The following is a 72,089-nucleotide window of genomic DNA, read 5'->3' on the forward strand; positions in this document are numbered from 1 at the left end:
CTCAGGGAGCGACAGAGAAAATTAGTTGAAGAAACCAAGAGACAGTTAAGATCCAAACCAGTCATGCGGCTGTCCGCACCCCTCCCACCATGCCCCGATGACCTCCCTGTGGGATTCCACACGGAGCTGGTGATTTGGGAACGGTAAGAAAACGAAAAGGACCCTTTCACCTTCATCTTCCTCATGCCTAATAGCCTGAGGGTCCTACCAACTAAGGTAATGGAGGAGGTGATCGCGACTAGCGGTTGACTAGGCCAAAAATGGCTGGAAGAAAGAGAGAAGACCCCCACTCTGTGGGGCACAGAGGAAGCAGAGTTTTGGCAAGACAATGTATTTGAAATACCACATACTGTACAGGCTACAACTGTCAACCTCTTTGGAGGAGGCGAGTGTGCAATATTAGCATGCTCGTCTAGATGGCCTTTTGCAACACCCTACCCTATGAGAGGAACGACCCCACATTCATGGCGTATTCTCGTAGGGTAGGTGTGGATTTTGTTGCCATCCTCCATGGGCGGCAGGATTTTCCCATCATCTACAACTCCAACGCCGCCTCCTTCGAGCATGCCCTCCTTTTTGACTTAGGAAGCCTAAATGATTTCATAATGCGCTTTCTCGCGAACTTCTCCTCCTGTCCCGATCCCACCTTTATAACTACCTGTAATTACCTTAGGCTACTTAAGCTATTACTCAAGCAGGACCCAACCCCATAAGAGTGTGGCTTGCCTCCCCTCTTTTTTGATCCCAACGCTATTGATAGCTACCCCATGGCACGCCTAATGATGAGAGCTAGCCTTCTTCCCTCCTTTTGCCTAGCTCTCCTAGAAGATATGAATGACAGCCAGTTTACTAGGTGCAACCATCCCTTTCTCTCCACCACCTCCCTCCACATCTGCATGAACCTCAAAGGGTACATGCAAAGCCATCAATTTTTTACCAAGTCCATCCGACCCCCTTCTCTGCCTCAGTCAGACAAGAAAGATTAGGTACAGGCTGTCATTCTCCTAGTGTAATACCAAAAAAAAAAAGAAGAAGAAGAAGAATGTGCAGGCGGATCCTTATGCATGGAATAACCAAAACAACTCACTTCCACAAGCACTCAGCACCACATAAAGCACAATCACCGCACCTAGGGGTCGTCAAGTTAGACGTGCCCGGTGGCTTCAATCGGCCGGCTCCACTCCTAACCCCCTAGCCCTTTTTGCTTCCCCACTTCACGCTTAGGGCCCATCAAGGGTAGGACATACCTAGGGAGGCCACTCGCCTATGGTTAGACCTATCACCCTGAGCCACTTACACTGCACACTACGATAGACACCCCCCTCCTTAGCTGGAGCACCATCCCCTGTCCTTCCAAGCACCACCAACGCGCCCATCCACCGACTTCGGAGGCCCCTGTCAACTACTAGCTATCCATTACTTCTCCAACCAACCTTACTACCACGCTTCCACAAGCACCCGAGTCGATACATCGCCCTACCCTCACATGACTGCTCTGCCAAGTGCCTCTTAAAACACCAATAGTCGACAAGAGTGTCATGGGACTGGCACCTGTCTCGAAGGGGGGTAATGTTAACCCCAAGCCGAGAAGGCGAAAGGACGAATGAAAAAACAGAAAGAAGATGAAAAATGAGCAAGGACACGCAGGCAGTCTCCAAAGCTAAGCTGGGGCCAAAAGCATAGCTTTAAATAAAAGGCACCTCAAAAACTCCAAAAACTCTTATAAAAGAGCACCAGGCTCCCTCATGTGCCACCTGTAAAAGAATAGTCGAATATAGGCCTAGGGCATGAAGAAAAAAGAGGAATTAGAAAAAGGGACCTTGCCACAATGGCCGGTCATGTAAAAAAGGATGGGTGCCCATGGGATTTTAAGTTTTGTATATATAAAGTTCAAAAAGTGAATGGAAGCTCATTCTTTGGTGTGTGCCCAATAAGAGCTCTTCTCTTCTTCTCTCCTTGTCCTCTCCTTGCTTGTGTGTGCTCTTGAGAGAGGGAGTGATTGTGAGTGTGAGGGAGAGAGTGAGTGGGAGTGAGTGAGTGAAAGTGAGGGATCAAGGGGGTGAAGCTCTTCACCATCTCCTCTTCTATTCTCTTCTCTTTCCTTCTCTTGCGCGTGCAGCTATGGTGGTTGGAGCTTGGAGATGGAGGAGGCTTAAGCATGATTGAGCTAGCATCTAGGATCGTGGAGCTACCAGAATGCAAAAGAGAGGAGACAACTCATATCGACATCAAGGTAAGCTCACTACACTCGTAGGACTGAGGGCGCATCGGCTATGTGAGGGATAGCCATTAGAGCTCGCTTGGAACGCTTGAAACAATAAGCGGTCCGTGGGTCTTAGTGGTTGAGGGAAAGCTCCCACAGCCCGCCACCTGTAGTGTGTAGTGGCGGTGACTGTCAGTGTAGTAATACACGGGCGACTAGACGAAGGTGCCTTTACCCCCAACAACCTCCCACTTAAAGGTAGGTGAGGAGTGAAAAGAAAAATAAAAAGGCAGTATAATATGTACACATGTACAACATGATGAGGAAAGACGTCATCTCATCCCACGCCCATCAACCTCCTAAGGAAGGCAAAGTGCTCTGTAGAGAGACTTTTCGTGAGCAGATCTGCAAGATTTTGGTCAGTCGAGATCTTGACAATATCAACAGACTTGTCCTCAACGACCCCACGTATGAAGTGATATCTCACCTCAATGTGTTTCGTCTTCGTATGGAAGACCGGATTCTTGGCTAACTGAATAGCACTCATAGAATATGAATGCAGTGTAGGGATAGCATCAATACCAAGGTCAACAACCAAACGACCCAACCAAATGGCCTCCTTGCAAGCCTCAATGGCTGCAACATACTTGGCCTTTGTAGTAGAAAGGGCCGTGCATTTCTACACCCTCGACATCCAAGAAACAGCACCTCTAGTATAGGTGAATACTTAGCCGGAAGTGGACTTCCTACTATCTACATGTCCTGCATAATTAGAGTCAATGTACCCCACGACTCCTATATCCTGGCTGCCATAGCATATGCACATATCCGCAGTTCCCTTCAAGTACCTCATGATACCCTTCACAGCATCCCAATGCTTCTTGCCAGGTGTAGCCACATAGCTTGCCACAACAACTGCAAAGGCAATATCTGGACGAGTGGCTATCATGGCATGCATAAGACTACCCATTGCGGATGCATAGGGAATCTTGGCCATCTCGGCCCTCTGCTCATCTGTCTGCGGACAATCAGCTTGTGATACCTTCACATAAGAAGGCAATGGACAGCCAATAGGCTTTACGTCCTGCATGCGGAAGCGCTCAAGGAATTTATGAATATACTCCCTCTATGACAAGTAGAGGAGTCACTGATGCCTGTCGCATCTAATGCGCATACCAAGTATGTGAGCAGCATGTCCCAGATCTTTCATCTCAAAGCTCTTCTTGAGTTTAGCCTTAAGAGCATCTAGCTCATCATGAGATTTCCCTGCTATCAGCATATCATCCACATAGAGTACTAAAATCAATAAAGAACCATTACGAGCTTTCTTCGTGTAAAGACACAGATCCATAGCACTCCTCCTGTAGCCCTGTGACTGCATAAAGGCATCAAACTTATGGTACCACTCCCTAGGTGCCTGCTTCAAGCCATAAAAACTTTTCTTCAATTTGCACACTAGGTGCTCCCTGCCAGGTCTGCAAAGCCCTTAGGCTGCTCCATATAAATCTCATCATGCAAGTCCCCATGTAAGAAAGCCGTCTTTACATCCATCTGGTATAAATCCAAGTCAAGCTGAGCAACAAAAGCCAAGACTAAGCGCAGGGTGATCATCTTAACCACAGGAGAAAAGACCTCATCAAAATCCACACCATGCTCCTGCTTAAAACACTTTTCTACCAATCTAGCCTTGTATGCCGGCTTGGGGTATCCAGGCGTACTTTTCAGCTTGTATACCCACTTGCATGGCAAAGCCTTCTTGCCCTCAGGCAAGGAAACCAAATCCCAAGTCTCATTCTTATGCAAGGAGTCTATCTTAGACTGCAGAGCCCTCTCCCAGGAGTGACTGTCACCCATATGCATAGCCTCATCATAGGTGAAAGGCTCTCCTGCATCTCTAACCAACACATAATGCATCGAGGGCTGAAATCTATCAGGTGGACGTCTGTCTCTCTAGTAGATTGTCTCACGGCAGGCTCGGCTGCCTGTCTAACACCCTGACCATGAGCATTTGCTAAAGCTATACTAGCTGTGCAGAAGCTCTCGGCTCCTCCTGAAATATGACCCTGCGGATCTCAACAACTCTCTCAGACTGCCGATGCATCTTGTCTTCATGGAAGACTATATCATGACTACGGATGACTCCGCATCTGCGGATCCCAGAGACGGTAACCCATCTCGCCTGCATCCCCATAACCAAGGAAAATGCATTTGACACTCTTAGGATCCATCTTACTTCTCTTGTCCCTGGGCACATGGCAAAATGCCTCACATCCAAAGACACGGAGATGCACATAAGAGGGAGGTTTTCCAGTCCATACCTCCTCTGCAACATGGAAATCCAAACCACTAGAAGGTGATCTATTTATGACATGCACAGCTGTACTAACTGCCTCAACCCAAAAGCTCTATGGTAGGCCTGCATGGCTAAGCATATTGCGTACACGCTCTTGGATGGTTCTATTCATCCGCTCAACCAAACCATTCGGGGGAGGGGGGGTAGGGAGCGGTCAACTGACGCTTAATACCCCTCTTATCACATAACTTCTCAAAAGCACGTGAGACATACTCACCCCCATTATTTGTCCTTAGGCATTTTAGTCTATACCCATACTAGTTCTCAACCAATGCAAGCCATCTCTGAAACACAACTAAGACATCGAATTTCAGCTTAATGGGATAATCCCAAACTTTCCGTGAAAAATTATCTATGAAAGTAACAAAATACTTGGCACCACCCATAGGCTGACAAGGCATGGGCCCACAAACATCCGAATGTACCAATGCCAAGGGCTCACTCATGTGTGGCCTACCAGACTTCCTATGCGTAGGCCTAGTTTGCCTGCCATAAAGACAATGCTCACATGAATCAAAACATGCATAATCAAGGGGCAGTAAGTACTGCAAACCAGAAAGCATTTTCATTCCCTTCATGGCCCAAACGGGCATGCCAAAGAGATACATGTGGAATAGAACCCACAGACAAAACATGATCAAGGGAAGAAGCAGATACAATCAAGGGATAGAGGCTACCAGCCTTGGCATCTCTCGCAATCACAAGTCTGCCGAGTGATCTTCTATGCAGAGTCTCCAAAAGATACATGATAACCTACATCATCAAGCTATCCAACTGATAGGAGACTGCATGTCAAATCAGGTACATGACGTACATCCTGCATAACAAAACTACTGCCATAAGGAAACTACAGCCTAACATCACCAATGCCCACAATATCAAGAGAGCTGTCATCACCCAAGCGCACAAAACCCGAAACAATACGATATGAATGAAACCACTCTCGGCAAGCTGTCACATGAAAGAAGGCACCTGAGTCCAAGAACCAACACTGTGCATACATAGAGTGTATCTCTGTCATCTGTGAAGCACTAGAAGAAGCTGCAAGGATATAATCATCATCATCAACATCCTCAAGCTGCATAACATTGATCTCTTCAGTTTTAACACTGGACTTTGTAGGCACTATGCTGCGATCAGAAAACTTATCCGGCACTTTGTCTTTTCCCTTATCTTTGCGCCTTTCATTGCGAAATTCATGGCATTGTGGCCTAATATGGCCCTTTTTCCCACAATGGTGACAAGTAACATCTGCATTCCTACCACGGGATTTGCTACGTGACTTCCCACGAGACTTGGACCGAGATTTCTGAGAATCCTGTCCACGGCCACTGCCATCGCCATGCTTTCCATATCCATCATTCCTGCCTCTAACTGTCATAGCATGCGACACACGAGAGGCATCCAAATTCTTACGGTTAACCTCTTCCTATAGAAGAGCGCTCTCAACATCAGATAATTTCAAGGTAGTAGTAGAGGCACATAATGCAGTGCGAAATACATCCTATGACTCATTAAGAGTACCAAGCAAGAAAAGAGGAGTGACATCCTCTCTGCAAAAGTAATGTCCTACGAAGTCAAGTTCTTGAGTATAGCATGGAACTGGCTCAAGTGAGCAGACATGGTCACATTCTCCTTCATGCGCAGATCCATAAGCTACTTCAACCAATACATATGACTCACTGGACTTTTCTTGTCATAGAGATTCTTGATTTTATCCCACAACTGCCATGCACTCTATTCTTCCTCAAATACATTGTAATGAACATGTTCTATGAAAGATAATACAATAGTGGACTTGCATAACTCATCAAGCTCAAGCCATTCCTCATCTAGCATAGTTACAAGCGGATGCCCGCTCAACCTCAAAGGTTTGATCTATGATTTCTACACCAACACCTGTCAAATCTGGCTCTTTCAATAAGAGTAATTCGTACCATCAAGCTTAGTGATGTTGAAAATAGCATGATCAGTGGACGAACTCCCCATAATGCAGGCTGGAAGACTGCATACAGTTTAAAACTGCTTGCTGTTTACTGCAGAAAATGGCCAAAAAATCATCAAAATCGAGAGAAAATGGCGAGAAAAGTGTAACCAAAGCTGTTGCCTACCAAGTACTAGTGAAAGTATATCATTTCAAAATATTTCAGCATGAAAAATCCATGTCAATCCGGAGTTATATGCTTGATGTAATAAATGACAGTAGGATACTGTGAGAGGCAATTGCTAACCAAATCACTACACTAAGTCAAGAAATGACAGCCAAGACATGACCAGCCATAAACGGGCATAAATCAACACCAAACAGTCATCAAGACCCTGAGCAAACACCCAAACATGTCACCAAAGCATTCGTCAGTGTAGGCATACCTCCTGGACAATAGGGCAAAGTATACATAACACTGGTAAGACCTGACACTAGTAGATGTATGCTCACAAGAGTGCAAAGCCCAAGCTCAAGTCAAAAGCAATTCCAAGATATTAGTGCATGAACCATGCAATAAGTGTAAGAGATCCCAAAGTCTCAAGTATCTGCAAAATGCTCAAAATAGCATAAACCTCCTACTCAATATCGGTCAAGCATACAAGATGCTCCCACTGGCTCAAAAGGCGGATAAACGAGCTCAATAGCTCAAGCAAACCAAGTCAAAGTACCAAAGACAGGTAACCAAGACAATGCCTCAATAGTATCCAAGGTCGTAATGGAAAAAGCCAAGTCGTAATGGAAAAATCCAAGTCAATGTCCAACTGCTCAAGGGAATACTCAAATGAATGTCGAGACGAGCTCAAACAACTGCCATCCACAACCAAAGCATAAAGCATTCACCAAGACATCATAACCCGTACCGTGTAGCCTAGGCATAAACCATGTCATAGATGAAATGCCAGCTGCAAAGAAGTGACAGTCAAATCCAAATCGAGCTCTAATCTCAGCTCAAAATCATTCCGGAGCATAAACAAGACATGTGGCATAGTCCAAATACATCATGACATTATACCGAGTAGCCAGGAGCACCCCGTGACCAATAGGCATAACCCAACTATAGCATAAATAGCTTCAGCCCTGAAGTTTCCAACAGCATATAACCTCTGTAAACTGAGCAAATCAATACTAAATCCAAGCTCAAATCCATAGGCAAACCATAGGCATACATTCCCGTATGTATAGGCACCAACCAGGCATAATCAAGCATCAAATGCCAAGACCTATAAGCATAAAATTGAAGTAACAGGTGGTTGCCCTATTTTGGACAGATCTGGGATTGTTCAAAACAGTCAATGGCTGAGCTAAATCAGCTCCAAATGCATCTCACATAAGAGACATAACATCCACAAGTGATCCGATATCAATAGACATCAGTAGAAGCATTATATAAGCCATAGATATACAAATGCATGCTGTCTCAGACATGAAATCTGTTGCAAAATATTTTATCATCAAAATTTGGCAAATCTGACATCACCATCGCGTCCGAGCGTGCAAAACCCCAACTTAGAGTCTTACCTTGCCTGAATCAGGTTCCGAATGCTTGAGATATGACAAAAAGAGTGATTTTTGGGCCAGATTTTGAAACAGACGCAAAAAAAACGTGAGTTGGCTAGGAGGTCTGATGTCCCACGTATCAACAATGGGGCACAAAAGGGGGCCAAAGAAGGCCTATACCAAGCCTCAGCAAGCCTTGATAGGCTGGAAGCAAGACCCAGGTGTAGGAAGCTCCAAGAGGTGTGAGCTATGGCTGCTCACAACCTGTGCAAACCCTGTTTACCTAGACCTGTGGACTGATATAAATCTATGAAATAATGAAACAATACCTCAATGTCAATGCCCTGATGGTGCCTCGATAGGCCGAGAAGAAGCTCGGAAGCCGGGGAATGACGAGAGCTTAAGAGAATGAGCTATGGCTGCCGGAATGAGAATGCCACAAGTCAAGCTCAAGAGTCGGGAAGCCATGCTCTGATACCAGTTGAAAGGTGAGAAGGATCGAAGCTTGCACTCCAGAGCTATGGCGAGAGCAAGAGCAAGAAAGAGAGACACAAGAAATGGGAACTCCAACAGTCACAATGTGTGACCAGGCCTTTCTTTATTCAAACTGTCACTAAAAGAAAAAAGGATAAAGTGACGGTGACAGGCGGCCGCCACCTGCAGTGTGCAATGGCGGTGACTGTCAGTGTAGTAATACACAGGCGGCTAGGCGGAGGCGCCTTTACCCCCAACATGATCAAGCATGTTGTGTTTGATGGTTTATATGATGTGGTTGTAAAACATTTTCTCTATGGATTCATAGAGGTATCCATTTTTGGTGATTATCAAACTTTGAAGCTATCTAGATCATTGATAGATTTGGGGACATAGAGTGGATTGTTCTCATGTCTTGTATATTCATGAAGGGACACTTTGGCAAGATGGATGGAGGGGAATCCATGGTATATATTGAGCTTTTGCAAGGCTACACATGATGAATTTAGAGATTATGCTATTATTTCTATGATAAGGGATGCAATATCATGGAAATCAGCTTGATGCTTATTTTAGGTGCATTTGGCATTAGCACACATTGCCAGAGTATCCATGGTACATCTAATGTTGTGGTTGTATGTACTCTTGTGTTGACGGGTTTTTTGTGCTTACTATGGAGTGGGATATGGTGGACATTTGGAGGGACTTCTTTTAGCGATTAATTTTGTGCATACATCCTTATATATCACATTGTGACAATCACTCTATATTTGATTGCATCAATCATCCATGATTTGAGAGCGGGTATTAGCCAGTGCACATCACTTGTGTATGAGGCTTCATATTGGCTTGTATAAGGGTGTGAGCATGTGGTCGCTTTATTAGCCAACATATGAATGAGCATTCATTCTCAAATCAACTTGGTCCTCCCTTCCAACACTATTTACATGCCCTCTTCTACATGTTCATTATCACATTTACTTGATCAATGGAGAGAGAGAGAGAGAGAGAGAGAGAGAGATGGAGTGTTGGGGTCATCCAACCTAGGACCCTTGTGCTTCTAGTGTTGTTATGTTTTGCATCTCTAGTTCAGGATATGGATTTTGTTCCGTATCATTGGGTATCATGTTCTATTGACATATCTCTATGTTCATATGTTCTTATCTCGTGTGCTATTTCCTTTCTCTTCCTTCTAGTGGGCATTCTCACAATTTTTCCACATGGCTAGCCCACCAATTCCTTGTGAATTTAAATGTTGAGCTAACATGACACTCATATTGAAAGCCTTACGTCAAATATATTTAACACCATTTTTGTTGTAGTCAAGCTCAAGGTAGGTCTCATATGCCATTTCGTCTCTCTTCCTTCCAATGGGAATTCACAAATTTTCCACATGACTAGCCCACCAATTTCTTGTGAATTTAATGAGCTAAACATGCCAACATGACAGTCATATTGACAGCCTTATGTCAAATATATTTAAGACCATTTTTCTTATAGTCAAGCTTAAGGTAGCATCAAAGTGAAACCATCCAACTCTATTAAGCACTAAGTAGGCTTATCTTCCATACTCTCCATAGTAAACTCATAGTCTTTACAAGTGCCACCAAACTAGTCATAAGGGGCCTAGAAAAGAAACCAATTGCTAAAGCTACAAAAGCTACTAACTACATCACAACCAAAAGCTTGGGCTTCTTGAACTCCTTTGTGATCGACTTTACCACCTTGATGAACTACCGATTTGACTTCCTTTCTAGTTGTCTTCATCTTGACAATGTCACATGTGCGAAGTTGTGCTAGTATACATTTATCTATGATCCATACTTTGAATCCTTGAAACATTTTGATTTCTTTAATCCTTCAACTTTATCTTGCATACTTCTAAGCTCTAGAGTTTCTTGATTTTTTTCTAACTTGATGTTTTTCCAAGGTATCATGGTATCATCCACTTGAGCCCTTTTTCTCCTTGTTTTGGCCTTAATTTCATCTCTAGCATGTATGTCTATGAGCATCCTTGGTGGTGGCGATCATCTAGTTCCTCTTGCGTTACTTCAAGCCATAAATCTAAGAGACCTCCTAAACGTGCATGGAATGGAATCTTCCTTTTGAAATATAGCATTGTTACCTACTAAAATGATAGTGTCTACCATACCTTGTTTATTTGTGTTCTTTAGTGTTTCCATTTCCTTATGTATTTCCTCTTACACTATGTTGTTCATTATTTTCTCTATCATCATCTTTAGTCTTCCCATTAGCCATAGCCATAGCCACATCTTATTGCCAGCTTTCCCTCCACCTTTGCTAAGTACATAAGCACTTTCACAAGTGAGTCTTTCAAAACCACATTCTCAGCTTCCAAGTTGCAATTATTGATGCACATATTCCTTCCACGGACTTGGCTCTAAATTTGGTGTCTCCCATGGGCCCAGTTCTCAATTTCGTTTGTGCAGTGATGCCCAGACCACTAAAAAAGGCTTTGGACACACGTCACAGCAAGAAGCTAAAGTCTAACCCTCACCCATAGGTGCTGCCCTTGCACTATAGGAGGAGGTGCCTAGGCATATTAGAAACCTGTCAAGCCTCTTTAAATAAAGAGGGGGTGGAAATGGGAGGGGGTAAGCTAAAGGCATGCAGAAAATGTAGACTGAGAAACGATGGTAGTCTGACTGAACTGTACAAACTGAGAGAGAGAGAGAGAGGTTGACTCTCTTATCCACAAAAGTTCTTAGCAAAAAGTTATTGGTCTTTATCTAGAACTATTCTAGTATAAAAAGGACATTATATCGTATCAATATCCTTGGTGTTTTCCCATCTTAATAATTAAATTAAAATTGCTTATACAGGCAAGTGCTTTCACAATCATAGATGGGAAACAATTTAAGTACAGCATAAGATAGCACTCCCCCCCCCCCCCCAAAAAAAAAAACACTATATTCAGATCATAGTGACAACAGATTTGCTGGTAATGTATTGACGAGCACATTCTCTTCAAACCCATTGGTTTATGTTCACCTCTGCGATTAGTTTCAGAAATATACACAGGCCAATAAACAGTAATGAGAATGAAGCAGATCACATGCAGCCAACAATTGGCACTTCGCTTACATTGGAAAGAAGTTAAAAACCCAGTTTCACTATACAAACTAGGAACTTCTCTTATTCAAAGACATGCTTGATTTCATTATCATAACTCAATGTACTTTCAACTCATTCTTGACGTTGTCAGTACCTAGGAATTTCTGAGAACGCCCTAGGGAGGCATGAAAATCATGATGCCATATGATGGCTGACAGTACAAATACATTGGCAGCAAAAAACGCAATGCTTGCCAGCCAAAGCTCTAAGAAAACATTCCTCCCTTGGAACTCCAAGGCATAACCCCACAGTAACCAATGCAGTTGTGCAGCTGTCCACAGAACCATGCACATAATTCCTTTCCAACGTAATCTCATTCGAGTCCATGGTAAAATGAGTGGCAAGAGGCAGAAAAACCAGACAAAATACTGAGCCGTGATGACCTACATAAACACAATCAGATTCATCAAGCTTGTGGAAATTAATGGCTGGCCGACATAAACAAAACACAATTAGATACATCAAGCTTGTGGACACTAGAAGTAATGGGAAATCAATGGCTGATAAAAGGAAATGTACCTTATTGAAGGCAACAAAAGCCACTGTCTGTATGAAAAAGCAGAAAGGAATATCCTTGCTATAATAACTGGTTACCACACTCTGCACCAAAAACTGAGGAACAAATGACAGAAGCCGCTCAAACAAACTGAAGGGGTGCCCATGGTGAAGGTATATGTGATAAAAATATATTGAAAAATTATGCCGAGGATCAGTTCGAGTCAGGTGATACAGTAAGGCCTCATGGAGGAATTTGTCCCCGTAACAAAAATAAAAAGCACCCTGAAGTAGGAAAAAATTTCCTCCAGAAACGACCCCAAAAATAAACCTGTTTCGGTTAAATAAGTTGCTCATAAACTGAAAGCTGGAAGTTGGATAGAAACCTTCGGGTAGTTTTGCCACATCTTTTTGACATGGTTCAGAGCTTGGTCTCCTCAACTCAGAGTGAAGAGTTCGAGTGGAAGAAAAATTACTATCTAGAACAATTAAGATAGCAAAGATATAGATGATTGGGTAAATCCTGAAGTGTACAACCAAGCCATACAAGACAGCACTTTCCAGTAAGCGACCTAACAAAACAACAGAATCCTTTTAAATTGCAGAAGACACTTCTGACGGTCAGTGATAGATACATATATAAGAATGAGACGTACAGAACAAAAGGTGACTTCACATTAAAAACATGGATAGATAAATGGATATGATCTGCAACATTGAAAACAACAAGATCCAATATACAACTGCAGGAAAAACACATCCCTTAATGCATAATGTGAGCCAAAATCTCAGTTATCTCATTTGAAGGGCCAAAAATGTCATTTCTGCAACCTCCACCTTTGCCTATGCCTGGCTCCTCCATTTTCTACTCCCACTGGCTTCTCTAAACAAAAACTACACGTTCAGTTGCAGTAGAAAAATGTGTGTTGAGGTGTTGGGCCCAGCTCCATTTTGGGGACACACAGCAGTTTATGTCCAAGAGGGGCACACAGTCTATGTCAAAGGGGGCGCATTGACCCAACTAGAGTCTTTTTTTTTCATGAAGGGTAATTGTAAATTACCAAAACAGAAAAACACAAAACTCAAGAGTGCAATATGACAACAAGTACAAAAGGTCTATTGCAGAAGCTCTCTCTCTCTCTCTCTCTCTCTCTCTCTCTCTCTCCAAGCCAGCACTTGCTCCCATGAGCTACTCAGGAGCTTGTTCCAGGGACCCCCACCCAACTATCTCATTTTACATCCCCCTATACTCACTGGATGGTATTCGATTTGCATGGCATATCATTGTATCCCACATGCATATAGCCTCGTGTCCCCAGATGGACATACTTGTATCCATTGAGAGCTTGCCCGGATGATAATGTCTACACTTGTTGCTCATTTAGATAGGATTTTCATTCTCTTTTCACTTTCATGACACCATGAGGATATTCCTTTGTACATGGATATGCCTCATAGGCGATTTGGTCTTTAGGAGACACTACTCTCTCTCTCTCTCTCTCTCTCTCTCTCTCTCTCTCTCGCATGGACGTGGGGCCTCTTAACTTCCCACCATCAAGCCCCATCTCTCCCTCCATCATACCTCCCTCATGAAGAGGGAAGATGGGGAGATAAAAGAAACCCCCAAGAGCTGAACAGAAATGCAGGAGATTAGTGCACAATTTGCCAAACAAATACACACTTATGCAGATGTGGCTAGATGCACAGAAGCAGAAGTGGAGGAGACATCAAATTGAATCAAAAGTATGGCTTGAGGATGCTGCCCTACGGGAGAAGACAGAAGTTTGAAAACTTCATGTTCGGGTGGTGGGGTGTAAGGAGTTGTACCCTCTTGAAGATGCTCAACTATGTGTCAAAAAATAGGGGTAGAAGACAACTCTATAGTTGTGGGAACTCCACAAAAGAAAAACATTGATCTCAAGTTTCAAGGACTTAGACATAGAGAGGCTCCCACTCTAAGAGAGGCTCTTAAGGGAGAGTAGATCTACCTAGTGAATGACCTCACACCAACCCAAGTTGCACCGCCATGAGTGTATGCCAAAGATTATGGAGGCCAGCACGGTGGACAAGCGCGCTGTTTACACAGAAATTTGTAAGGTTGTCATAAAGGGGTGCAGATGATGGTGCCCAGCCTGTAAGATATATTTGCAATTGGCTATGTGGAACTGCAGTGGATTGATGAGAACACGAGTGGCCTTGTTTGAGGAGATATTTAGAGGCAAAGACATCATACTACATGCATAGACACCACGTCCTAGGCACCCACTTACCAAAGTCAGATGCTACAGATGCAAGTCCACTTCCCACTCTTAGGTGCAATACTAGGAGGTACTAGAAGGTCTGGAGGAGTTGATGTCCTTTACAAGGAGGATGTACAGCAGGTCATGCAGGTCATGAGGAAGGAGGAGGTACCAAAAGATCTAGAGGAGTTGACGTCCTTTAAAGAGAGGATCTATAGCATGTTGTGCAGGTCATAAGGAGGAGGCTCCCATATCAGCATTCAGTGGATTTTTCCATGTTACGTACAAGTTAGATGATAAGAAGCTACAAAGATGATTCAAGAAGAGTGCAGGGTTTCCATCAAAAAGAAGGTATTGACTTGAAGGATACTTTTGCACCTACTGCATGACAAACATCCATTTGCCTCTTGAGCTTGGCTGCCCATTATAAGAGGCCATTGTTTCTATTGAATGTAAAAAGCGCCTCTCTGAATGGTGTTTCGGAAGAGGAGGTCCACGTGGCTCGATCGCCTCACTTCATTATTCTTGTCCATGAAGATAAGGTGTTTCATTTGTAGAAAGCTCTTTATGGGCTGAGGCAAGCCTTGCAGACCTAGTATCATCAAATTCATCGCTTCTTTAAGGACCGGTCTTTCCAACCCTATCCTTGTGATTGAAATTTGTACATATTAAGGATTCAAAGGGTATTTGCTACATTGTGCTTTATGTGGGTGATTTGATCAAGTTCGCATTCTTCAAAAGTTCAATCCATTCAAGCATAGCTCTCTTCTACTTTTAAGACAGCTGACCTCAGTTGATTGCTCTACTTTCTAGCATTTTCTAATGGTACCAATTCAATGGCCACCCCATTCAATCTAACACTCAAACTAATCAAGGATTTGGATGCTTCACCAATGATGAGACTTCTAACTAACAAGCAATGGGCAAGTTGCTTTGGCTCAAAAATTCCCTGACCTGACCTTGCATATTGCACATCTGTTCTTCCACAATACTTCAAGAGGAGTGCGTTGCACATCTTGAGATATCTCCCTCAAATCAACTCCTGTTTGTTGGCCCAGCTGCAAATAATCCATTGTTGCAGCTTCTTCCAAGGCGAAGCATAGAGCTCTCTATGATGCCACCTACTATGCAATCTACCTCACCGAGATACATTTTCCTCTCAACTCGCCTATGCCTAGCTTCATAGCAATCAAAGAGCATCGCCATTGCAAGGAACCCCACTGTATCCCCAAGATGAAGCATGTGGGGCTACACTTCCACTTCTCCATAGAGCAAGCTGAGTTCGGGACTATTCCGCTCCAACTTGTCCCACGTATAGGTCCTCCCCCTTCAGCATCAAGTTAGGGGGGATTGGTGGTGTGTTGCTTCAAGATCTTCTAGAGGCCATCTCTATGGACTCCCTCCATTCAACCCACTCCTTGAGAAATAGTGGTTTGGGTTTTTCTCCACTCTTTGGACATACATTGTATCATTCAATTCATTGGTTTATTCCTTGATTTTACACTTTTGTCTTTTGTGTTGTTGAGTTTCTCTCTAAGTTCAGTTGTTTAGTTGAGCTCATACACAATTTGTGTTTCCTCTACAAACCCTACAATGTTCCCTCACAACTGGGCCCATCCAATGAAGCACAAGTCTTAAGTTTTTGTGTGTGCTTTAAATGCTTCGTAGCCATGGCTGAAAACAATGGTGCTTGCAAGCTGTCACTCTCTGTATTGATGAAGGGTGCGAACGCATCACTAGTGATGTAGGCTATGTGACACTAAGTATATAAATGTTGTCACCTTGTTGGATATTAGTACACCTTCAAACTTAGACTCTTCATAAATGAAATTTATCACCAGGATGTGAAATTTTGATGCTTTGCTTAGCATTTGATTAAATGTTAATCAAATGTGCAAATGTGACTTGCACATCTGAGGTGCAAGTTTAATTATTTCACAATGTGGAACCCAAGACCCCGAGATATCAATTGGTGCCGAAGGCAAAAGTTGTAATAAGCTATGTCTAACAGGTACTAGGTGGTACCTAGTGTTAAATTTTGGCCTAGACCAATTTATTGGCCATTAATGTCAATGGCAACATTAAAGACTAGGCATTAAATAATTAAGGCTCTAAAGGCTAATAATTGCTCTAGATACTTGGAAGGCAAATTGGCCTAGCCAATTTAAGTATTAGCTGGTAAAATTATTTTTCCAAATACTAAAATAATTATTAAATTAATTTTTAATTAATATTTTAAACATTATTTTAATAATACGAAAATGCTGAAAAATGGGATTAGAAGACTACCACTTGGCAAAACTTGCCCATGCAAGCGAGGAGAAGGCTATTGGAGACTAGTGGGAAACTACTCCAACCATTGTGAATTCAAAGAAAGCTGTGAGAGAGAGATGATGCTGATGTGATTTGCAACCACCACAAACTTGTCCTACAACAAACCACAACAACTTTGAGCCCTCCAGATGCAAGCAACAAGAGCCCAAGGCCTTCCAAGTGTAGGTAACAACTTCCATGGTTGTTTGACCAGGGTAGTAGCAACAGATTTCAACCTTTTCTCATGATGAGACTCTGAATTCTCTCTCTCTCTCTATAGCATTCTCTCTCGTCTTCCAACCATTTCTAAAGTTTCCTCAACAAATTCTCGCCATTTGAACCATCAAAGGTGGAGATTTTGATTAATCTCTACTATAAACCCTAGTTTACATAAAAATTTAGGGTTTGACAGGTGCCTCAAGAAGGTGCTCAAAATTGAGGGCCTATGACTTGCATTCCAACAACTGAAATTGAAGAAGTCCAAGGAGATTCAACATGCCAACCAATCAATATCGAATTTGGGGCTAAATTTGTCTCTCAAGGGCAAGGTGAAGGCCAGTCCCCAAGTAAACTAAGGGAAAATTTGGTTTGAAAGCTTACTAGTTATTTATGAAAGCAACAGACACTCGGATTAGTGAAAGAGATTAGAGGATCTTAATTGTACTCCATCCATTTTGCAATTGAAGACAAAAATACCGTGAGGGGCGCTAGTTTTGGGATCAACAAGCTATTGATTGTCCAAGATTAAGTGGTAAAGTGTGCATTTCGATCTGTATGATTTATTTACTTATTGTAATTATTAATTAATTAGGTTATTACCACCTTCTCCGAGGAGAAAGACTGGTTTCAAGGTTCCATTGTCTAGATACAATCAAAGCCCTTGATTTGCAAGGATCGAGACACTTGATTGGAGGTTAGACATGTTGCTCTAGTATTGAAATTGTGTTCAGCAAAGCATTTACAGCAAGTATGTCTTCTTATAGTAAGTAGGATTAAGCAATGACATCTCATTCTGAAAATGCACATAATGAAAGGGAAAATGCAATGCCTACTCTTGGAACAAGCTTACAACATGGACAAGAAGGAGAAAATGTGGTTGTTGACTAAGAAATGGATCCTTCTAGGCCACAAGATGGTAATGACTAGCAAGGAGGTGAAGAGTATGATGACCACTTCAAGGCTCAGTAAGGCAACACCTGACATCTTTGTTAAATTGCCCAAAGATCCATAGTTTGAGAGATTTTTAAATTCTCCCAAAAAGGACAGTAAGGACAAGAAAAAGATGTTATCTTCAAAGGCATTTGGACAGCAAGAAGCTTCCAAAGGACAGCCTCCACAACCTAAAGATGCACTAAAAGTTGGAGATGAGCAAAAGCAAATGGTACCACTAGGATTGCATACCCAAATGCAAGGCCATCTTGGTAGTGCCAATCGAATAGGTTTTGGACAGCCGAACATGCATGCAATTATGAAGCAACCAAGATACTTTGGTGATGGCATCATTTGTCATGCTATGCTGGGTCAAGGACCACATATTAAAATGTATGGCACAACTACTTATGGTATACAACAACTAATGCATGGTGTGCAAGGCCCAATATATCTAGGTGTGGCTGGTAATATGCATAACCCTATGTATGGCAGCATTGGCATGATGCCTAGGGCACAAAGTGGCATGTATGGTAATGCATTTGCACCACTCGATGCTTATGGAGATCAATGAATGAGTGATGATGATCATCAAAATGCTTCTTTTGGTGTTGGTCATGATGTAAATACAACAAATGCACCCCTTTTGCAACAACTAATATGTGATAACTTGACTCCCAAAAGGGTAGCAAAAGACTATGATGAGGGTGGAAAAGGAGTGAAGTTGGAGTCCTTTAGTGGTGCACAAGATAGGCTAAAAGCTTCGACTTTTATTCGGTAGTTTGATGCAGCCTATTTTGAAGGAAACTTCATCCAATCCTCTAAGATTCAAAAGGCAACCACTTTCTTGAAGGGAAACTCATCACAATTATGGTCCATGCTCTTAATGCAAGGTAGAGCACCATCAACATGGATACAATTTAAGCAAATGTTTCGTTCGAACTAGGTGACTAGTACATTTGAGATGGACATTATGATAGCTTGGAATAAGCTTGGTGCAATGAGATGCAAGAATCTGGAGTAATATAATAAGTTTTGGGATGCCTTGCTATCACTTACTTCTTATCATCTAATATCTTAATCAAATGTTATTGGCAAGATTAGAGCATCTCGAAATTTCATGTCCCTGTAACAACTTGAAAGGGTCAAAGTGTGAGTGTGCAACAAAAGAGGAAACACGAACGAGGAGAGAAGAGCAAGAGACTGCAAGAAAATAAGAGAATGAATGAAAAAAATCTACACTAGACTCTAAAAGAAAGTTGAATACAAAAAGAGAACTAATTAGTCCCCACACACAGCCCAAGGCATCAATGAGGATACCAAATCATGCTGAAGATGAAGGCAGCAGTGGAAATAGAGAAGAATCGCCAAGTCAAAGTGTATATCTGCCAAGGAAGTGAGAAGAATAATTTGCCAACTAGTGGGAGGGCTATAAACAGCATAAACCCCCCAAATCTAGAAGACCAGCATTTGAGGATGACAAATGAAACCAGCCTTCCTTCTTGGAATGGGTGGTGATAACCTGATTTAAGAGTTAATTACAGCAATAAATAAATGCACATAAATTGAAATACACACTTTACCATAACATTCTTGGACAATAGACTCCTTGTTGGCCCCAAAATTGGCGCCCCTTGCGGTATTTCTTTAGCTTTCATTCAATTGGAAGGAGTACAGCTCGAGATTCTTCAATCTCCTCTTGCTAACCAATTGCTCTTGTTGTCATAAATGGCCAGCAAGCCTTTTGGGTCATTTGCCCCTTGATTCACCCAGGACTTCTTCAATTTAACCCTTGGCTGGCCAAATGCTGCCCCAAATCAGTTTGGGATGGGCTAGCTCCCGAAATCCCTTGATAATCTTCAATTATCAGCTACTGATTTCAGTCCCTTGAGCCTCCAGTCTCTGGCACGGATCCCAAGGCGGCTGCTAAACCCTAATTTCTGCTGTAAATTAGGGTTTACTGCAGAAATTACAGATCAGCCCACCAAAAATGGCTGAGATCTTCTCCGAATGGCTAAGAATTGCTGAGAATGGCTGAGCATAGGCTGAAGTAGATGAGAGAATGCTGTAGAGAGAAAAAATTCTGAGATTTGTCGCAAAGAACTGATCAAAATCAGCTGCTGCCCTGCTGTACCAGCCCCAAACGGATGCACCAACAACAATAGGAGTATCAAAGACCGTGATCTTCAAGAGAAAGTGCATCAGCAGCAATTGTCAGCTTCCCAAGGTCAAGAATATGCAATCTCCATCACCAAAATGGTCTCCAATGGCTGGGAAATGGCCCCAAAAGCTGGCAGCAACAGTCCAACATCTCTTCCCAACAGCTCCAAAATGAAAAAACGAGATTTCCCTCTCCCTTCAGCCCTATTTAGCCTTTTCCCCACTTGCATGGGAAAGTTTTGCCAAGTGGCAGCTTTCTTAATCCATTTTCAACAATTTCCAGCCATTTAATCAATTTTCAAAATTAATTAATTCTGAAATTTAATTCAGCCCTTAATCCATGCCCAAAAAATTGACCTTGCCCATCCAAAAATTAATTGGCTAGGCCATTTGCAACGCAAAGTGGTCCCATGCACTAATTGACCCTTGGACAAGCATTAATCCATTAATTAATGCCTAGTCCCTAGTGTCACCGCTGACACTTAATGGCCAATTAATGGTCCTAGGGGCAAACTGACACCAAAATTCACCTAGAACTTGTTACAACTTTTGCCTTTGGCACCCATCCTTTCCCAGGGTCCTTGGGCTTTCAATTGTAAAAAAGTAGCTTGCACCTCACATGTGCAACACATGTGAATCTTTTAATTGCACATTTGATTAATCCTTTAATCAAATGTCAATTAAACATAAGCAAAGCATCAAATTTTCACGTCCTCATGACACTAAAAATCTTATGGACTCCATTTAATGCAATCGACTGTACAAAAAAATTCGAAAATGTAAAAAAAGGCATCATAAATGCCGACATGGGAAAAAAATGCACACTAAAAATCCAAATAAAGAAAAAAATACATGCTCAAATAGAGTTGTTTCCTCTGTCAAAGCACATGACAAACATATCAAAGCTCCTAATGTCCTCATCTGACTTAAACTTAGGCTCACAAGCACGAGATGATAGTGCATGACAAACATGATTGCGAGCACCCCCTCTCAAATTCTAAATGTCGTTGAAGACTGATTCCTGAAGAAGATGCGGATTCGAGTGTGACAATAAGAGTGCCAATGACAATGAAGTCTATCGATGTAGACTACTAATGAAGAAGCTCTTCACAATCTTGGAAATTCCCCTCTGCAACACTACGGACTAGGAAAGTCACAACCACATCACCGAGATCATCCCCCTCTAAAAGGAATGGGGATAATGAGAAAACCACCAAAGGAGAGGGTGGGGCATGAAAAAAAACTTGTGAAATACATGGTGCACAAGCAGAAATGGGTGTAGCAATAGACAACTACCTCGAAGGACCCTACACAAGGGAAGGGGACTCGAGCCTATAGAGCCCGCTCTCCTACCAACCTGTTGCCAAAACAACTCCAAACAACAACCTAAGTGGGGTCTTTCCTTTGTAGAGACTCCAAGTCCTTACATTGGCGATGATACCATGTGAGAGTACGCAATGAAAGAGGAAACATGAACAAGGAGAGAGAAGGAAAGAGAAAGACTATAAGAAAATAAGAGAATGAATGAAGAAAATCTACACAGAAGACTGGAAGAAAGTTGAATCAAGAAGAGAACTGATCAATCCTTGCACACAGCTCAAGGCGTCAATGAGGGCACTGCATCAGACCAAAGATGAAGGCAACACCAAAGACAAAGGAGAGTCACCAAGTTGGAGTGTGCACCTGCCAAAGAAATGAGAAGAATAATCTGCCAACTAGTGGAGGGGCTATAAATAGCATGAACTTGTTAGCAATCTAGTCAACTCGTGTGAGTTTGGGCTATGCTTGACATTATTGGGTAATTTAGGCATTTTATAGTGGTCATATTCGTGATTATTTAGGCATTTATTGCTGGCTGACCAGCATTGAATGTTGGCTGTTAGCTGCCATATTTGGCATATTTTGGGTCTATTTATTCAGTGACTCCTCCTCCTCTCATTCAGTCATCTTCATTCTTCAAGTGGTCTTCCTCTTGGAGAGAGGAGCCAATGCCGATGCCTACATAGCCAATGGCTCACTGTTGTACGCGTCATTCTTGTGTTTCATATATGGATTCCATTTCCCAAGCACATCTCTCAGTTCTCTTCCTTTGCAATGTTCTTTTGTTCTTTTTTTCTTTTGTTTCCTTTCTCTTCTGTCTTGTGTTAAGCAGTTTATTTCAGCACTTATCTATGCTTCCATTGTTGCACCACATGTGATATGGCATCAAAGTGCAGGATCTCGATTCTTGCTATGATTTTTCTACTGATTATAGGTCTTTCTCCCCCCTGCCGATCAGGCCTGCGTTTTCCAAACCAGTAACCTACGTTTTCAGCCTGCACCTAGATTTCAGCTTGCAATTGTCAATTTGTTGCATTCAATGCTCCACCAGCATACGTTTTTGGTTTTCTGCCCCTAACCATGACTGGGCAAGGGCGATTGCTTGTACAGGCCGTTTTTGCTGTTTTTGGCAATTTTTGACTGGTTTTTCTTCATTTTGCAATAGTTGGCCTTCATTTTTTAATCAGATTTTTTGTTACACTGCATGTAAACTCTCATTTTGTAAAGTCTTTGCTGTTGGTTTGGCTGTATTCCTTCTCCGTACACCCTCTATCTTCTCTTCTTTTCCTCTCTAGATGGCTCCTCCGTGCACTTCTACAAATGATAAGTTACATGGACCTAGCTATCTTACATGGAGTGCTATGATGAAAACTTGGTTTGTGCAAAAGTGGCTTTGGTACATTGTCTGTGGAGCTATTCCTCAGCCTTAGCATCCTTTTCCTCTTCCCGAAGATTTTGATGAGGACAACCATGAGGAAGCTGTGCTTACATGGGTTTCGAATGATACCTATGCATATGTTGCACTGCTTTGGTGTAAGTTCTACCGGCAATTACCTCCTGTAAGACATCATCAAAAATATAGTCGAAGCTTCAGATGTTGTACGAGGCACCTTCCCCCATGCGTGTTGTGACCCTTTATGGACAGCTTCAACACATGCAGTCTACCCTTCCATAGGCACATCTAGTGGGTACGGTACTCTACAAGCTCCCCCCAGAGTTTGATGGAGTAGCGAATGCTTTGAGGGCACAGACATCCTCTACACATGTGAGCTTTACACATATGTCCTCGATACTACTTGAGCATGAGATATCTTCGTGTTTACAGGGGAGGCTCTCATCTCATTATGGCGATTCCAGTGAGGCCTTTACAGCTTCACAGAGGGGTGACAGAAAGAATTCGTCAAAGGCCCAATATTATCACTACGGTAAGAAGGGTCACTTGCGGAAGGACTGCCAAAGCCATGAGCACTTTGTGCTTAGAAATGGTTTTCTAATGATACATGGGCAACTGTGTATCACAAAGCAGTTGAAGCCTAAGGTGATCACGGAGAGTCATGCTTCTCCTTACGTAGGACATACAGGGATCGATGCCATAGTTAAAAGCAATGAAGCATTTCTTTTATTGGTCTTCTTTGAGACATGATGTTGAGTAGTTTATCAAGACATGCATCGTATGTCAAAAAGTGAAGTATGATAGGCAAAAGATGCCGGGCTTATTGCAGCCCTTGCCTATTCTAGATCCGCCTTGGTAAAGCATTCCTATGGACTTTATCTTTGAGCTTCCTGGGACACCTATGGAGAACGATGGGATATGGACAATTATTTGCAAGTTCAATAAGCAGACCCATTTCATTCTGCTAAGAAAGGGAATAAAGGATAATCATATGGCAAACTTATTTTTGTAGCATATGTTTAAATATCATGGCATGCCAAAGTTGATCATCAATGATCGAGAGCCTTAGATGACCAATTTGTTTTGAAAGGGCTTTTCATCATTCTATCTGCAAACATATTTGTCACTCACAAAAGGCAAAGTCTACCTTGATCTCTTGGCATGCTATATATTTGAGCATAAGTTATAGTGGAAGCAATATTTACCTTTGGTAGAGTTTGCATACAATAATATAATGCATAGTTCCACTAGCAAGACTCCATTTGATGTTGTGGAAGGTGGCAAGAAAGTGCCTCCCCATTTTGCACGCAAAGGACAAGATCTTTGAGGCTAATTGGTATGTAGAAAACATGGATGCAGCCTATGCAAAGGTTAAGTATGCTCTTCAAAGGTCTCAAGAGAAGCAAAAGAAGACAGATGATTGCCATAGATGTGCTTTGCACTTTATAGAGGACGATTATGTGTTGCTAAGTTTTCAAAAGGCAAGGCTAAAAAAGATGATAGGTAGAGAGAGATTGTATCCGAGACAAAGTATGAGATATTATGGGCCCTTCCAAGTGTTGAAGAGGATTAGTGGCATTGCTTATAGAATGAAATTGCCTCCACATTGGCAGATACACAATGTCTTGCATGTAAGCTCATTGGGGCCTTTTCACGGTGATGTGCCTAAGGATGTATCTATTGAAATTCAGCCGATGAGATTTTAGTACCTGAACTTGGCAACGACCATCCTCAATTGTTGTAGCTTTTCCACTTGCATAGACAAGTTTTACTAAGTGACAATCCTTCAAAACAATTTCCAGCTTTATTAAATGAATTTTCAAAAAAATCATTTAATAATGATTTATGGCTCAAAAAAATATCTAATTGGCCAACGATTAAATTAGCTAGGCCAATTTATCACCAAGCGATCTTGAGCACTCACTAGCCTAGAATTAACATTAATTAATTACTTAATGTAAATTTTCTAGTGTCACCACTAACACTAATTGCTAATTAAATGTTCTAGACCAAGTTTTGACATCTGGTACCAACTAGTACCTATTAAGCATAACTAATTACAGCTTTTACCAATGTCACCCCACTAATCACAGGGTTACTAAGGTCTCGATGTCACTTAACTTACTTGCATTTCACATGCACCTCACATGTGCACAACTAAATAATGCCAAAGCTAAGCATTAAATATACACATCCTCCTGATAGATCAGCTCGAAGGACACATATTGATCCTCATGCTACATAGCAGTACAGAGACAGGCAAGTTGGGCCCTAAGTTCCAAGAAGGTTATATCACTACTTCAATGCCCATCTTACATGGCAAAAAATCTCACACACACGAGGGTAAAAAGTGTCAGTGTTAAGAGTCCCACTCTGAAACAACTACGGGGATCTAGTATAACACTCCCACCTAAAGTGAACTATGGGCTTAAACCTTTGAAAGGAAATGTTTTTAAAAGGCCAATTAAAAGACCTCGAACCTCTCCCTAGGAAGAATCTTTGTGGGCATACATGCCACATTCTCCTTGTATAGGCACATTAACCAAGTCAATCTCCCATCACCATGAAACCTTTCCATAACATACAACTTGATGTGCTTTGTACAAGCATGAAACAATGGATTTCTTGGAATCGCAATAGTGCATTGACTTACAGGCCTCTATTAGCCAAATAAACCCAATCACTCTTTTGCAAACAATGTTGCCCAATGGCTGAAAATTCAGCTGGGGACGATGCTTGTGTAGAGGGTCTATTATACAAAATGTCTTGCTGAACTCACTACCTGTGATTGCTAACTAATTACATCCTTAGAATTTCCATCAGGAACTGATGGGAATTGTAATAAATTTTGTATATGGCAAGATATTGAGAAACTAGTTCTTGGTTCTAATGGTGTTGAAGACTTCAATTACTTTGAATGAACTTGCTCTTTAAAGTAGTTTAAATGGAGAAATTTAGTACAGCCTTTCTTCAGTTGTCATCTGAATGTCTTGCTGAAATCAGAGCATCTCACTAAATACATCCTTGCATTGATGTTGTGTCTGCAGCACCTTCAAAGCCAGCTAATTTGTTCCCTGCATATCGACTTTAGTGCAAACCATTACAAACACTTTGGGCTTCTTAAGTAATTATACTCTTCTGAATCCTTGATAAGATGTCATACAAATTGTCAATTCAAGCTCTCAAAATGTGACAAATCTTTTCTTCGTTTGAGTTCTCCCTCGTCCAAGGGTTTAAAGCCACTATTCCATCTCTTCAAGTAGGAAATGGAACGATACATCTCTCTCACACGTTTTTTTAATGATATTATTTAACATGCAGAACCCCTTACTGTGAGAGGTATTATTGTTACAATTAAAGGCAGTAGAAATATACACCATCTAAATGTCACCCACTACAATGTATATTGTCTCAGGCAAACCACATTAATGTCATTAATTGTGAACATGAGACCTGTCTGAGTGTGACTAACAGAAGTAAGAGTTCATGTCACTCTAAAAATCTTGTACGAACATCAAATAGCAAGTCCCAAGGACATAAGTACATTAACAATCACATCAAAGCACGAAAAACAGTAGACTCCAAACTCTTGAGGCATCCAATTAGTAAGGAATGATAAGATTTATTAATATTTAAGGAACTGAAAAGGCGTTAACGCATGCAGGTTTCAAATTACTTACCTGTGAGAAGGTCATATATAATTCTGAGAATAATGCAACAAACTAAGGACTCGCAATTGCCACGTGTAGCCACTGTAAAAGTAAAAGGATTGAATAACCATACTGCTGCACATACACTGCTCTTGTTGCTGGAAATGCCTTGTAATCTAAGAATTCCATAAATTAGATGCCCCGCAAGTATATCTGCAAATATCGCATCCTTAAATCCACCTTTGAAGTGTCTATGAGGAACTTAAGCACATTTTGTGACGAGACCTTTGCAAGCTTTCATAACATACATTTTGCACAATTAACTTCTGTAAAGACACAGTAATAACAGCATATTCAGCATAAATACCTCAAGACACCACAAAAAGAAGACCAAGCATTCTAGGCAGAAAAGCAGCACACATTAAGTATATGGTTTGCCTAACAGTGAACAACAACAAGGAATGGTCGAATCAAAACCTCAATTGCCTCCAAAGGTTGCATGACTGAAAATTTAATACTCTAAATCAAATTTGATCAACTTAAAGTGAATCACAAGGAAAAGATGGATAGTAGTGACAAGACATAACACTCATCAAAAGGAGCAACGCAGAGAACTGTTAAAAATAATTTGGTTAAGAAATCCTTATTCCAAAGCGCATATCCATTGCTATTTTGATTGTAATCCTGAATGTGATCAGTCCAGGTAGCTCCATCAGATATCCCTCCAGAGCATGCTTTCCTTCACACCATTCCACCTTCCTTTGCATCATCCCTTCCTCCTCAACAGCCAAGAGGCAATCTCATCCTAATAGGCTCGACAGCACCTGATTCATTCAAAGGCTCTTTAGTGATGGCTAGCAATCAATCGAGACATGTTCTTTGACGATCACCCTTAAGAGGGTGTTTGACCTTGCATCCTTTACTTTTCCACATCTTGTGTGCCCTGTGAAGAAAACTGCTAGGGTTTGCACACTGAGGACACAGAGTGTGTACGACCACGATAGAAACACAAAGAGATAGAGACAAACACTAAGGGCAAAACTCAAACCCTAAACGCAAAACTCAGAAACTCAAACACAAATAGAAGAAGGGAGAGAGAGAACACAACTCTGAAGTGAATGAATGCTGTAAATGAATGTAAGAGTGTATAGTATGCTCAAGGGCAGAGCAATGTCGTAGTGTGACGTCCACCGGAGATGGATCCCAAGTCTGTAACCACCAGTCGGAGTGTAGGAGTGCTGAATAGTGAATGGAAGCAGGCTGATCACCAAAGCGCAGCAATCTAGAGGCTGGAAACTGGTAAATGCAACAATGTGCCGCCGATCGGAGGCTAGAAACTGCGCACAGTGTGTTGTAAACAGCAAGCTGAAACAGTGTCTGATGTGGCTAGCGATGACTAGATGATCAGATCATAGCAGATGATGATGTCACCAGCAACTGACGTCAGCATGGATGAAGGCGCCAGCAGCGGCAGCAAACATGGATGGAGTAGCAACGGTCTCGAGGGCTGGACAGCCACGTGGGAGGAGGCTGATGGCTGAAATCTGCACGTGGAGTGAGAAACCTGCACAAACAGAATAAGGCTGAATGGGGGCAGCCTGTCTATTTATAGATGTGGAAGGGCGCCCCAAAAATTAGGGTTTCCACTAAACTCTCTCGAACTGCTCCCCGTTTTAGGGCTTTTACTCTAAAATAGCATTCTTTAGTGTGTTTTGGGACTGTTTAAGAGGCTAATCAGCAAATAATGCATATTTTAGCTCAACATGCCCTCTACTTTGCAAGTCAATCTTCTCTCCTAGGCTTTGCATGGCCATCCTACCCCTTCTTTCCTAGCATGTCCCTTCACTTGAGCCATCTAAAATTGCCTTCTAAATTATCACACTTTTCTGGCTTTTTTTTTACTCTTAAAACAGCCCCAAAAAGGCCCTTTTTTAAACACAACTTTTTCTAGCCCTAATATGTTCTACAAATAGGGACCCATTGTGCACTCCCAATTTTATCCCTAGTTCTCATATTGTGCCAGCATTCTCTTCGGCATCTCCCTCTCAAGTAGATACAAAAGCTGCTGCCCTAGGTAGAAGCCCCAGATGCCATCATTACCCAGCAGTCTGATACTGCCACCCAGCCACATCTATTGCCACCAATCTGTCAGAAGTGGAGCAGCGGTGGAAGCATAAACATGTGCTGAAATAAACTGCTGAAACACAAGACAAAAAGAGAAAAGAAAAGAGCACGATACAGATGAGAACTCAGATGTATGCACGGGAAATGGAATCCATATATCTGAACACGAGACAGTCGCATACAACAGTGAGTCACTGGCTGCGTGGGCACTGGTACTGGCACTGGCTCCTCTCTCCACAGAGTCTCTAGATGGTGAAGGTGATGATGATGACCGAGGAGCACCGGGTATAAATAGGCTGAAAAAGTGGGGAGCAATAATGCTGGTCGGACAGCATTAATGCTGCCCGACTAGTGCATAAAAATGCTCCACTGGCATAAAATGCCACACCAGAAAAAACCTAAAATACCTAATAAAAATGCCCAGCCCAGATCAAGCTCAGACTCACACATGAGCTGACAAAAAATCTGCTGCAGAAAGTCAAAAAATCAGTCAAAAACAGCAAAAACGGCCTGAAGTAACAGTCACCCAGCCACGAGAGACGCTGAATCAGCAAAACGCAGGCTGTAAACTGCAGGAAAACAGGTAGAAAACTGTCACCAGCAGCTGCAAATGAAAAACGCAGGCAGTAGAGGGTGCGTAGGCAGCAGGCGATGACAAAACTGCAAAAAACGCAGGCTGAAAACAGCCCCAAAACAGGTCGCCTGGCTGCAACAGCAGTCGTCTGATCAGCAGGGGTACAAAACAGTCCTGAAATCAGCAAGAAAACACAGCAGGAGCACAGATCCTAAAATCTGATACCATGTCAGAAGTGGAGCAGCGGTGGAAGCACGCTGAAATAAACTGCTGAAACACAAGACAAAAAGAGAAAAGAAAAGAACACAATACAGATGAGAACTCAGATGTATGCATGGGAAATGGAATCCATATATCTGAACACGAGACAGTTGCATACAACAGTGAGTCACTGGCTGCGTGGGCACTAGTACTGGCACTGGCTCCTCTCTCCACAGAGTCTACAGATGGTGAAGGTGATGATGATGACTGAGGAGCACTGAGTATAAATAGGCTGAAAAAGTAGGGAGCAATAATGCTGGTCGGACAGCATTAATAGTCGGGCAGCATTAATGCTGCCCGACTGGTGCATAAAAATGCTCCACTGGCATAAAATGCCACACCAAAAAATTCCTAAAATACCTAATAAAAATGCCCTGCCCAGATCAAGCTCAGACTCACACATGAGCTGACAAATACTCTGTTAACACAATCCTGCTGCCACCCTGCCCTCTAGAGGATCATATACACCCACATTTTGATTCTTGACCATCTCCATCACTACCACTTGTTGTTGCCCCACCCATCTCCCCATTTTGGGGCTGCATTTTGGTTCCAAGCTGCTCTCCACCATTGTCAACATCATTTCCAGCAGTCAGATACTTTCAGTTCTTCTTCAGGCAGCTACATTTGACTGCCAGCTGCTACATACATCATCAGAGACTGATACCAAGCTGTACAATGCTGCATTTGGTCTTTCTAGCCCAAGACAATTGTGCTTTGACATCCGAACTATTGCCCTGCTGCCTTGAGCTCTCTTCATCAGATTTTCACTTCATTATTGGTGGTTTGTGTTAAGCTAAAAAGGCACATCACAAATTTAAACCTTAATTAGTTCTTTAAAACAGCCCCAAAATTCAAAAATTACCAAACTTTCCATGTCCCATAAGCAAACACACATAATTTGGGAGGATCCACATCTATAATAGCAAACTACCTAGCCACTTGAGCTAATACTGTTTTGCAGATTACTCCATCAGTTTCTCTACACCCCTCACCATAGTTGCCCAAGGTTTCTAAAACGGGATGTATGAAACGTTTCATAGGTTTCATACGAGTTTCGTAAAATCTTAGAAACGGGTTTCATTCAAGATTTTAAAAAGTATGAAAGTTTTATATACGCTATACGACTCGTGATGTAGAAAACATAGATTAGCATTATTCATTAATCTATAAGATGCAAATGGACATTCAACATAGCATCAATACTTGCATGCATTGCGGTCCGCTCTCCATACCCAACAACAATTTTAGCTCTAAAATGAGCGCTTTGTCCAAGGGCATGAAATTTTAATGCTTTGCTTAGGACTAAAAGTTAATCAAATGAGCTAATGTGACTTGCACATGTGAGGTACAAGTTAATTATTTCATAGTGTAGGATCCAAGACCCCGAGATATCACTTGTTGCCAAAGGCAAAACTTGTAATAAGTTATGCCAACAGGTACTAGGCGGTACTCAATGTCAGATTTGGCCTAGACCAATTTATGAGCCACAAGTGTCAATGGTGACATTAGAGACTAGGCATTAATTAATTAATTACTTAATTAATGCCAATCCAATGGTCAATAACTGCTCAAGGATACTTGGAGGGCGAGGGCAAATTGGCCTAGCCAATTTAATTATTGGATAGTATAACTATTTTTTTGGGCGGCACTAGGATAATTATTAAATTAATTTTCAGAATTAATCTTTCGAAAATTAATATAATAAGCTAGACAATGCTAGATAATGGGATTAGAAAGCTACCGCTTGGCAAAACTTGCCCATGCAAGTGGGAATAACGTTTTTGTTGGTGGAAGTCTATTTCAACAATTACAAGAGAGAGAGAGAAGGAGGCTATTAGAGAGTGAGGAGATGCTGTCAATATGATTTGCGGCCACCAGAAACCATTTCTACAACAAGTGATAGCAATTTGGAGCCCTCTAAGAACAGGTGACAGCAGCCCAAGGTATTTCTAGTGCAAGTGACAACATACAGAGGGGGACAACAGCCTTTCTGGTGGTCCTATGCTGTAGGTGACAGCTTCCATGGCTGTTTGAGCAAGACAACAGAAGTTTTTTAGCATTTCTCCCCATGAAACTCCAAAATCTCTCTAAAATCTCTCTCTCTACAACATTGTCTCTCATCTCCCAACCATCTCTCGAATTATCTCAGCAGAATTTTGAGTCATCAGAGATAGAGATATTGGAAAATCTCTGCTATAAATTCTCATTTACAATAAAAATTAGGGTTTGACAACCACCTCAAGATAGGTGCTTAAAATTGAGGGCCTAGGACTTGCATTCCAACGACTAAAATTAAGGAATTTCAGAGATATTCAAGAGGCTATCCACCCAATATCAAATTTGGGAATGAATTTGTATTTCAAGGAGCAAGGTGAAGATCCCAAGGGAGAATTAGTTTGGAGACTTGTTGGTCAATTTTTACAAGTGGTACTTGGATTAACAAAGGAGGTCACAGGATCTCTGTTGTACTCCATCCATTTGCAATAAAAGTTAAAGAAATATCACAAGGGGCACCAATTTTGGGGCCAACAAGCTATCCACTGTTCAAGATTAAAGTTGTAACATTTGCATTTTCAGTTTATGTGAATTTTATCTCCAATAAGGATGCTATTGAGCTAAAAATGCATTAGCTTTACTTCAACAGCCCCAAAACATGCTTAATTAATGAAGAAACCTAGTTTATTTAAAAGAAACGCGATCCTAGAGAGTTTCTGTGTCCCATAAGCACAAACCCACTTGGGAGGGCCCAAACTTTCTATAAATACGTATACTGCCCCTCCATTCAGCCCTCAATCTCGTTTTTGCAGATTTCAAGTGTTTCAGCTTCTTGTCCACATCATTCGCGGAGGACATCTCTGTCGAAGCTGTCCATTGCTGTCTCCATCAGTTGGCGCCTCATTTCCAGCTCTCTTCACGCAGTTTGGAGCTGATTCCAACTAGGCGACTATAGTCCCTAAGAAGACATGTTGTTGTACAGCCTGCCACGTCATCACAACCCTGCATTTACTTCCTACAGGCTGTCGCCCAGCCACTATAGCTGTCATTTGGCAGTTTTCTCTCTCCTCCAGCTATCGCCCATCTTCTGCAAGGTGTCCGGATTGATTTGGCAGTTTTCTCTCTCCTACAAGCTATCCTGCCTGCGTTTTTAGTCTTTCTCTCTCCTGCAGGCTGCGTTTTTAGTCTTTCTCTCTCCTCACTGTGGTGTGCATCAAATCCAACTTCTCACTTCTGCGTTTACTGATGTTCGATATCTGTCGGCTGCTTTGCTACAATTCGCGATCCGTTCTGAGTACAACACACTCTCTAGCTCAGTAACCCTTGCCCTGATCCTGGAGATACAAGAGTTCAAGGTTCAGTTTTTATTCACTACATAGTGTATTTGCTACATGAGCATCGTATATTCAGTAGTCATATCACTTCATTCATTCACTATGTTCATTGTCTCTGAGTTACCCTAACCCTAACTGTGTTCTTTTATCAATCTGTGCTTTGTTGTACGGTTTCTGTTTATGTTTCTATGTTAGAGTATTGCTTTATATGGTATCAAAGCCTAGTACTCTCTAAGAAACCTAGGCCCTTGATCTGAAAGCTCTACAAAAGAAGGAAAAACAACAAGAGGTTCAAATGACTTCGAACACAACAACACCGATTCAGTCTCCTGAACCAACTATGCCGAGAACCGAGCGAGAGTCGGCTGATCAGCTTGCTCCACAAAGTTCCGACATGGTGGAAGATACGTGATTACATGGAAGAAAAGCTAGGCAAGCTGATCTTTGAAGAATACAAACTGATCATAGCTTATAGATAAAAGAAGATTGAGGAGCTCGATCGAAGGATTGCCCTTCAAGAAAAACTTCTAAATAAAGGTATGCATGAATTTCTCTCTTGAGATGTTGCGTGTAAATCTGATGATGTTGCAAGGCCGTCAAGACCTCCATCAAGGATGGGCACCCCTCTTGGAGAACAAAACCCAGAGTATGTTCCTCTCTTTCATCCTCTTCCATCCACTCCGGTGCAAGATAATTTAGATTCGTCTTTTGTTCCTTCTTCTTTTACCTCTTCTGCTTTGCAATATTCTGGTAGAGATCATGTGAAAGAAAAAATCTAGTCCGTTGACTACGGAAAAGGTCCTCTTGAGAACCAATTCTTGTATGTTAATACACGTCATGGGAATTATAAGAAATAGCCAAGTACCTCTTCTTCTAACCTTCCTTCCAAGTACCTCTTCTTCTAACCTTCCTTCTTTTCGGTCTACTTCACAAAATCAGAATGAATTTGGTGTTCCTTTTTCTTCATTGCATGGTGCATCATCATCTTCACACTTTCATTTCCAATCATTAAATGTTAAAAATTAACAAAATGCATATGCACCTCACACACCACATTTTCAAAATCCACCCATCCCACCACATTCTTCCGCTGCTTCTTCAATTCCATTCATACCATTTACATTTACATTTCAGACACCTCATGTCGCACCGCACATCACATCGAGAAGTTATGGAAACATAGGCACATCCTTTAGGACCTCATCCTTCCCTCACCCGAGTGGTGTTCCACCCACTTCACACACATTTTCAAGATCATTGCAGTCTGGGTATGCCCCGCAATCTCTCCCGAGTGTGGATTAGTTGACTCCACAGTTTGTCTCCATGGGTTTACCTAGTAGACTTTTTGCTATGCCCCAGGCTCACTTTCAACAGGGCTCCATTGTCCCAATGCCTCCACCTACACCGATACCTTATGGAAACATTCATATTCCAGTGCCTCCGCCTCAATCGGCACTCATAGGACACTCATAGCCTACTTCTGCCTAGCCACCTCTACCCCCTCCTACCGATCAAACACATCCATCTTACCCTCCACCATCTTATCCGCCATATCCATCTTACCCCACCTACTCGACATCTCATGGTTCCAGCTCATCTTCTACCAAGCATGCATTTAATGACGAGACTCGTTTTATCGGGTCAATCTTTACCACTTGGTCGAACTTGATGAGACATGTCCTTGACTCCTAGAACCTATAGGATCTTATGCAAGAGTTGGAACCCCAACCCGATCCCACACTTGTACCATAAGAGGTTATCCGCTTATGAAAGGCTAGAAATGCCTCCACTATTATCGAGCTAATGCAGGGCTTATTGCTTGAGATTCATTTTCAGCTTTAGCATTTTGACTTAGCGTTTGAGCAATGGGCACACTTAACTCACCGCTATGCGGCTCAAGATAAGACCCGTTGTATCAATCTTGACCATGAGCTCCAGCTTTTCAAAATCACTGACCGGGATGACTTGAAAGTCAAGTTGGCTGAGTATCGGCGTCTTCTCGCTGAATTCTCCACTATGGGGACTCCCAAGTCCTCTAACAATCAGGTTACATTGTTCCTAAATAAACTCCCAAGGAAATAATTCAATTTTGTGAAAGGTATAGTTTCAAAGCCTACCATGCCTACATTCTATGAATTTTGAGTGTCAGCTATTGCATTACGCACGGTTGTTCAATCAGTTTCATATGAATTCCTCTTCAGAGAGGGCTCTTGTTGCTCATTCTCAAAAAGGGGAACAAGGGAAGGGAAAACTAAACCAAACCTCCACTCAAAATCAAAATCAAAATCAAAATCAAAAGCAAAATCAATTCGGGGAATCACAAGGAACATCTCAATCTCTCAAACATGGTGGCAGGATGTACCTAAAAAGAATAGGTATTGTCAACATTGTCAAAAGGCTGGCCATTTTGACAACGAATGTCAATAAAAGGCAAGAGACACAGCACCAAAACCTGAGTCACAGACCCCCGTCCCTCAGTCGAACAACCCCCAGTAGGGGAGGTAGGGTGATGGCAAGGGGGAATTTAAAGGTCAGACTCGTACTACTACCGTTCAGCCATCTCAAACAACAATGTTCTCAACTCCAGAGAGCTTGTCTGACTAGTCTGCAAAGGCCCACATTGTCTCCATAGAGACAATAGATGTGAGTCTCGTTCACATCTGTGAGTTGCCTCCCAATGAGGTTACCGCAGAGTCCCACTCGTCACAACCGAGCACTTCAGCTCCTGTTTGGATTGTGGATAGTAGAGCTACACATCATATGACTCCTATAGAGGACATTTTCCGTACCCGAGCCGAGCAGATCCGCGTAGGAAACAACTCCTTGGTCAACATTCAAGCTCAAGGTTGCGTCAGTTTTGCCACTGACGAGGGTCCGGATCTGGCTTCGCTAGACAATGTATACCATGCCCTCAGCTTGGGATGAGCTTGTTATCTGTTCAACAACTTTGCCAGTTGGGGCGAGCAATCTTCTTTACAGCGACCACAATCAAGATCCTTGACTCCCAGACTAGTTTAGTAATTGCTCACGGTGAGGCATAGTCTAATGGCCTATACCACACGACACATTTTCTAACCGAGCCGAGAGCTAAGGGCTCCGTGTTCCATAGCTTCTAGGCCTTAGCCACATCTCAGGAGCCTACGAATAACGAGTGTCTTTGGCATTTTCGCTTAGGGCATCTTAGTTATAACTTTCTTTATGAGTTGTCACACCGTGAGCTGGTTGAAAGCCTTCCATGCTTGAAGCTAGCTCGAGATGTTTGAAAAGCATGTCAGCTCGAAAAATAGCATTGTACCCCATTCCCTCAATAGACCTCACATCGTGCTAAGGCACCTCTTAGATTGATTCATGTTGATCTTTGTGGACCGACATCCACCACCGCCTTGAACGGCGGGTTATACTTCTTTTTGCTAGTGGATGATCATTCCAGATACATGTGGCTATACTTTCTCAAGCATAAGTCAAATGCTTTCACATATATTTCTACTTGGGTGTTGTTGGTTCATAGACAGACTAGTCGTCGTGTCAATTGCATGAGTGATAGTGGTGGTGAGTTCATCTCCCACAAGTTTTTCAAGTTTCTACAGAAGCATGGCATCTCACGCCAACTCAGCTCTACCAACTCCCCTTCTCACAATGGAGTCGTAAAGTGTAGGAACTGGACAGCCATGGAAATGGCACACTCTATTTTGTTCGTAGCAGAGCTCCCTGAGCGCCTTTGGATCAAGGCTGTTAACACTTTGATGTACATCCTCAACCGATGCCCGATTGCGGCTCTTCCTCAGAAAACCCCATATGAGGCATTTTTTGGCTCTCGGCCTGTTATTTCCCACTTCAGAGTCTTTGGGTGTCATGCGTACATTGAAAGAGAGAGACTGAGATTTGAACCAACAGAGAGGAGCAATGTGCTCTCTTCTCTTTTCTTTCATTATATCACTAACTCATCTAACTAAAGTGAATACAACACATTAAGGTCTGTAAGACCATTCACACCAAGTACAGACTAAGTCTAAAGTCACCGACTTATTTAATGTTCGCATGTAGTACAACTGGACAGGCTAAGTGTCAAGTACACACACCTAAAGATAGTAGAGCTAAGCTTGAAGTCTTAACACTCCCCCTTAAGCTCGAGACAGCATCTGTACACCAAGCAGCTATCTAAAAACACTGAACTTATCTTTACCCAAAGACTTGGTAAAGATATCTGCAACCTATTCATCAGTCTTCACATGTATGAGATCTACTCTCCCTGCAAGAACCGTCTCTCTAATAAAGTGGTAGTATACCTCAATGTGTTTAGTCCTGGCATGGTATACTGGATTTGTTGCCAGGAGTACACTACTGAGATTGTCGCATAACAAGGTCACTAGAGCATCCACCTGTATGTCCAAATCAGCCATAAGCTTGAGCAGCCATACAATCTCACATGCTGCCAATGCAGCATCCCTGTACACAGCCTCAATACTAGACAATGCAACCGTAGGTTGCTTCTTGATGCTCCAGCTAATCATTCCGCTTCCAAAGCCAAAAGCATAACCACTCATAGATCTGTGATCATATGAGCATCTTGCCCAATCTGCATCTGTGTATCTAACCAATGTCAAGGGCGTATCTTTCACATAGAACAGCCCATAATCTACAGTGGACTTAACATATCTCATAATCCGCCTAACAGGATCCAAATGTGGCTTTCTGGGCTTCTACATGAACTGACTTATAAGCCCAACTGCATAACTCAAGTCCGGCCTAATGATAGTCAAGTAGATCAGACTACCAACCATCTACCTGTACATAGTCACATCATCAATTTCAGCTCCAGTGCTAATGTCCAACTTAACATTCTAATCAAGAGGTGTATCCAACCATGCCATATTTCTTCACCATTTCCATGGCATAGTGTTTCTGCATCAGCCATAAACCATTTTCAACTTTAATCACCTCAATACCCAAGAAATACTTTAGTCCACCTAAGTCTTTCATATCAAATTCAAATTTTAGCATTTGCATAACATGTTGTGTCCCCAAGTCATCATCACCTGTGATTATCAAGTCATCAACATTGATGACCAACACTACCAAGCCTTTGTCAATCTTTTTCATAGACAGACTGTGATCAGCCCTGCCAACAATAAATCCCAAACTCTGCAACAAGTAATTACTGATCCTTGCATGCCACGCTCTCGGAGCCTGCTTCAGCCCATACAATGTTTTTTTCAGCTTACATACATAATGCTAAAAATCAAGGTGTACATACCCTTCGGACTAATCCATATAAACACCCTCTTCCAAGTCACCATTGAGGAAAGCATTCTTCACGTCCATCTGCTGCAATTTCCAACATTTAGCAACAGCCAATGCGATCATTGTTCTTATGGTTGCCATCTTGACAACAGCGCTAAATGTTTCCTCAAAGTCTAACCCATACTACTGGGCATATCCCTTTGCAACCAGCTTGGCTTTGTACCTCTCTACATTGCCATCCGACTTGTATTTAATCTTGTAGACCCCTTTACAACCAATGGTCTTCTTTCCTTTTGGTAGTGGCAAAAGATCCCAAGTACTATTTTCAGCCAAAGCATCTATCTTCTCATCCATAGCTGTGCACCAATTTTTATCCATCACTGCTTCAGCAAATGTAGCAAACTCTTTGACCTCTGTTACCTTTGTCATATAAGCAAAATGCTTCGCAAAAAAACCACTATAAGTTAGCCTATCCAGAGGGTACCTGACTCTCAACGATCATCTAAGCTATGGTGCACTACTCGATTCCCCTTTCTCATGAGGCAGAATGTACCTACTCTGCCTAGTGTCATGCGTATGCACTGTCGGAATACCAAGCTCACTGTCTAGACTGTCAACTAAGTTATAACCTAAAGTCATCCTGCCAGGTGTCATCACACCAGATGCATCATCAAAAGATTTTTCTTTCCCTTTGTTGTCCATCACATCATATCTCCCCCTCACTGACATACTAGTGTCAGCAGACGGTGAGCTAGAGCTCCGTAATCTCTCTATCCATGGAGATACCGTCGAACTGCTAGGACCTATCAAAGCAGTACTCTGCTCGGAATCACCTGTAGATACATGTGTAGAAGGCATATCTGATGGCATTGCAGCCGGTGATGCATACTAAGAGGCCATCTCATCAAAGATGACATCTTTGCTCAATAATGTATCCCAAGTAGAGGGATCATAGCATTTGTATGCCTTCTTCTCCTGCAAATATCCAATAAAGACACACTTATGTGCTTTCGAATCCAGCTTTTTCCTTTTCTCATCAAGTATGTGCACATAAGCAAGATAGCCAAATACTTTCATGTGACTGACATCAGGCTTGTAGCCATACAATTTCTCAAATGGTGTCATCTCATGAATACCTGTAGTGGGAGTCCTGTTCAAGATATGCATGGCTGTCATAACAACCTCAGCCCAATAATAGAGCGGCCTACTCTTCTCATTCATCATTGCCCGAGCAACTTCCATCAATACCCTGTTCTTCCATTTAGCTACCCCATTCTGCTAAGGAGTGCAGCTGTAGGTAAGCTGCCTATGTATGCCATTTTCAGCCAAAAAACTGTCAAACTCATTTGGCACATACTCCCCATCGCTATCAGATCTCAAGCAAGAGATGTAACAATCAAATTCCTTTTCAACTTGCTTTTTAAACTGCTGAAAAACAGCAAACACCTCATCCTTTGTTTTCAAGATATAAACACAAGTATAGCGACTGTAATCATCAATAAATGTCACATAGTACTTGGAGTCTCCCATGGATGCATTATGGGCTGGCCCCGACACATCAGAGTGAACTAACTGCAACGCTCGCGTACTATTTTTTACATGCCTAACAAATAGCAAGCTCAACTGTTTACCAAACTAGCAAGCATTGCAGACATAACCAATATCTGTATACCGAAACTTGGGTAAACCTATCACAAGTTGTTTCTTCTGCATCACTTGCAGTTGCTGAAGATTAACATGTCCCACTCTCTTATGCCATATTTCCAAGTCTCTAACTGTGCCAAAGAAATGGGCAAACATTGTTGATTTCAGCTGTGGCAAAGTGGCATCAAGAGTAAACATCCTGCCATTCCTATGACTATGAGCAATCAATTTGCAGCCATTACCAAACTCCTCAATGAAGCATCCATGCTTGTTAAATCAGACCTACAAATTCTGCTCAATCATCTGACCCACAAACAATAGATTTTTAGTAATTGACGGAACATGCAGTACATCATGTAAGTTCTTCTTCCTATCGTCATGGATTACCAAAGGTACTGCCTTTCTGTTCTACGCTAAACCAATCACCATGAGGTGTCATATGATTCGATGCCCCGAATCAATAAACCAAACTGCATCCTCATGAGACTTCTCAGCAACCCTATCTTTCACATATGTCATGCAAACAATCTATCCCCAGATGCATCTTCTGCCTGATTGAACGATGCATAATGTCCATGTTGTTTGCCTCTTTCATTTCCCTACTTCTTAAACAGTCCTTGGCAATATGACTGTACTTTCCACAATAGTAACAATCCTTATCCTTATTAGGATTGTCAAATGGGCGCTGCTACTACCAAGAGCCTCTGCCTCTAAGGCTAGATCTCCACTTGCCTCTGAAATTTCCACCTCCTCGTGCATTTGAACCCTGCTGGTTATTATTGCCATACGAGACATTTTATTGGTCTCCTCTGCCAGAACCACAACCTCTACCACGGCCGCGTTGATTCGAATGAAAGACATCCTTATTCTTGGAGTTGCTAGAACCTATAGCCAAACCCAATTTAACTTCCTCATGAATAAGCAATGCAACTAGCTCATTAAAATCTGGCATTACAACCTGCACAAATATGGAGGTATCGAATGACTTATATTCAAGCCCCAAACCATTTAATGTCACTGCAACCATATCTTCATCCGTAACCTGTGTGCCAATGGATGCGATCCGCAATGGTCTTAATCTCTGTGACATAATCCTATATAGGTCTGCCTTTTCTGTCCATGTTGTTAAATTTCTGCTTTAACTGTATCTTCCTAGCACTTGTAGTTGTGCCATAATATCTTATCAAAATGTTCCATGCATCTTCTGGTGACTTAGTATCCGAGATACATAGAGACAGCCAATGTAAAACCCTGCGAGCTCTTTCTGTCCAAGCTCGGTGAGCTCATCTTTGATCAGCTGTAGGCCTCTTTGGGAGCTCGGGTTCAGCTTCTGCTCCACTCACCAGCTCCCAGTATCCTTTACCTATCAAAAAGTTCTCCATGTGGAACTTCCATATGGCATAATTGTTATTATCAAGATTTTCTCCCACTATCTGGGTTATGTTGTCGGTCCTATCTGCATTAGCCATATTGTACCAGACAATATCTAGTCACTGCCTAACTTCCTGCAAGCCAACAAGTCTAACGGACTAACTGCAATCTTTGACTGTTTATGACAATTGTCTGCAACAAATTCACTGCTGAAACCAAAGTATTTCAACCCCTTAACATCTCAATTCCATCCACAAACATGGGCATAACCCGTAGGTACATCAGTCAACACATAAGACCATGTAGGTGCTTTAACACTGTCTCATGCAACCTTACTGCAGTCAAGCAAACATGCAGTCTGAAATTTGCAAACTGTCAATAACCAGCAGCTAATTCACAGCCAAAACAGAAGTTTATACATTTCATACATGCTCCAAAAATTCCCAGACATCTGCTAGTACACGTAGAAATCCATACATGATTATACGGGCACAAACTAGTGCATATACATCAAGTTCAAGTGTTATAAATCTGCTCACTGGTTGCAGACAGCCAAAAGACTGACAACCAAGATGTACTTTAGCTCAAGAATGTCTTCAAATCACTTCATACATTTGCTACTGTGTGTAGGGATCAATACATGACCATACCGGCATCCATAAACTCTGTCTTCAAGAAGCAATATCATATAATGCATTTACTGTTTGTAACCAGCCAAGTAGATGACCATACCGGCATCCATAAACTCTATCTTCAAGGAGCAATATCATATAATGCCTTTACTGTTTGTAACCAGCCAAGTAGATGTCAATGCATTTGTTTCCAACTTCAACCTTCAGCATTCAGTAGCCTCCAATACTCTTCTTAATCCACCAGACATTCATAAGACATATGCCAGATTATACAAATGATAGAAGCCTTCTAATGTCATGTATTGCTTCAGTAAAAGACAATGCTTGCTGTCCATAGTAAATGACAGTTTTCAGCCTGTGAAAAATTACCAAATCTGAGCAGTTTAGCAAAAAATTCCAGCTCCAAGGCACAAAATCAAATCCATATGTCCTCGTTGCATATATCTATGCTCCAATGATGCTTCTGGGTATGTTTGAGAGCTCCAAGCTCATGTCAAAGATACATACATGTTGTATGTTGTCTGTATACAACAGACAGTCTTCAATTCTAGACCTGTAACCAGTTGTTCCAGCTCATATATCATCTCCAGACCAAGCAATAGCATATCAAGACATCAAGGGACCTTCCAAGAAGCATTTCCAAGCAATATATAGCCTAGTAAGTGTTTGTTGAGTTTGTTGGCAGCCAAGGAGACTCCCTCGGCATTAGGTGCAAACACATAGACTAGTATGATGATCACAGCAGCAGCTCCACAATGAAATGATGACCAATGCTTGCTCTTGAGTTCTCACTAAAGCCTCCACAATGCTCCAAACAAGTCACAGACAAACTCTTGAGCAATGGCAAATCAAATGATGCAATGCATACCTTCAACAAGAGCAATGGCAATCAGCCCCTCTTGTCAAGAACCCTGAATCTTCAAGTTCCAAGTCTGCTTCACAAATGCTATCCACCACAGAGCCCATTCATCACTCTTATATCATGTTGAAAGAGAGAAACTGAGATTTGAACCAACAGAGAGAGTGGTGTGCTCTCTTCTCTTTTCTTTCATTGTATCACTGACTCATCTAATTGAAGTGAATACAACACACTAAGGTCTATAAGACCATTCACACAAAGTACAGACTAAGTCTAAAGTCACCAACTTATTTAATGTCCACATGTAGTACAGCTGGACAAGCTAACTGTCGGGTACACACACCTAAAGATAGTAGAGCTAAGCTTGAAGTCTTAACAGCATACACACACTCACATGATGACAAGATAGGAAAGCTCACTCCTCTAGCTAATCTCCTTATTTCTGTGGGATATTCCTCTAAAGCGAAAGCCTATCGTTTGTTTGATCCTCGGACAAACAAGGTGATCGTTAGGCGGGATGTCGTCTTTATCGTGCAGTCCTCTGCCCCAGATTCCAATCCGATTCCTTCTTCCACATCATCAAAGATCATGCCTACAAAGCCTAGTCTACTTCCTGCTCCTGACATTTCCGTAGATTCTTCCACTCCCAAGCCCCCTCCATGAGACCCGTTACCTCACTAGTACCAGTAGACCATGCACCACCCGATTCCACTCCAAAGGGACCTAGAAGATTTGCCTGCCGGCATGCTCCTCAAGCATCATTTGTGTCGTCGTTTACAACTGATTATATAGCGAATTCTGAGCCGAATACATGGCAGGAGGCTCTTCAGCACCCTCAATGGCGAGAGGCCATGGAGAAGGAGCTAGAGAGTATTGACCGAAATGAAACTTGGACATTGGTGCATCGTCCGAGCCACAAGAAAGTCATCGGGACAAAGTGGATTTTTAAGACTAAGCTAAAAGCTTATGGGACTTTAGACAAGTACAAGGCTCACCTTGTCATGCAAGGGTTTCGACAAAAGCATGGCATTGATTATAAAGAGATCTTTGCCCCTACTGTGCGGTTGACTTCCTTTCCATTGCTACCCGGGCTATCCGCTCACCATAATTGGCCGATACATCAGATGGATGTCAAGAGTGCCTTCCTGAACAATTTCTTGGAGGAGAACGTCTATGTGAAGCAGCCACCGGGCTTTCCTTCAGGGAACCCTAGGGATATGGTATTTCGCTTGCATAAAGCTCTTTATGGACTGAAGCAAGTGCCGCCGTCTTGGTTCCATAAGATGGATGAGTTCTTATAGACTCACGAATACCATTTTACCCCTTATGACCTGAACTTATATGTTCGATCTACTGCAGAGGGGATTAGCTATATCCTGCTATACATTGATGACTTACGCATCACATGCTCAGATTCTACTGCCATAACGGAAATCAAGGCTAAGCTTAAAGCTACATTTGAGATGACACTTGTTGTTCTATTTCTTGGGGATGGAGATAGTTTGTTCTGGGGATAGTATTTTTCTGTCAGAGCAGAAATGCACACTTCAGCTCGTGGAACAGTACACTCAGGATCACACACGGCCAGTGGCCACACCTCTAGATCCTACTGTCCACTTGTCGAAGTATACCCTAGGATAGCCCTTCCATGAATATAACTATCGTTATGTTGTAGGAAAACTTCTTTGGTTAATTCACACTAGGCTAGATTTAGCTTACTTAGTTAGCATACTTAGTAAGTATTTCACAGCACCTAGGATGTCACATTGGATTGCATGTCTTCGTGTGTTGCGTTATTTGCAGTGTATATTTCTTGGTCCAACCGTAAGCAGGAGACGATGGCGGCTTCCACGGCCAAGATTGAGTACCGGGCTCTCTTCGATGGCACCACTTAGGCCATCTATCTTAGGAGTTTACTGGTGGCGCTTCACTTTCCACATATCTCTCCAGCAGTTGTCTACTGCAACAACTAGAGTGCCATTGCCCTTGCGAGCAATCCGATCATCACACCACAAATACGACATGTGGGAGTCCACTTCCACTTTTCTAGAGAGCACGTTGAGCTAGGCACTATTAGCCTAGAGTTTGTGCTATCATCAAATAATTTTGCGAATATCTTGACCAAAGCGGTCAACCGGCCGGTTCTTCAGTACCTACTACCCAGGATCGGCTTCGATACACCCTCCCCTACTTCTTCAACTTGACGCGGAGAGGGTGCTTCCCTCTTGCTTTCCCTTCGAGTTTGAGAGGGGGCGGCTTCTACTCTTGATAGTGACAGTGATGTACTTACAAATTTTTTTTTACTTTACATCCATTTAAACTTTTGTATTGTATTATGAACATTTATAACTTCATCCGCACTGTCAAGATGACATGATTGTAAAAGGGCACTTGGACAAGTGAACAATTCCCCTGCGAGGACACTATCCAAGTGGCACCGTTGCATAGCATATTGCATGAGCATGATATCTTGCATCTCCCTTTGCATTACCCCATGCATTGGCATTCTGTTCGTATAAACATGCATCTATGCCCATTTATCCCTTTTCAGTCTTTTGGAGTGGCCGACTTTGGATCCACCATATTCATGGCATTGCCCATGGCAGTCTCCAAGGCAATTTTTCCTTCGCTTGTTTGCTTGCTTTGCTTGTCTTGCATGCTTCACTTATTTGCTATATCCACACCTTAGCCTTACTCTTCTTCACCAACACTCAGTAATGGTCGGAATAGTACGCTTGTCTTGTGAAGGTCTTGGGTCTGACCATCCCTTATCACTCTCCCGTTTGGAGCACGGATACTCAATAGGACGAAAATTGATTTGAAACCCTCACTTAATGCTTAATCTATCAAACCTAAAAAGCCCTCAATTTTTTATTTTATTTTTTTAACAAAAAAAAGTCCATAGTTGATTCCATCCGCCTTTGTAGGGCTTGGTAGGCCACTGGGCAGCCGACGCGCACCCTTTGTCCGATATCCTATCCTCTCTGAGGTGATCACTTGGGCTCCCTTGGTAAGATAACCATCGCCTCTATAGTCTTAGTAGGCCACTGGATAGCTGATGCCCACCCTTTGTCCGATGCTTTGGCTACTTTGGGGTGGAACGCCTTGGAGTAAAAGATAAACAAAGCAAGGGCTTGGTTGGCCTCTATTCTCGTGGCACTGTTGTTAGGCCTGAGAGGGGAAGTTAAGCTAAAAATGCATTAGCTTTACTTAAACAGCCCCAAAATATGTTTAATTAATGAAAAAACCTAGTTTATTTAAAAGAAACGCGATCTTAGAGAGTTTCTATGTCCCATAAGCACAAACCCACTTGGGAGGGCCCAAACTTTCTATAAATACATATACTACCCTCCATTCAGCCCTCAATCTCGTTTTTGTAGATAGTGTTTCAACCTCTTGTCCACACCCCGTTCGCGGAGGACATCTCAGCCAAAGCTGTCCATTGCTGTCTCCATCAGTTGGTGCCTAATTTCCAGTCCCTCTTCACGTAGTTTGGAGCTGATTCCAACTAGGCGACAGTTGTTCCTGCGCACACCTGCTGCCGTACAGCCTGCCACATCATCACAACCCTGCATTTGCTTCCTGCGAGCTGTCGCTGCAACTATCGTTTAGAAGTTTTCTCTCTCCTCCAGCTGTCGCCCAGTTTCTGTACATTGTCCAGCCTGCATTTGGCAGTTTTCTCTCCTACAAGCTGTCCTACCTACGTTTTTAGTCTCTCTCCTGCAAACTGTCTTGCCTACGTTATTAGTCTCTCCTACAGTTTGTATTTTTAGTCTTTCTCTCTCCTCACTATTGTCTGCATCAGATCTAGCTTCTCACTGATGCGTTTGCTAGTGTTCGACATCCGGAGCCTGCCTTGCTGCGATTTGTGATCCGTTCAAAGTACGACATACTCTCCAGCTCATTACCCCTGCCCTGATCCTGGAGATACAAGAGTTCGAGGTTCAGTAGGAGAAAAAGCCCACCAAGAGTAAGAACCATGACAAGGACAAGAAAACATCGAAAAACACTTTTAAAAATTAGGTCAAAAATCTCTAGTGTACAAAACGCAATAATCTTAGACACGTTCAGGCTGAATGCGGCCTAAACTAGAGATTGTACAACATTTTTAACATGGCTACTCATAACATCGAATACTGTCGATACAATGGCAAGTATCAAACGGCCCATCCAAGAGAATGGCAAGGTATCGAAGCATCCCCCTCCGGCCAATGGACCACCATTCCGGCCAATCAAGCTCCTACACTAGCTATTGCTTACACAAATCACGAGTACCAACAACCCGATGGTGGTCGTGGTATGCGTAATATAGGAGAAAGAGGCCAATGAAATTTTTGGCCCTTCGCCCAGCACACATACTTGGAGCTAACACAGTGGAAATCAAAGAACTAACAAAACCAAATGTCCACGTGATAATCCGATTAGGCAAAAAATGCAAAGAAGTTGCATTGCAACCCTTGGACTCCCTTGGTAAGATAATCATCGCCTTTGTACTCTTGATAGGCCACTAAGCACCCACTGTGCACCCTTTGTTCGATGCCTCGACTACTTTGGGGTGGGACGCCTTGGGCAAACCTAGGTCGGCCTTAGGCAAACCTTGTTTTAGACCTGAGAGGGGATGCATCTAAGAAATGCATTACATGTTGATTAGCCTTTTAAATACCCCCAAAACATGCTTATTTAATGAAAAACGCAAATATGGTACATGATTCAAGAGAGTTTCAATGAAACCCTAATTTGGGAGGGTCCATCCACATCTATAAATAGACAGGCTGTCCCCATTCAACCTTCATCCTTTTGTGCATGTTTCTCACTCTACCGTGCAAATTTCAACCATTAGCCACCCAACATCTGCTATCTAGCCATCAACGACTACAGCCCATCATTATCCAGCCCTAGGCAGCCTGTTTTCAACCATTGCTCTACTATTTGGAGATCTCCATCTATTGCATCCGTCGTCATCGAAGCATCTAATCAGCCTGCATTTTCACCATCTCATGCCAAGCAACACCCGTCTACATTAGCAAACATCTCTCCTATTGTCACCTAGCAATTCTCTGCATTGGGTGATCAATTTTTTGGCGGTACACTACTACATTTATCATATTTCAGCCTTCAGCTGCTATGTTTTGGTGACCAACCCGCTCTTCAATCACTTTAGAGTTGTGTTCTTTCTCTCTCCTTTTACTTGTGTTTGTTTCTATGTTTGAGTTTTGAGTTTTGCTTTTAGGGTTTGAGTTTTGCATGTCTGTGTCTATATCATTGTGTTTCTGTTGTATTCATATACACTATGTTTCCTCAATGCAAACTCTAGTAGCTACTCCATAATTTTCTTCACAAAGAGAGCTTTAAAAAATGCTCGAGAAATGGAATCCATATACCAAGACATGAGACAATCAGATACAATAGTGAGCAATCAACTGAATAGACACTGGCACTCGCTCCCTCCCTTCAACAGGACCTACAAATGTTGGAGATAACTCAGGAGGTGGAAGCCCTGGCCTATAAAAGACTCTATCCATGAAAAAGATGGTCAGTCTAAATAATGATAAAATAATCAAGCTAGTCGGCCAGCAATAAATGTCAATACCCCAGTGCCTACAATGCAAGCCAATCCATGACTGAAAAATAATCTGCCCATCCCACTGATACACGCATATAAGCTCACACACGAGCTAGCTAATCTACTCACAAAAGGAAATATCACTATCCATAGATGGCCACTTGGATGAGCCTGCATGGGCTAAATATTGATTGGCTCCAATGTAGCCTAGACTGCCCCACTATTCCTCTCAACCAATCCAAGTTGGCCGCCACTCCCTCTAGGACCAATGATCAAGTTTTACTAGAGCCATTTTCCAAGCCTCTCTACTTTGTTTTGGAGCTTCAAATGCATTGCACCACACTCCTACAAGACAGGGATCAACCTGCCCAAAGGAACCCATGTAGAGAGCAATGGCAGATTGTTTCCGCATGTCCTACAAGCCACAAGTTCAATAGAGACTGAGCCATCCCACCAAACTACGCTTGGGCCATGGAGTCGTAGTGGACAAGGCCATTACACTTCACCAAGCACAAAGACTTCGATCACTACGACCTCTACGAAGGGCGTGCACCAAAGTCGGATCAAAGCCATTCTTGTGAGGCATAGGAGACTCCTAGGCACATCAGTAAAGCAGCCCTGGACCACATTATGACCAGGACCACGTGTTGACCTTGAGATTTAAAAAGACAACAGCAATCTCTAGATATCTTATACACACAATTCTTAAATTTCTAGATACTAATCTTAGACTAGGGTGCTATTTTTATTTACTCTTTTTAACTTTCCAGAGGAGATCATGTCAGACATGGATGTACTTTGGTTTTGTCTTGTATGCCACATCTCTCTCTCTCTCTCTCTCTCTCTCTCTCTCTCTCTCTCTCTCTCTCTCTCGTGTGGTGCATGTGGAAGACAGGCAATGTTTCGGTGTCATGCAGTCCCAAAAATGTTGTACTAATCTGGTCGAGTGATATCGACATGTACCTGCGGCAGAGAAGAGGAGCTTTCCCCAAGCAGGGTGTATCCATATATTAGGCGCCAAAATATAAGCCAACAATGGCGAATAACGATAGGTCTCTCTGTCGAACGGCGACCTGCCCTGGGTGACAAGGGCGGCTGCATCCGAGAAGACATGGTAGTCAATGTCCGTGTAAGGGACTTCCATGTGAGCATCTTGCCATTCTCCGAAGGCGATGAAGAGCAGGCGCACGATCGCGGACACGAAGAGCAGCCATTTCTCGTCTAAGCTCCTCTTCATCGTTTATGTCGTCGGCTCGGTCCTCTCGGGTCGTCTCCGCTCTGCTTCTTCATCGGACCGAAAAGATATTAGCAGGCAAGGATGTCTTAACCCTGCCATGAAGGCATCGGTTTATAGTCTCTCTTCTCTCATACTTCTATTCTTTATATTATATATACTAGGCACTCCGCGCCTCGACTCGCCCCAGCGCTTCGCGCCTGGGCGGGCGCGGGGGCGGGGGCTGGATGCATAGCACTCGCCCTCACCCCCGCGTTCTCTTTTTTTTCTTGTGGGTAGGTGGGGGCTGCCACGTGGCACCCGCCCCCCACCTCTCGTTAACTAATAGTATAGATTATATGCCTCTTTTCCCCTACCAAGGAGACACTAGTTTATAGGCTGTTTGTAATTCTATTACATCTATCTTCTTCTATTCTGTATATTATTAGCAGCTTTTGAGGGGCCATGGCAGCCTTGTAGTCTTCCCCAATTAGTGTTCAACTATGCCCCATAGCCCAATAGGTATCTATGTGTATATTATCAGTAGCTTTTGAGGGGATGCCATGTGGTGGCCTTGTATACCTCCGCCAATTGAGTGTTCTGGTGTGCCACATAGCCCGATGAAATAGTTGTGCCACTTGCACATTTAGAGCCCACCTAATGAAATTGAAGCTCGAAGAAATATTTGCAATCCCAAATCCCACTATCATCACCCTCTTCTTTGAAAAGCCCTTCGATGGAAAAGGAGAAGCTACCACCCTCTTCCTCCAAAAAAAAAAAAGGTATGACCAACCCTAACTATATAAGAGCCTTTTCCTACAAGGCATTATTGCCTGGTTAAGAGACAAAGTTTAGGGAAAGGACCTCTGTTCACACAAGCATTGACATAGTTGGAGGAAAAAAAAGGGAACAATGTCACCACTTGGCAATTGCACTCTTTTTGGTAGCATTACCTCAAATTGGCCGAGTGAACTTGCATTTGTAGGTTTTCATCTCGTAAATTGGTGATTATTATTCAGAATCTTTCATCACCACTTTTTGACATGTACAAAACTAAACAATCATGCAATCCCATCTCCAACATGCATTCTACTATGTGGTGTGTGGTGTAGCACTTGCCACAAATATCTTCCTTGAAGGCAAAACATGTACAACTGGCGCTCTCTCTCTCTCTCTCTCTCTCTCTCTCTCTCTCTCTCTCTCTCTCTCTCTCTCTCTCTCTCTCTATATATATATATATATATATATATATATATATATATATATATATATATATATATATATATATATATATATATATATATATATATATATATATATATGCAAAATCATGGATGCATCCTGAGAAGCTATTAGAGAGCATGGCCCCGTACTTTTTGAATTTGACATATCTACCAATGGTCATTTGAGCACCATCATTTTTTCATCGAACATGATTTTTCATTGAACATATGATCTCTCCTTCATATGTTTATTAGTATCAGTCCTCTAGAGGGAATCTCATTCTAATCATTTTATGTTTCTTAAATAGTGTGTTTAATGCTAGCAAACTTTCTAAAGTCTGATTCAGCACATGCAAATGTATCTATGGTTCTGGGTCAACAAACACACACACACACATTGTGTGGATGTGTGGGTGTGTGTGCACGCACGCATGAAATAGATGTTTGATGCTACTGAGTTTTTGGAAGTATTATTGAGCACATGCAAATGCTTCAATGGTCTTGGGGAAACACCTCATTTAATGCTATTGAATTTTTGAAGCACTGTTGAGCCATGCAAATGCATTAATGGTCCTAGGGTAGCATGCCACACACACACACACACATGCACGCGCAAAGAGATGTTTGATGCTATGATCTTTTTAAAGTATTGTTGAGCACATGCAAATGCATCAATGGTTTTGGTGCATCATGTCCCCAATTTTATGTTATTGAACTTTTTGAAGTAATATTGAGCACATCATATGTGTCAATAGTCCTAGACTTACACATGCATGTGTGTGGATGAGCAAGCATTCATGTTTTATATTACAAGCTATCAAATTTGGATGTTGTCAAACCATGTTGCAACCATGTTCGTTATGCAACAATGTTGATATTGGTTTTGGGTGTTGTCACACTAATTATAAGGTTTCTATATCTTTAGATTTATGGACAAAACTTGATCTTTGTTTGTAGGTAATCAAGATCATTATACCAAACTATGCCCTTATGGCCAAAGTATAAGTAAATTTAGTGGTTATAAATTGATGATTAGAATATGTAATTCAGCGAGTCAATGCAACTACAACGGAAATGTGTCCTTTGATTATATAAGAATGACCAAATGACTATTGATTTGGTTTTTGAAGATTGTGTTGTATTCAACATGCCCATACCCTTATTATGCACCAAAAGTGGTCCATCTTTGCTCGAAAGACACCCAATTTTGGTAATATCAATTTGTCATGTCCCTCCCCACACATGTCAATACCTTGGAGAAGTTTGAACTATGTTATTGTATTTCAATCATCTCAAGGTGGAAAACAAATATTTCCATGACCTTTAAGAGTGAAATGCTTTTAAAAGAAAGAGTTTCTAAATGAAGATATCTAGTTATTTCATTGCCAATAAAACATTGTGTGGTGAAAAAAAGTCTTGCATCAACTCTTATCAAAGATCTCTAACAACAATGAAGCGACATATCATCACATGCTTGTGGTTATGGCAACTATAAAGTCCTTCTTGAAAACACTAATGAGCTCCTTTAAAATCATATTCCTAAGCCAAAACTCTCGGCAAAAGTTCTTGGATATTTAGTTTACATGCTCTCTATTGTTGGATTTCTTGCTTTCACTACTTTTGACTAGGTTTTTGGCATCTGGACCATGTATATTACAGAACCATTTCATCGAGTCCCTATATCTTGGAGATCTTTCTTCAATCTTAACTAGAATTGTCTTGAGCATACGTGTGTGTGTGTGTGTGTGTGTGTGTGTGTGTGTGTGTGTGTGTGTGTGTGTGTGTGTGTGTGTGTGTGTGTGTGTGTGTGTGTGTGTGTGTGTGTGTGTGTGTGTGTGTGTGTGTGTGTGTGTGTGTGTGTGTGTGTGTGTGTGTGTGTGTGTGTGTGTGTGTGTGTGTGTGTGTGTGTGTGTGTGTGTGTGTGTGTGTGTGTGTGTGTGTGTGTGTGTGTGTGTGTGTGTGTGTGATATGTTAGATACCAGTTGTTTATAATATATGTGATGAGGATGAGGCTATTTCTTTTTAAGAGGCACAAAAGTTAAAAAATTGGGTGGCTAGTATGTGTAATCTAAGTATGGTGCTACTATCAAGCATAGCACTCAGTTCTTCTATGACTTGTCTCCTAGCAAATTTACAAGTTGAAACATAAGCTAGATGGTAGTATTGATTACTATAAGGCTAGACTTGTTGACAAAGGATTATGCTTAGTAAAGGGGCTTTGAATTTGATGAGACATTTTCCACCACTTGCAGTATAGTCACAAATTACAACATTAGTGCATTAGTAGCTCATAATGGTTGAAATATAAATAGGTTGGGCATTGGAAATGCATTTTATGAATGGTGATCTACATGAGGAAGTATATGTATTTTAGTCTTATAAATTTTTTTAGAATGGGGAAGATACCAAAGTGTGCAAATTGAAAAAGCATTTCATTGTCTAAAGGAAGTACCTTAGGCTTGGTGTGTGAAAATACACGAGTACTTGACTATATATAGTTTTTAAAACACTACGATTGAGGGCACCTTGTATGTCAAACACGACAATGATGTATCTCTCATTCTTGTGGTATATTTTGATGATATGCTACTCACACTGGTCGCAATTAGACACATATTTCTGATTTTAAGGGTTTTTTTTTTTACATGCTAGATTTGGGTTTATTGTAGATTCAAATCTAGCAATGTGATGGACCCATTGCTTTTTTACACGTGCAGCTAATGATCGTATTCTTTTTATATTTTTTCTCATTGATTACACACAAAGATTTTATTAAATTTCATTTAGTTTTAAAAAACAATTCTATGAAACTATAAAATAGATATAAAGCTAAAAGCAAACTCTAAAATCCTCGCTGGACAATTTGACAAGAGGAGGGGTTGGTCTCACTAAACACATTCAAGTGATGGGAGGTGTCCAAGGCTCGCAAACAAATGAATGAGAGGAGTTCGGACTACATGTGAGAGGAATGAATTGATGAGAGAAGTTCAAAGTGCATGCAAGAAGAGTTCTGAATACATGTAGTTGATGAGAATTGGTTTTAGATTTTTATAGAACTAGTCAATGACCTTGATTAGTTGTAGGAGAATGTCATCGATCAATTTAGAGACTTACGGTTATTAGTTTGTTAATTAGTAGCTAACAACTTTGTTATTTGATAATTAGTAACTAATCACTTAATTACTCAAGAGTTAGTTAATTAGTCGAAGAGTTAGTTGATTGATAGTTAATTAGTTTTAGTAGTTAGGTTATGTGGGATATGTTGAGGCATGCTTAATTAGTTGAGGTATCTTAAAAGAGTGAGTGAACATTCTCGATATGTGCGCTACTAAACTCATTAGTTAATTAATTGGATTACTCAGTTTAGGTATGCATAGTGTTAGGTAAGCTAATTGGTTAATTAATAGTGTTACTTAGTTTACTCATGCATAAATAGTTATGGTGTGTATAGATTCTTGCTATGTGGGCTACATATGTGTAATTAGTGTTAGATAAACTCACTAGTCAATTAATAACATTACTTAGTGTGTTACTTAGTTTAGGTGTGCATAATTAGTTTAAGTATAGATGCATAGTGTTAGAATAATTGATTAGTTAACTAATAATTAACTAGTTAATAATTTAATTAGTAATTAATTAATATTTATTAATTATTTCTTAGTTAACCAAGTAAGAATAACAGATTCTCTCTCTATAAGAAGAACATTAGGCCATTGGGTGTTTTTAGCTCTTACCTATTACATAAACTTAGAAAGTTTATTATCCTTGTCAAGATAAACAATTATTCATAACAGCTTTTATAGAAAGTTTCTAGATGAGATGTCCTTTTAGTGGCAAGGGCTTTTTTGTACTTTCAATTCTAATACAAAATATAGTTATGAATGGTACTTAATAATTCTTTGTACATGTGATGGAAATGTATATAGTTATTTGCTTACTTTACTATTTATCATTAAATAATTCATTATTGATTGTTATTTTTGAATGTGAAACTAATAAGTGTTCTACTCAGAATTCATGTATTTTACTTATTTGGTTCACATCTCATCATTGTAGGCTTTGGTTTAGCAAAGGGAACTACAACGTTCGTACATACAATCTTTCACAAGGCTAGAATCTACCTTTTTAGTTTTTATCATCATCAAATAAAAATAAAGAAAAGCAAAAAAAAAGTGCATATCTTCTTAAAAGAAGGGAAATGCACCTTCCCCATAAATTTAAAACAATGAAGAGACTTGTGCCATCTCTTAGGCATGGTGTTTATGTAGCATGTCTATGTATTTTTTCCTATCATTATTATGTTTTTGCAAAGTTATAAGTTAAACTTAAATTAATACAAAAAGTGAAATGTAAAACCTAGTATATCTCAAACTTTAACCAAGTAACTTTCTGGTTTATTGCTTTATGTTATGTAAGTTGTTCTTCTTCAACACAATGTCTCAAGCTGAGTGACAAGTTTATAGCCAAATTTGATTAGCTCCAAAACCTTGTGAGTGTTGTTCATCAAATGCATAGTTTGAAATATATATTCATTTTATTTAATCCATATATTAAACATAGAATGGTATTGTTGTGATGAAAAAATATACATGCATATGCTCATAGATATACACAACAAAAATGCACTTCGTGTAGATGCCAACTCATATGATATCATTAAGGTTTTATTTGAAAAGGAAAAGTATGGCTTTCCAAAAAACATCACTACAACCATGTGCCACAAAGTAGTATGATATTTACAAATTTGAATCATCTTTGGCAACCGAATATGTAAGCAGCATTAGCATACTAACAACGAACATGTCTTTGACAATATTCATGCTGCAGTATTAGAACATCCTCTTATAAATGAATGATCCATGTATGCAACAAATGTAAGTTTTGATAGCTCTGTCAAACCAACACAATATTCATCCTTGCATGCCAACAATACTAGATTGGGATCATAATAACAAAATGTGGATTGCATCATGCAAACAAATATCAAAACGAGCACGTGGTCACCCTGTTGCTAGACTATACAAAAAGGATCCTTTATGCTGATCCACTATAGCTATAGCTTCTGAATATCATTGATGTGTCAATCTTAGTAATCCAAATGTAAAACCCCCTTTGAAAGGTGTATTGTCCAATTAGACATGAGATGGACACAATTCAATGTTACACATGGCCAACTTATATAGAAATATAAAAGTGTTCAAGAGGATCCATATATAAATGGAGAGAGAGAGAGAGAGAGGAGAAGTTATCAATAGCTCCCTCTATACTCCTCCCAAGTCCACCATTCCATCTACCCTAGTTGAAAGCAATGAAAGACAAGTAATTAATTGAATTGGGCAAGGTCTCTCCTAGAGGGAGCATGCTGCACAAGACCTTAGTTTTAGGGTTTTATCTTCTCCTTAGGTAAAATTCAAGAGGATCCATATATAAATGTAGAGAGAGAGAGAGAGAGAGAGAGAGAGAGAGAGAGAGAGAGAGAGAGTTATATTAACGTCTAAAGAGGCCAAGTTGGCCTATGAGACCAAAAGGTTACATACAAAACGTCTCGGAAGTTTTCCAAGTCCCAGTAAAGCTACTATCTAGCGTTATGGTGAACTAGGTGAGTAGGTACAAAATGATATACATACTCAATACAATCTAGATGCACTTCAAGAACAGTGTGGAACTGCTCGTGGAGCGTGGTCATCTTAAAATGTCCTACATGGGTCTATCTAGCATGGAGAGGCTAAAGCGACGGGGTATGGCTCCCCGGTGGCATTGTAGTATCCGATGTATCTATAGGTGATGTCTCCTGTGGGGGCGTGGGCCTATTAGGTGGGGACAGCAAGCTCTACCTCTCTCTGTAGCTCTATCCAAGGTGACTCCTCATGGTGGGGCCACTGGTTGGTTGGCTACAATCCTCGTTGGAGAGGGGGTGGCCGAGGGTCTGTAGAACTCTTGGAGGGTGCATTGCTGCATGTTCCCAGCTGTTTGGTCTTGGACTCGTAGAAGGTGGTCTGTAGAACTCTTGGAGGGTGCATTGCTGCGTGTTCCTAGCTGTTTGGTCTTGGACCTGTAGAAGGTGGTCTGTAGAACTCTTGGAGGGTGCGTTGTTGTGTGTTCCCGGCTATTTGGTCCCAGACCCATAGAGAGAGAGAGAGAGAGAGAGAGAGAGAGAGAGAGAGAGAGAGAGAGAGAGAGAGAGAGAGAGAGAGAGAGAGAGAGAGAGAGAGAGAGTTATCGATAGCTCCCTGTATACTCCTCCCAAGTCCACCATTCCATCTACCCTAGCTGAAAGCAATGAGAGACAAGTAATTAACTGAGTTGGGCAAGGTCTCTCCTAGAGGGAGCATGCTGCACAAGACCTTGGTTTTAGGGTTTTATTCTCCTTAGGTAAAATTCACCCGCTTTTGGCTCAAGTATGATGATTTTTGCTTTTTGAAGATGTCAACCATAGCTTTTTGTTTTTTGCTTAACTATAGTTCAAACATACATCAACATGCTAGTGTAGACAATGATTTTGCATCCATTTTTCTAGATAGCTAGCTTAGATGTCTTTTAGCTAATAGATATTGGGTAGCCATCTGTTGTTGGCCTCTACAAAAGCTCAATATTGGGGCATTGCATGGAGACTCTTATTCTTTCAAGAGCTCAATGCATTCATGGCTCAACTATTGCTCATCTAGCTACCTTGCACACCAAACTCCAAATCATCACTCTCTCTTCTCGCACTCCCAATGCAAATAAGAAAATCAAACAACTTAAGAAGGCTCAATAGACTCATCTACTTTCCTCCACCATGTTGTAGTCTAGATGTCATTGAAGGTTCATTGGTGGCCTCATTATTCATGTGGTGCTCCTTGATCCATTTTTGTTATGCCTTTGCATTCAATCTAATCTGTAATGGCTCCAATGATGAGAGGAAATGCAAAAAAGAAGAAGGGAAAGGGTATAAAGAAGAGCTTCTCTAAGAAATCTCTCATTCTCACACACACACACACACACTCACTCATGCTCAAAGTCTCAGTTTGCTTCTCATCCTCCAAGCCATGGAAGAAGAAGGGGAAGAAGAGAGGGAAATTAAGAAGAGATCTTGCATTTCTCATGTTGCTTTTGTCCAAACTCTATAATCTTGGTAATATTGCCCCCCTCATAGAATTGTGTTGGTTCTTTTGGCACTCGTCAAGGATTAGAGGGATATTTTGTGTGATTGTGAGATTGTGATTGTTATTTATTGATGAAGTACAAATTTTGTAGGAAACTAGGGGTGTGTATAAGGTCTAGTGTGGGTGCACATGCAGGTGAAATCAAGATGTGGATCTAACACTAGGTGAACGAGCTCCCTAGGTATGTTTCAACCTTGAGGACCCAATTGGTGATGAGAAGTGTGTGTGTGTGTGTGTGTGTGTGTGTGTGTAATCTCATGAGAAAAAGAGAGATCTATCAGCAATCCAAACTCATATCTTGCACTCAAGGGCTCGAGAGCATGACTGGGGAAAAGGGCTAGGGGTTAATGAAGGAGTTGACTAACTTGAGGTCATCAAACATTTCTAACATGAGGAACCCTAGGTGTAAAGTCTAAGAATGTGTCTTGAGGTGGCTATTTTTGTTATTTTTTTAAATTAGGTTTCCTTTATTAAAAAAAAGATACTAGATTAGGAGGATTACTAACTTTTGATGAGAATGTAATTGCTCGGCCTAAGATGAAGAGGCAACCGCATGAATGTAATTGCTTTGAGAAAGCATAAGGTGAAGGAATGGGTGATTGGAGGTGGTGAATACACTCTCATCATATCATCCAAGAGGGCTAGGTAGTAAGTAGGGAGAATGTAATTACTTTGAGAGAGCCTAAGATGAAGGAAGGGGTGATTGGAGGTGGTGAACCTGCTTTGACTCATGTCATTTAAGAGGGCTATATAGAAAGTAGGGAGATGGAGTTGATATATAAGTGGGTCAAAAAGGACCTTTAACTAATATAAGTGTTAAAGTCATTTATATTAGTGTTAAAGGTCATTGCAACAAAAGGCTATGACCCACTTAATATCAACGCCTTCTCCTTGGGTACATATCCCATTTTATTGTCCTTTAAATTGAACATTTTCAATACTAGGAACCATAGGAACTAGGTGGGACTCCATTCCATTAAAATTACTACAATTTGTAAGGGAGCGAGCCTAGCTCTCAGAATAAATTAGTTACATTTCCTAATTATTCAAGACTACATGCTGTTGTGGAAAATTTTAACACCCTTCTTTTTAGCTTGCTTGATGGAGTTAACATTATCCCCCTCCTACACAATCCCATGGCACTACCTTGGGGAAGGCTTGTTATGTTGTATGCTTGGGAAGAGATTATCTAGGGAAGGATTGTCATTGATGTTAAGGGATTGGGATGGTAATAGCTGATGCTATGAGGTTGAGACTAGCTCTGTGTAGATTGACACATAGGGTTATGTAGTAGATTGCTGGAAGTGCGTGATGCAAGGCCACCAATGTTGACGGTTTTCTCACAATTCTTGCATTCCTTGTAGACATGTCAGTGCTCTCCCTAAGGGGTAGTCTAGATTCACTAGTATTGTGGGTGGTGCTCGTTCTTGTGCAATTGGGAGTTGGGTTGAATTCCTAGTAGAGTTAGAATGTTATCCCACACCTGAGGACCTAATTGGTGCAAGGGGAGATGCGATGCAATGTTTAGGGAGAAGTTTGTCAAGATGCCCATGATATCCTGCCCTTGATGGGCCTTGAGCCATGTAGTGGGGAAGGGCTAGGGGCTCTAAAATCCAAGGAACCCTAGGTGCAGTGATTGTGCGATGTGCTCCTCTACACTAGAAATCTATATATATATATATATATATATATCCTTTATTGGGGGGTTTTTAAAAGGTTTTTTTTTCTCCTTTTTTTTCAATATTTTGGGAGTGGTTGAAGTGTTATTTTTTTGTAGGCAACCATCGCTTGATAGGTGCTTCTTCACTTCTAGCCTTAAGTTGAGTGAGAGCTCTAGGTAGAATGGGTGAGTGCACATGGCGAACATACTATCCACCATGTCCTCAAAGGCATTTACAAAAATAAGTAGGCAATAAGAGTGCATGAAGGTGCAGTCGCACCATGGCTATCCCAACATTTATATAAAAAAAGAGTTGGGGAAGCTTGTCTTCATAGTGGGCGGTTGCCACGATAGCAACACTAGGAGCCATAGGTGGTTGCATGTCACAATAAAGGCTTCAACAAGGCAGTTTGTTGAATGTCTTCAATCACGAATGTGTTGAAGGAGGGCACCAAGTCTACTAGCTGGAAGTGATATGTTCTTTCATGCTTAAGAGGCCCTAACATTGGGGATCTTAGGGACATTATATCTACCATGGTCTTCCTTGTGGTACTTGTGGTGCTTGTGAGAGGGTAAGGGTAATATGTGGGGTTAGCTCACTAGGCCTCATGTACATAATAGTAAACATCCCAAGCAATTACATCCATTTCTAGTATAGGATAACACCATTCAAGTTGCCCAGGAAATGCTTCCCTAGGTTTTTGGGTGATGTAGTGACTACTCCTTCGAGTCCTCTTAAGCTTGTAGCTATCGAGAAGAGTTTTGTTAGGGCTGAAATTCCATTGCCTATTTAGCACTATTTCATACCTTAGTACTTGTATGCATGCAGGCTTTTGGGATCAACATGTGTAAAGTGACATTAGCTTTCGTATGATGTTTCACCTAAAAGTTAGGATCATGTCTTGAACATTAGGAAGTTGTATTCAATCAAATTCTATATGATCAAGAATGATATATTCTTCAAGACAATGCCATGAGATGGTCATTGATGTTGATCCTACTTATACGTGGGGCTGTTACCTAAATTTCTATGTTATCTACTTTGAGTTATGTGATTAGGAGTAGTTGTGGTGGCTATAAACTATCATTTATCTTTCAGGAGAATGGTGTCACATGAATAATTGTAATATGTATTTATTGTCTGTGTAGTGTTCCTGAATATTAAATGATGATAGTGGTTGTAGATGGATTCAGAAAGTTAGTTGTTGTTGTAAGATTGTTTTCAAGCATATTGATGTATCATGTATTCTTGTTGTGGACTTGAGAGGCCATAACACTTCGGCAATCTTGTTGGTTTCATGGAAATAATTTTCATGATTTAGGCATTAAGTCTGGGAACAATTACGACAACAACAAGCTGCTCTAGGAGTGTAGGATGCTAATGGCATTGAAGATGTGCAAGGTGCCTTTTATGAAGAGCATTTAAATTAGACAATTATCCACATTTGTCAAATCCCATTTTAACAAGAAGCAGATCCTTGGAATGAAGGGAAGCATTAGCAAGACAACAACAATAGGTTGCATGGCTAAATGATAGAGGAGAAACAGGAGGATTAGGCAATTTGGATGAAGAATAAATTACATATGCTAGGCAGAATTCTTTGGAGGAGTGTACCTCTGCAGGTACCTCGCAACATATCATTCCCCTACTACCTCAATAGAATATCCTCCAACCTCTCCAAGTATACCAAGTTTGTTAGATGATGAGGAAGCAATAGTGCCGCTTGAACATTAGGATACTTCTCCTAGACAAGCACTTGAAAGGTTACAACATCTAGTGCTAGGGAGGACATTTTTGTTACTGGAGAGTGCTAGAACCCCATCTCAAAAATCTTTGAATTTGAATCCTTTACCACCCTAGAGGAAGAACAAAAAGCAAAACATAATGAACCCAAATCAACTTGTCAGCCCAAAGATTCGAGCATCTAAATTTTCAGGGAAAAAGAAGGAAGACCCTGACTGCCATGTGGCTCAATTTCAGACAAGGTGGGCAACAAGTGGATTCAACTAGATGTGTCAGATAACATTAACATTGTACGTATGCATGTTCATTGTAATTGTTCTAATTGTATTGAAGTAGAGGACTGTTAAGAGGAAGCAATGGTATTAGTAGTTACAAGAAGCCAAGCTAGTTTGAAACTTGATTGGCAAGAACATGAGAAAGCTAAGAAAAAGGCAACTAAACAAGTCAAGAAGTTACAAAAAATGACACACAAAAAAAAAAGCAGTACTTGAAGAGCTTGATGATCAGGAGGGTCAAGGTACCCTGGATCTTGATCAACAGATCAGTATCCTCAAGCTCAAGCATCATAAAATTTTCAGGAAGGAGGTTCAAAAGAGTTATTTCAATCTCTAGCAAAGTGCTATTTGCAGTTAACCTTAGAGCATATATGATTTAACACCAGGATTAAAGGAGAAGTTGCTCCTAAAGATTAGGCAAAAGTGATAGGAAGTTTTTAAATATACAACAATTCAGGATTAAATAGTTCCTAACTGTTAAGCAGTCATACCAACCCAACAAGAAGTTGTGGATTATCAAGTGCCTACCATTCAAGTTGAGTATGCAGGAAGAAAGCATGATGATGTCCTACTAGATGGGGTTTCAGGAGTCAATATATTGCCTGAACATACATATTTCACAATCAAGTAGGAGGAGCTACTACCAGCACCATTCCAGGTCAGGATGGCAGACTAGAGGAGGTTATAGCCCTTGGATATTCTTAGGAATTAACAAATTAGAGTGGCTAGCTTGAAATTCAAGGTGAGTTTTGTTGTGTTAAGAACGTTAGAAATTGGGGGTTGTTATACAATGCTCTTGGGTAGACCTTGGTTTGAATTGGCCAAATTGAAGCAAGACTGGGGAAATGATTATGTATGTATCCCTAGAGGACTCAAGGAAATCATATTATCAACAATTAATAAGGTAATCTTGAAGAGTCTCTAGACCTGTAGTAGCTCAGACTATCAACATTGTAGATGAAGTGGAAGATTATGAGGAGCAATTATTTGTTCAGAAAAATCCTTTTGTGGTTCCAGTCTTTGAAATAGATGTTGATAATATTATTCAGAAGTAACATGATACTCCTATGATTGTAGGAAATGAAGTTCTGGGACACCAAGCTATTCTAACTAGAGTCCAAAATCAGTTGGGACAACATCCTGAATGCTTTCCTGAAGGTCAAGAGCAACTTGAATTTTAAGAGAGGTCAGGGAATGAGCAATATAAAATGGTTCAAGACTAGGGAATTAGTCATCCTGAAGTTTCTCAATAAGAAATACTTAAAAATCAACAAATTGGTGTGGACAATTCTATGGACAATTCTGATGTATTGGATGTAGAAGGACAAAAAGCCATTATTCAGGCTAAGCTGAGATATGAGAACACAATGAGAAGATTTGCAAGGGCAGTTGAAGATGAGGTTCATGATGTTAATTTGAATATGGAAGGGGAGGCCAAACCCATTAAGGTCAATATTTTTGACGAAAAAAATTCCAAGCAAGATCTTGTCAAGCTATGTAAAGAGTTTCAGGAGATTTTTGCTTAGGGGATTATTGGACATAAAAGGATTTGATCCCAACTATGGATCAACACATGATAAATTTAAAGAAACATGCTAAGTCAGTCATTTAGAAAAGGCATAGAATGAACCCTAACTATGCCAAACAAGTCAAAGAAGAAATTGACAATCTTTCGAGGGTTGGGTTCATCAAACCAATTAATGAAGTCACTTGGTTATCCCCTATAGTGGTGATGCCTAAGAAAAATGGAAAGATCAGAGTTTGTGTGGATTCCATTAAACTAAATGCAACAACCATTACCAATCCATTCTCGATTCCTTTCACCGACTCTCTCCTCGATGATGTGGCAGGCCACGAATGTACAATATTCTAGTTGGGTTTTCAGGATACAATCAAATTAGGATGCATTTGGAAGATATGGATAAAATAGCCTTCATCACTGAGTGGGAAGCATATGTTGGCATAGTCATGAACTTTGGGCTGAAGAATGGACCTCTTGAGTTTCAAGGAGATGCCCATAAGATGTTTGAGCCATATCTAACAACTTTTATGAGGGTATTTATTGATGATTTATGTGTTTTTGGAAGCAAAGAAGCGAGCATTTAAAACATCTAAGGTTATGTTTTGAGAGATGCAAAAGATTTGGCATGTCCTTGAACTCTTTCAAGTTAGTGTTTGTAGCAAAAAGGAGTGTGCTTTTAGGCCACCTCTTGTTTGAAGAAGACATGAGCATAGATCCAAGAAAGATTTTCACTGTTCAGAAAGCTAACGCTCTAGCTAATGTGTAGGAACTTATGAGGTTTGTGGGGGCAAGTGAAGTGGCATAATAGGTATTTAAGGTACATGTCACATATTTGTTCTCCTCTTACAACTTTGACTAAGAAAGGGATGCAATTTATTTGGAGGGAAGATCGGGAGAGAGCCTTCAATAATCTCAAGAAGATGTTAGTTAGCTGCAATACTACAATCTCTAGCATGGGATTTACCTTTCCATGTCTTTGTTGATGCTTTTGACCTAGATGTGGGAGCCATAGTTATGCATGATAAGGTGCTTGATCGGTATAGACTAATTCATTATGCAAGTAGGAGATTCAATACTATTGAAAGAATTATTCAATAACTAGAAGAGAAGCACTTGGAATGGTTTATCTGATGCAGAACCTCTAGCACTATTTACTAAGCAATCAAGTGATATTCCATGTGGATCATCAAGCACTCTTATTGTTGATCAATAAACCTCAGTTGACAAGTAGATTGGCAAGATGGATGTTGTTGTTATTTGAGTAGGTTGGAGAATGATGACATGGAAGCAAGAGTTCCTGATTAGCTCCCTGACATTGAACTCTTTGAGTTTTAGGCAATAGACCTCGATTCATACTATGATTAGTTGTTGCACTTCCTACAAGAAGGGGTTATGCATGTACATCTTAGAGCAGATCAAACAAGAAGATTAGCACTGAAGAGTAGAGCATTTTAGGTTATTATGAACACAATGTATAGGAGAGGAGTTGATAATGTATTGAGAAGGTGTGTGCCTGTATACGAGTAACCCCTACAGTGCTTCATGAAGCTCATGTTGGAGTGTCAAGTGGTCATTTTTAAGGAGAAATTACATATAGGAAAATATTGTAGGCAATTCTATGGTGGCCTACTATCTTATGGGATGCTCATTAGTATGCTAAAGAGTGTTTGCAATGCTTGAAGGAAGGTCAACCTCTTGATAGGGATAGGATGCAAGATCATTTTATCCTATCATTTGAGCCACTTCGAAAGCGGGGGATTGATTTTATTGGATCCATGAAGCCAGCTGCATTGATTATGCTACAAAGTGGGTGGAGGCTCAAGCCCTAAATGATAATAAAGTAGTTAGTGTGGTCAAATTTCTATATTCTAATATTATGACCAAGTTTGGATGCCCTCTAGAGTTGGTCAGTGATCGGGGAAAGCATTTTTTGAATTAGGTTATTCAGGAGCTAATTGACAGACACACTATCCTACATAAGAAGTCTACCCTCTACTACTGTCCTTGTAGGCTAATGGTCAAGCAGAGAGTTCCAACAAGATCTTACTCCACATCTTGAAGAAAATAGTTGAGGACAAGAGGAAAGATTGGGATGCTAATCTAGATTATGCACTGTGGGCTTTCAGGGCTACATATAAGGTGACAACTGGACTTACACCTTTCAGGCTGGTATATGGATTAGATACTATGGTGCCTATTGAGTTTGTGGTTCCAAGCTTGAGAGTTGCTATTGAATCCTAAAGATTCAGTGCAGTACATGCTAGAATAGCTCCTAAAAAACAGGAGGAAGACATGGTGGTAGCTACCTATATTTTAGAAATTAACACAAGCTTGGATGAACAAACACATTAAAAACAAATTTTTTGAGGAAGGAGATTGGGTGGTGGTTTATAATTCCCGACTTAGCAAATTTCCTGGTAAGCTAAAGCTTTGGTATACGATGCCATTTATAATTTTTAAGGATATTGGTCATGATACATTTCTGTTGAAAGATTTGTAGGGTAATATTTTGAAGCTTGCAGTTAATGGCTTTAGGCTTAAAAGGTTGGTCCTACAAATGTGCATGCTTCATTGCAATTGGATGTTTTGAGGTAGTTGAATGGAAAAATTGCTGGTCATGTTGAGTTGACAACAGATGTAGTCAACTATGTTTTTTTCTCTTCACATGAATCGTAACCTGATATCATGGCAATGTTCAGAAAAGAACAAATGCAGTAGGCATTTGGGGACCTTGCTAGACTTAGGAATTTATATGTAATGAAGCTCATTCATGGGGTTCACAAATTTTAGTTAAGATTGTTATTGACTATTTCATGATGTTTATCAAGACTGACAATATTGCTAGGGAGACTTATGGTATTATCCATTAGGATGAACATTTGGGGATGCCAATTTGGGCTAGTCTCATGTATGGCATGTTAATGGTTGAGATCAAGGTCTCAAAATCTAAGAAAAATTTCCACAAATCTAGGATGGGTTGTTTTTTGGTAGGATTGTATGAATATGCTCTGTCTATTTATCCTGAGTTGACTGTTGAATATTTGCTTAAGTTGGATCTCGATTCTTTGTCTAATAATGTAGGGGATGTAGGAGTAGATGGGTTTACTATTATTTATGTTGCAATTCATGCTTTTAGATAGTTAGTTGCATGCTTGTGAATTCCATCATCTATTTAGTACTATTTCATACCTTAGTACTTGTATGCATGTAGGCTTCTGGGATGAGCATGTGTAAAGTGACTTTAGCTTTCATATGATGTTTCAACTAAAATTTAGACACATGTCTTGAACATTAGGAAGTTGTATTTGATTAGATGTTATATGATCAGGAATGATATATTCTTGAGGATAGCACCATGAGATGGTCGCTAATGTTGATCCTATTTATCTATGTTTATTTCTTGAATATTCATGTTGTCTACATTGAGTTATGTGATCAGGAGTAGTTGTGATGGCTGTAAACTATCATTTATCTTTCATGAGAGTGGCGTCACATGAATAATTGTAATATGTATTATTTGTGTAGTGTTCATGAATATTAAATGATGATCATGGTTGTAGATGGATTCAGAAAGTTAGTTGTTGTAATAGGACTCTTTTCAAGGAGATTGATGTATTGCGTATTCCTATGATGGTCTTGAGAGGCCATAACAAGTCTCCACATCTTCTAGTCCAACCATCATTCACCTATTCTCACTCTTGTCTTGATGAGTAAGTGTATTGTTCTGAGGGGAAGGGGTTTTTTGTACCTTGAGTCTTCATACACCAAAAAATCAAAGGTGACCAATGCGTTTTGCTCCCGCCTTTCTTCATATCTATGTACAAGCTTCTCTTGACTCTCACTTTGCTCTTCTATCACCTAAATATTTAAAGGGACATTTGTCACTTTTAAGGTTGAGCTCTCCATACTATTTTGATTCTCTCACAGGCTTCCCATTGTTCTAAACTGGCTTCTATATTTTGTTGTTGAGTAGAGGCTTCATCACCACTTCCTTCTAGCGGAGCATCATAGTCTAAGGGTTCAATCCAATCCTTTGAGGGAGTCATCACAAAAGAAAGTTCCCCTACTGTCTTAATGGACATTTGATGAGCTTCACTTAATGTTTATGATGCAGGTACCCAGAATCCCATGTCTTTTAGCTAATGGTTATTGCATCCTGCATGTCAAAGTTCGGCCACCAACCTTTCTTTAGTGGGCTCATAGGTCATTATTTTAAATTCTCCTCCAAAGTTGACCTTTTCTAGGGTAGCGGTGGCTACCCCCAACTCTATTGGTTTGATTTAATGTAAAAGATTATTTTGTGAAATATTTTAATAATAAGTGTAGGTTGGTTGTAAAAGGAAGTAGAGTTGGCCGCATGTTTACTTTAGATGCTAGAATTCTACTATGAATGCTGCTATGTATGCTAAAGGCAAAGGATTGGTTGCATATATTGAAATATGGTACAAACATATCAAACATGTAAATGTACAAAGGCTAAAGCTGATGTAGTCCAAAGGGTTGGTTACGGGTCTGCCTACTTTTAGAGTTATTGAATTTCATAAAGTGTGTGAAGCATGTCAATTTAGCAAGTAGGCAAGACAATCTTTTTTGCACGATAGAGATGTGAGCAAGAATATGCTTGATGTTGTACATATACATGTTTAGGGGCCTACATAGAACATATCTTTTAGTGGCAAAAAATATATTGTCACCTTTATTGGTGATTGTTTAAGAAAGTTGTGGGTGTATTTTATGAAGAAAAAGAGTGATGTGTTTGAGTACTTCAAAACTTTGAAGGCTACTTTTGAAATAGAAACATCCTTAAGAGTTAAATGCTTGAGGTGAGATCATGGGGAAGAGTATCTCTCTAATGAGCTCAGTGACTTTGTTAACCCTCAGACAAACAAGGTGGAAAAGCTGAAAAATCTAAAGTAGAAGACAAGGCCAAGGCAAAAGTGAAACAAAAGATGAAGGCATGCCAAGAAGAATTTGGAAACATAAGAAGTGCAGAAAAGTCCTAAATCAAGGAGAAAGGTGCATGAGAAAAAGTGCAAGTCAATACTTTTGTAAAAAAGGTACAAGGTGCACCATGATTTAATTTAAGAGTGCCGGGTTCTCACTCGTGCAATTTGTAAAGGCAGATGGGCAGTAGGAAGGAAGCTAGGAAGATAGGAGGACAATGGAAAAAAGGGCCTAGGCCACGGCCCGCCATGTAAAAAAGGGGATAAGGGGATGACCGCCCAAAAGGGTTTTAGGGTTTTGTATATAAAGTTGAAAAGTGAATGATAAGCTCATTCTTGTGTGTGGCTGAAAGTGGCTCTCCTCTTCTTCTTCTTCTTGCTTGCTTGAGCTTGTGCTTGAGAGAGGGAGTGTGAAAATGTGAGGGAGTGAGTGTGTGAGGGTGAGGGACTGGGGTGGAGAAGCTCTCCATCTTCTCCTCTCTTATTCTCTTCTCTTCTCTTGCCTGTAGCAATGGAGCTTGGAGCGTGGAGCTTGAGGATGGAGCTTGCTTGAAGCTTGCACTTGCATCGTGGAGCTACCGAAGTGTTTGGGAGAGGAGGTAACTCAATCAGGCATGGATGTAAGCTCACTATACCCATAGAGATGGATGGCACGTCAACTATGTGAGAGGTAGCCATTAGTACTCGGCTTGGAATGCTTGAAGCAATAAGTGGTTTGTGGGTCTCGGCGGTTGATTGCCACTACATTTTGGTTCCGTTGCCGCGACCAACAGATTCAAGCCTTGAGCACTTGCATGCTTCGAATCGAGTATTGAAGTAGGGTTTTCCCCAAATCGGTGCTTGAGGTAGATAGGTAGGATGCGAAGGAGTTTGAAGAGGTATTCGATCTCCTTAGCAAGTAGGTTTTTTGTTTCTTAGATTTGGAAAAGCAATGTTGGAGTAGTGTAGGTATTTGCTTTGTGATTTGGATGCATTAGGGTAGGAAAAAACAAGCATAAGGATTTTTGATGTCATAACAAGGCATGAGGGTTTGATTCATTTGCCGATTTGCATTTTGGAGTTTATTGACTATTCCAAGTATATACAACTCTTCCCCTTCATCCATATCTTTGATCTGGAGGTGTGTGTGATAGGCCGTGACCTAAATCATGTGATTCGAGTGATTTACCATTGCGTCAATCAAAATCATGCCACGTTCGGCGCGTTTGAGTGACGATGATTCTGGGCCGAGTCCCAAAATCGGCCCTAGGACCACTTGACTTGCACACTCATCTCTTGGCCCGTCTGAGTCAACCATTACCGACACGGCCCAATCCCACTCAGACAAGCTGATATTTGGCCCGGTCGAATCCATCATTCCGCCCTTAGCCCACTTGACTCGGTCCTCGGCCAGTCGGTCATCGGCCCTCGGACAACCACATTCGGACTATCCGAATTTGACATTCGGACCAGTTCTATTCGGCCCTCAACCATTTGGGAATTGGACATTCGGCCCTTTGCAATTTGGACTTGTTGAGCCGAAATTGGATTTTTTCAAATTTTAAACAGTAGACCCTGAAACTGACCTAGAGACCATATAGAGCCGAAACCACACCATAGGTCTATTACTAGGTTGAAATCTAGAGCAAGTAGTTCAAAACTTGGCTATAAACGGTCCTTCAAATCGCGCATGGTATTTACCATAACGGCCCTGTGCCGGGGGGGACTGCCCCCCCTGGACCCTAGCAGAGGGGGCCCCTCCGTATGTCCCCCAAGTAGGTTGGAGAGAAAGCATGCACCGTGACAGGTCCTCCAAATTAGATCCTATTGTAGTAATGGCTTAGCATGAGCATAGACTCTCACTTGCAAAATAGCAACCAAAAGCCCATACCCGAAGAGTACTATTATTAAGCAAGCTCTTCATTTGGAGCTTTTTAAGTGCTTCTTGAAGATTTTTGGTCATCACTTGGATTTTTTTGGTTATTTTATGGAGCTTTTTGTTTGATTATGTTATCGCTTTGAATTTAATTATTTTGCAATTGTAAACTAATTAGATCAATTATATTAGGATGTTGAATTGCAAACTAATTGCAAACTATTGAATGCTTTGATCTCTAACAAAAAATAGGTATGCAACTACTTCTAAAGCATGAAGTTTTAGCATAATTTTATAAGTTTATGAAGTAATCCCAATTTAAGTGAGATCCAAAATCCATAGTCATACATAATTCCTGAGCATCATCAAGCCCCATGGCATGCACTACCAATACAAGGCATCGTATTAAAAATAATGCAACTACAAATCATGTGAAATCATCATTGTCACTAGGATGAATAGATGGCGGTCCGCATGTCACATCAACCAAGCACTGGTTGTAGAGGCTAAAATCACCCTCAAGGCACATGCAAAAATGATGCATCTCTGTGCATGCTCTACCAAGGCCGCCACAACCTGAAAAAATATCTAGCACATAGTCGAGATCCTCTGTGAACGTAGCAAGGAGCCACCTACAAAAGAAACCATTTAGTAACATCCATAATAAAAGCATGACATATCTCAATGCAAAGTATAAACCAGTCTAAGAGTGTATAACGCACCTACAAAAAACCAGTGATCTTTCTGCACCCCCTCGAACCTCTACACCATCCACATAAGTGTGCTCAAATGATGTGCCCTAGAGGTCTGTCTCGAAGAGGAAGCTACGAGAGGCAGGAAACCTGTATGCGCTAACTCTCTCGCCAGCCTCTCTATCATATGAAGGGACATGCATCCCTCGATAAAACAAGCCAATAGTAAGGTCCATGACCTAGCAATGCAGAATCATCTTGTTAGCTACTTAAACTTTTATTTTAAAAAGTTACAAGTTTGTCTTCAACACACTTACCTCCTCTCGAGTATCAGGGTGTCTATATCCACCCTCACACACGAGAGTCCATGTGCGATGGAGCTTCAATCCAATGGCATGAGCTCCTCTAAGCACTTTTCCAAAGTGTTGTGCAAGTCCCAAAGTCACCAAGAACCCCTCATCTGCCAAGAATCTATGGGTTAGGTCCATGACACCTTTGACAAGTGCACTAGAAAATGTATTCCATTCGGGAATCCCTTTCAAATGTAAAGATGTATAAGACCATGCAATATCACATGAGTTTATAAACTAAACTAATGCAAGCACATATACCTTCTGCCTCAAGGCCAACAACAAGCAAAGATGTAGGAAAATCTGCAAACAACAACTTAGCAACCTCATATGATGGGACACCATTACACTGGTAAGAGTTGATGGTATTTTCCTCCATGAAGCGCTTAATGCTAAAATTGAAAACACAATAACAAAGCATAAGTAACCATTACAATAGATGTGTATATAGAGAATGGTGATAAAATATACCCATCCAATGCAAAATCGTCGATCGATGTCACGTCTACCAACAGAGCATCTACGATAGTTTGGTATTGAGATCCTATCATCAAAATAAAGTTTACTTACAAATGTTGATGTTGGCTAAATGTTAATACTCAGAATGTAAAGCTAGAAATCTACATACCTGTCTTGCGTATAGCCGGACGTCTACAAGACTCTTGTATAGGCTCTGATGACTGAGTCATGAACAACATAGCCCGAGAAGGTGTAGTATGTTGCAAAGATCCCTCAAAGTGACCCTTACTTTTTTCCTTTTCTTTCCAAATGCTATGCATGTCAAACCCATCTTTTTTGCCTAAAGTTGTAAAGAAAAATAGGAAGGAAAGTAAATTATTTAGTGTTTAATGTTTAGATTTTATATTATCTTCAAAAAAGTATAAAAATGTACTTTTAACATGACTCCAATAATCCAAAAAATGATACTTGATTCACCTTCTAATTCTTCATCCAATGAAACAACTTTCTCTTTGTGTTTAGACCTTCGCTTTGTTGTACCAACCTCATTTGATTCACTTATATTACCTACGCAATATAAAGACAACAAAATAATACTTTAATAAATTGACTCGTCAAATGAAAATCCTAAACTCTATCATTCATGCAAATTGGCTTACCCTTGCTATGCTTCAACGCATCATCTATTGTGGGGATATTATTTCGTTTTCCCATGGACTTTTTCTTCATTGTAGTATCAACAATTGCATCACTAATGGCACCTAAGTAGTGTGAAGTCAACACAATATAATATCATATTCGTGCAAATTAGAAACAAGGCTACTTGGATCAAACTAAAAATTTGCATTCCATCCAATATACCCTTTGCCATGCTACCACCACAAGTCGCCTTTATCCCCACAACATGAGGGACCATGTCTATTGTATTGGACATTTCTAATTTGCAAAAACAACAAAGTTAAGAAAACACAAAAGTCTAAAAAGTTATGATAAGTTTCATGTTAAACAAATACATTTTTAGAAAGTACCATTTCCTTC

At 41.0% G+C, this 72,089-nt stretch overlaps 1 protein-coding gene across 2 annotated transcripts; it reads right to left on the reverse strand.

Moving 5' to 3' along the window:
• Positions 1-11,513: 11,513 nt before the first annotated feature.
• Positions 11,514-49,329, reverse strand: PNT1 (mannosyltransferase family protein). Of its 2 annotated transcripts, none has more exons than XM_087690260.1 (4): positions 48,934-49,329; positions 26,400-26,471; positions 12,169-12,716; positions 11,514-12,032 (listed from the first exon to the last, which is right to left on the reverse strand). In XM_087690260.1, exons 1-4 carry the CDS (start codon positions 49,205-49,207, stop codon positions 11,706-11,708), a joined length of 1,221 nt encoding a protein of 406 aa, XP_087546386.1. In that variant the 5' UTR covers positions 49,208-49,329; the 3' UTR covers positions 11,514-11,705. The 2 variants fall into 2 exon arrangements, with proteins under 2 accessions (XP_087546386.1, XP_087546385.1); XM_087690259.1 differs by having other exon boundaries at positions 11,516-12,032; positions 26,400-26,582.
• Positions 49,330-72,089: the final 22,760 nt, after the last annotated feature.

The sequence above is a fragment of the Lygodium microphyllum genome, chromosome 12 (genome assembly GCF_053477565.2).
Source record: "Lygodium microphyllum isolate KBCC chromosome 12, Lygodium_microphyllum_v1.1.10, whole genome shotgun sequence".
In the NCBI taxonomy this organism is placed as follows: Eukaryota; Viridiplantae; Streptophyta; class Polypodiopsida; order Schizaeales; family Lygodiaceae; genus Lygodium; species Lygodium microphyllum.

Excerpts from the sequence above, each read along its gene's own strand:
- PNT1 (XM_087690259.1), bottom strand. The coding sequence starts at position 49,207 with ATGAAGAGGAGCTTAGACGAGAAATGGCTGCTCTTCGTGTCCGCGATC. Across the intron at positions 26,583-48,933 it reads GCTCCTCTTCTCTGCCGCAG|ATATACTTGCGGGGCATCTA; the intron begins GTACATGTCGAT and ends CGATATTTGCAG. Across the intron at positions 12,717-26,399 it reads TATATATGACCTTCTCACAG|GTCGCTTACTGGAAAGTGCT; the intron begins GTAAGTAATTTG and ends TTGTTTTGTTAG.